This window comes from Diadema antillarum, unplaced genomic scaffold (assembly GCF_040938485.1).
Source record: "Diadema antillarum isolate AM-2024a unplaced genomic scaffold, OU_Dant_1.0 scf00000098, whole genome shotgun sequence".
NCBI lineage: Eukaryota > Metazoa > Echinodermata > Echinoidea > Diadematoida > Diadematidae > Diadema > Diadema antillarum.
This window is the reverse complement of record NW_027270987.1, coordinates 3,236,068-3,308,156: the sequence shown is the minus strand read 5'-3', so window position 1 is coordinate 3,308,156 and position 72,089 is coordinate 3,236,068. Positions and strand designations below refer to the sequence as shown.

The 72,089-nt window shown below is 38.4% G+C and overlaps 2 protein-coding genes across 2 annotated transcripts; both read right to left on the bottom strand.

Annotated features, from left to right (window-relative positions):
- Positions 1-44,491: 44,491 nt before the first annotated feature.
- Positions 44,492-57,819, bottom strand: LOC139718672 (serum paraoxonase/arylesterase 2-like). Its single transcript, XM_071630129.1, has 9 exons — positions 57,731-57,819; positions 54,152-54,222; positions 52,944-52,999; positions 51,739-51,907; positions 49,146-49,281; positions 47,688-47,885; positions 46,114-46,195; positions 45,161-45,277; positions 44,492-44,750 (listed from the first exon to the last, which is right to left on the bottom strand). The coding sequence occupies exons 1-9, from the start codon at positions 57,817-57,819 to the stop codon at positions 44,583-44,585; spliced, it is 1,086 nt and encodes a 361-aa protein (XP_071486230.1). The 3' UTR covers positions 44,492-44,582.
- Positions 57,820-58,789: 970 nt separating this feature from the next.
- On the bottom strand, positions 58,790-66,762 carry LOC139718671 (serum paraoxonase/arylesterase 2-like). Its single transcript, XM_071630128.1, has 9 exons — positions 66,689-66,762; positions 65,684-65,754; positions 65,007-65,062; positions 63,988-64,156; positions 62,674-62,809; positions 61,188-61,385; positions 60,759-60,840; positions 59,430-59,546; positions 58,790-59,037 (listed from the first exon to the last, which is right to left on the bottom strand). The coding sequence occupies exons 1-9, from the start codon at positions 66,760-66,762 to the stop codon at positions 58,870-58,872; spliced, it is 1,071 nt and encodes a 356-aa protein (XP_071486229.1). The 3' UTR covers positions 58,790-58,869.
- Between the last annotated feature and the right edge of the window lie 5,327 nt (positions 66,763-72,089).

Below are 72,089 nucleotides of genomic sequence, written 5' to 3'. Positions count from 1 at the left end.
TTTCTTTCCTCTATTTCTCCTTTCTTTTTCTCTCATTTCTCTATCGTGTGCTTGCCTACATTCTTTATCCTAATACCTATCTCCACTAGAAACAAGCATCTGAATTTTTTTTTTCAGTTCCTCCGACACATAATCTCTATAGTTCAAATGAAATTTTACATACTTAAGATTAATCTTAAGTGTATTCTGCGATTTTTTTTTGTGTATCAAACATTTCTTTCTCTTTGCTAGTCTTTAATTTCTTTTGTTACTATAGTTGTTAATAATTCTTTGATGTTTAGATGTATGCTACGATTTTTATCTGTAGAAAACGTATAAGTCATACATCCCCCAAACGTGCGCTAAACGTTCGCGAGAATGTCTCAAAATGTACGCGAACAGTTTGCGATTACGTCGTAAAATGATCGGAAAAACTTCACAGATTTCGCATAACATACGCAAGACATTCTCCAAAGGGTGGGATTTCACGGAGCACGCGAACGATTTGCGAAGGACGCGAATGACAAAATCCAACATTCGGAAAAGTTTTTCTCCGAATGTGTTCCGACAATGAAGCCGAAAACTATTCTTGCGCAATTTGTGCGAAGATCCCACGACGTATGTGCGATTGTCGTGTGTATCATTGCTAAAGTACAGCATGTTACGTACACGAAGAACACGCGACGGAAATGCGAACAACGAAAAATTTTCATGGGAGAAAATGTAGCAAGGAGAGGTGGAAGCAATAAAAAAAAGATCAACTCAAATCAGCTTTCTTGAGTTGATTTTTTTTTCTTTCCTCTATTTCTCTTTTCGTTTTCTCTCATTTCTCTATCGTGTGTTTGCCTACATTTTTTTCCCCTATAGGACGTATCTCCACTAATAAAGCATTTGACCTTTTTTTTGCAGTTCCTCCAACACATAATCTCTATAGTTCAAATGAAATTTACATACTTAAGATTGATTTTAAGTATATTCTGCGAATTTTTTTTTTGTATATCAAATATTCTTTCTCTTTGCTAGTCTATAATTTCTTTTGTTACTATAGTTGTTAATAATTGTTTGATGTTTAGATGTATGCTACGATTTCTATTTGCAGAAAACGTACAGGGCATACATCCCCCAAACGTGCGCTAAACGTTCGCGAGAATGTCTCAAAAGGTACGCGAACAGTGTGCGATTACGTCGTAAAATGATCGGAAAAACTTCGCAGATTTCGCGTAACATACGCGAGACATTCTCAGAAGCTTCGGAGTCTGTTTGGGGTCTCACGAACATTTTGCGAACATCGCGCGTGTCTTGCGAAGGTCTTGCACATATGACGAAGCTTTAAAGACACTTTCGAGAACAATTCACGAGCAAATCCCGACTAAGTGTGCGGAAAAGGTTCGCGAAAAATTTCAAACTTTTTTGAAATTCTCGCCGAAGTAAAAACGACATTCGAGAACAATTGACGACGCTTCCGAACCCTCACGTTTGTTTGGCGATCTTTTGCAGACTAAAATGCGAATGCTGGATTTTGCCATTCGCGTCCTTCGCAAATCGTTCGCGTGCTCCGTGAAATCCCACCCAAAGTTTCGGTGTCTGTTTGGGGTTTCACGAACATTTTGCGAACATCGCGCGTGTTTTGCGAAGGTCTTGCGCATATGACGAGGCTTTAAAGACACTTTCGAGAACAATTCACGAGCAAATCACGACCAAGTGTGCGGAAAAGGTTCGCAAAAAATTTCAAACTTTTTTGAAATTCTCGCCGAAGTAAAAACGACATTCGCGAACAACTGACGACGCTTCCGAACCCTCACGTTCGTTTGGTGAACTTTTGCAGACTAAAATACGAATGCTGGATTTTGCCATTCGCGTCCTTCGCAAATCGTTCGCGTGCTCCGTGAAATCCCACCCTTACATTTCCCGTCACGATGCTCTTAACGTTGGAATTTGTATTAACATCATTTGCGTGCGAATGAATTTCCAACGACATTTCAACACAATGCGCGCGTTCAAAAGAAACCATTTGGCTCGTAATACGGCCGCCATTTTTCCAGGCCGCCATTCTCCGAGGCCGCCTTTTTCCAGCACTCCAAGTTGCCGGGATCTGCAGCACCCATAGTCCATGGGCCAAGACCCGAAAAATGGGTTATTGGTACCACCTGAGGTGGCAAAACCTTTTTGGTGTCATTTTGTTTGTCGGACATAGATATGCTTATCAAGCTATGATAGCATTTCCAAATGAGTAGCTTAGTCATAATAAATGAATTTTTGACCAATTTGGTCTCGTTTGTATATCCCTATTCTTCTGGATCGAAACTAACCGCTATACAAAGAAGAGCACTGTCTTCTGTATCTCCTCAGGTGTTCTGTTGTAAACGAGGTGCGCTTAGTCTTTATTCAAGGCAGCGAGGGAATATCCAAAAGGTTATGATGTCCACAGCTATCACGCTGTGCGCTTAGTCTTTATCCAGAACAATGTACCGTTATCATATCTAAAGCTCCGAATAAAAGGGATTATACTGTTTTTATACTACCCTCTCAACAAATACATCAGTTTTAAACAAAAATCCCTCTGTCCATTTACAACATTGTTTATTATAATGCATTGTAGTGTACCGGTACATTGTTTTTGCATTATCTTTCATTGTTGGATGGAAATAAAGCGACATTGGCGTGGTACTAGCGTTTTCACCGTCGCGTTTGCACCGGAAAATGATAAATAATTGAAAAATACGGTAAAATTCACTAGGAATTGTTTTTTTTTTTTGTTGTTGTTGTTGTTTTTAGAGAAAGGGATATTCACTGTATTATAAGCTTTGGATATTCCCTTCGCCGTCTTGAATATTAGACTAAGCGCTGTGGACATCATAACCCTAGGATATTCTCTTCGCTGCCTTGAATAAAGACTAAGTGCACCGCGTTTACAACAGAACACCTGTGAACATAGGAGACAGTGCTCTTCTTTGTATAGCGGTTAGTTTCGATTCAAAAGTATAGGGATATAACAACGAGACCAAATTGGTTCAAAATTCAATTATTATGACTAAGCTACTCATTTGGAAATGCTATCATAGCTTGATAAACCTATCTACACCCGACAAACAAAATGACACCAAAAATGTTTTGCCACCTCAGGTAGTACCAACATCTGGCCTGGCCCATGGACTACCAGGTTATGGGAGTCCCTCGCAGCTGCAGACTCCGGCATCTACTTCAATGATCTATACGTTTATGTAAAGCATATTTCTATTATCCAGTGCGTTCCGTGCAAACGATGCCCACGCAAGGACAGGGGATTCGCCCGATATGATTATGTAATCCTTATTTTTCCATCATTTTTGCAGTAAGATTTTCCAAAATGTGTAAATTCACTGATTTACGTTTGAGTATCCTGCACCTATCTTAAATATGCATAAATTTGTTGCTTAAAGTTTACTTTGAAGATTGTCGATTGACTCCCATTTTCTGGCACTTAATTTCCTCTTTCTCCTGTTCGACTTAAAGTCCACGGGTGATTCATACACTTACCCCAACATTTTTACAATGTTTCTTCAATACTTTGTTGTATAAACTAGTTTGCTGTATATACCCTACTTTGGTTTTTTCCTCGAATCAATGTTATATTGCTTAAACCTCTGTATTTTTTTTTCTCGAATCAATCACAACTATCGTATTTTTTCCCTCTATTTTGCAGACGGGTAATGTGTGTGTGTATCTCAATATATCACTCTGGGCTGATCCCTGATATATTGTATGTGTGGTTGTGTGTGCGTGTGTGTGTATGTGTGTGTGTGTGTGTGTGATCGTGTGTGTGGTACACACGCGAGTGTGTTTGCTTTTCGTGTTTGGATGTTGGAAGTAAGGTATTTCATCAGCGTATAGTATCCATTTCTTATGAACTGTTTCTTGGAGACATGACTATTATTTTCATTATTGAATATTACCGTAATGATTAAAAATTTCGTAAAATCCTTAGTGGAGATATTCATCGCGCTCCTTCATGGAGACATTCAATATGAGCTTCCGCTTGGAGACATATATGAGTTTTCTCATGGAGACATCCAATATGAGCTCCCTCATGGAGACATTTATTATGAACTCCTCTGGGGGAGACATTCATTATGAGCTCACTCATGGAGACATTCATTATGAGCTCGCTCGTGGAGACATTCATTATGAGCTCACTCATGGAGACATTCATTATGAGCTCCCTCATGGAGACATTCATCATGAGCTCCGTTGTGGAGACATTCAGTATAAATTCCCTCGTGGAGCCATTCATTAAGAGTTCCCTTGTGGAGACATTATGAGCTCCCTCGTGGGACATTATATGTGATGATAATGTTTGATTTGTTTAAGATTTATCATAGTCTGATTTTATGTCAGTATTATCTGGGGCAAATTATTTTTTTAATGGGATCCCATTTTTTCTTTCTTAGTTTCGTTTTCTATAAAGAAGCAACATAAAAAGTATACGGATCTCACTCGGCAGAGCGGTTATATCAACTTGAGCAGTTTTCGTTGAAAGCACAACGACTCAAACAGAGTAATATGATTTGGCCCTGAAAGCAACTACGCAAATTGCAAGCACATGTTGTCCTTCATCCTGAATGAGGACGCGTTAATTTAATTCTGTTATTAGGGTACATGATTGTTACTATGAAACAAAACTAAATTACATCTAAATTCATCTAGCCTCTGACAGCAGAGACACGTTCGAATGATGTCCATTCTACATCAGTTAATTCTAACGGGCGAAAAGTTGTAATGCTTCATGACATGAATGATTTTGACGATCGTTGAATCAGGAACTCTGAGTATATGATTAATGGACAGTGATTGGTCCATTTTGCCAAAGTTTTGATGCAAGTATCTGCACTTGTTTCCTTTTACCAGGTACCACCAAAATATTTCAAAAATAGGCGTAAGTTATGACTTTTGGATTTACAGGTAAATAGAGCATGCTTTGAAATACCAATTCAATTAACAAGAGGATCTAAATCCATTGAAATAATGTCACTTGCTTACTTTTGCCAAAGTAGGGCAATATACACGAGAATAATCAGATGAAACATGTTTTGTTGCATCACAGTATGCCAAGACAAAGGGTAGAATGAAGAAGAATGAGGTGCCTGTCTCTCCCATTCACACGTTCATGTTTAAAAAAAAAATCAGAAAGATGTGATTAAACATAAATATACCACAAAGGACAATCGAGCCTACAAACTGTAACAGCTATTTTCTTTGAAATGCCAGAAAATATCCAACCATCTACACAGACAGTATTTTCAAAATAAAAACTGAATCATGGAGAACACATCACCGTAGACAGTGACTTAATTATACCAGACCCTACACCAACCGAAACGGTGTAGGCATACAATTTGAATAGAGCACATGGAATTAGCCAGTTTGTGATTAAGCTTTCCACTTAAGCAGAAAAAAAAAAATCATTTGCTATAAAAGGCATAAATTGGTTTTTGAATTCACTGAGTAAACATCTGTGATGCAATGTTTATCAAATAATGCTGTCCCTATATTTGTGCTTGCCGGCGTCAACATGGAGCAACAAAGCGTTTTGAAGCCTTTTCTTGTCCTTTTTTACCAAAATCTGCCAAAAATAGTAATAAGGCTGGTCACTATAGTCTAAATTCATCCTATGTTACATTGTGCAAGCTCATTACAATTATTTTGTCTATTAAAGTTCAAACTTCAAACTTTCTTATTTATTAAGTAGGTAATAGTGGTAAACCAACTGCTAATAAGAAGGGTCATGTAATAGTAATTGTGCGTCTGAGGTAATTACGAACTTGCTTATCGTTTAAACTCACAAGTTCGAACCTCTTTTTAGTTTAGTCTTTTTTCATGGCCTGGAGGTCACCTACATATTGTTTTGCAAGAGGGCCTACAAATCTCCTATGAGTACGCACACACACACACACACACACACATACATACATACATACATATATCTTTTCTAGATTTCACTTACGTCCATTCCGATTAGCTTGAAAAGCTTCTTTGTCGCAATCGCCCGCATAGGCCTAGCCGAGGGGTCGCCTTCGAAATCAACTCTATACTTGAGGTTCCGTCGAAACTCATCTTGCCAAAGCTGTGAGCAAAGAATAGGAACATGAGCTAAAAACAGAAAAGAGGTATTACATCTACTATTGCCTCCCCGACGCATCTTCGGAAGGTTGATATAGGGAGCTTTAGTTTTTTGCATGTTTTTTCGGGGATTTTCAGAGGAAAAAACAAACGAAAAAATGACCTGTTATGCGCATGCGCTAATTTAATCATCTAAAAATTGATCTCGCGTCGTCTGAGTTTGTACGGTCGGATCTGGACTATTTTGCGTCCGCTCAGATTCACACCGCTGAGAGCTACTTGATGCAAAGATCTGTGGGGCCGCCATGTACTCAGTATAGACTCTTCGTCCTCGCGTACATCACGACGCAGGCAGTAAGCAGTGTCAATTAGTCTACAGTCTAGAGAATTTTATTATATTGATACCATGGTTATTAAGAAGAGTAAACATTCATCACTGTCTCCGTACACGATTTTTTAAAATAATTCTTGCAAGCGATCGTACAAGAGCCTAATATTCAATCATGAGAGGGCTTAACAAGAGATGTGAAACAAATCCTTTAACACAGCGGATCGTCGTTGATGAAGAAAATTGTGTTTGTGATGAATTCTAAAAATCAAAATGATGTACTTGTATAAAGCATTTGTTCATTCGTTATTCGATGGAATGTTCAAGAAAGTCGATCCTACCTTGAAGAGGTCATCGTCACTAAGCGCGCTCCAATCCTGGTCTTGGCCCATTTTGTTCCTTCTTTATGCTTCAAACAGAGGAATCACGATAAAACATACGCTCCACGTGAATAGCTGGTAAAGAAAAAAAAAATGATAACTAGACTTGGAATTTGTCAAGACTGACAAATTAGGTGATCCGATTTGTTTTAATCGATGATTCGAGTCCTGATCGCAATAGGCATGACCATATAGGTTTCATCTGTGTTTAGAGACATTGGCCGTGTAATGTTTGGATTCCCAATTAGAAAAGAGAGTCAGGTCTGCCATCTTTGGTACCAAATTCGGTATACACTATAACGAAGATACAGAATGAAGTATATTTGACCATTGACCCAACTTTGCACAGCCAAGATGGCATCTGAGCAAAAAGTGGTTATTTTGTGAAATGATTCTTGTAACATGGTCTTTGCGTGTGGAAAATATGGGAAAGATAGGACATGTATTCACCAAGATACAGGTTGAAACATTTATGACCTTTGACCCTAATTTACATACCCAAGATGGTGTCTGATCAAGTAGTTGTTATTTTATGAAATAATGTACGTGACATGAACTAAACATGTGCAAAATATGGGCGTGATAGGGGCTGATTTTCTTGACTTATTGCAAAGAAAGTTGCAGAAAGAAAGAAATATCTCAATACATCGAAGATAAGTTTGATTTCAACCAAGTTTTTTGATGTGATCTCGGCATCTTATGAAAAATTGTAGAAATATTAACGATAGCCCAAAGTCTCAGCTACAACATATTAAAATCTGGGAGAAATTCACCGAAGAGTAAGTGAACTAGTGCTCAATAAAGACCGTCATGTCAATTTTCATTTCCAGAAAAATTCCCTCCCATAGAGATAACACGTAAACTGGTTAAATTTGACAAGGTTACATTATATCTATTTTCACGAGGTGAAGACATCATCCGATTAAAACTTTGATTGAACCAAACTTAAAGAGTATTACATTGGCTACAACATACTAAAATCTGGAAGAAATTCACCGAAGGGTAATTGAGCTAGTCGTTGATAAAGACAATCATGTCAATTTTCACATCTAGAAAAATTCCCTCCCATAGAGATAACACGTCATAATGAAGATAAAGAAAGAAGTACATATGACCTTTGACCCTACTTTGCACAGACAAGATGGCGTCTGAGCAAAAAGTAGTTATTTTGTGAAATGATCCTTGTAACATGGTCTTTACGTGTGCAAAATATGGGAAAGATGAGACATGTATTCACCAAGATACAGGATGAAACATTTTTGACCTTTGACCCTAATTTACATACCCAAGAAGGTGCCCGATCAAGTAGTTGTTATTTTATGAAATAATGTACGTGACATAAACTAAACATGTGCAAAATATTGGGCTGATAGAGCTTGTTTTTCTTGAGTTATTGCAAAGAAAGTTGCAGAAAGAAAGGAATATGAAAATACATGGAAGATAAGCTTTAATTTCAACCAAGTTTTTGGGCATGATGCCGACTCCGTATGAAAAAACGAAGGGCACACTCACGATAGCCCAAAGTCTCAGCTACAACATACTAAAATATGGGAGAAATTCACCGAAGCATAAGTGAGCTAGTGCTCGATAAAGATAGTCATGTCAGTTTTCATTTCCAGAAAAACTGCACTCCCATAGAGATAACACGTAAACTGGTCAAATTTAACAATGTTACATTTAATCCCTTTTTACGAGGTGATGCCGTCATCTAATCAAATTGTTGTTATTATATATCTGAAAGACCATTTAATAAGCTACAACATATTGAAATTTCAACGAAAATCAACTAAAGAATAAGTGAGATATGCTTGAATGAACTTGAAATTTGATGACGTCATTTTGAAAATTTACTTTTTTTACTTTATTAAGAAATTTGATACCTTTTAATCATTTTTTCAGCATTGCCACCCCATGAAATAACATGTACAACTCATCAGCTTTCAGAATATGTAAAGAAAATGGGGGGTCACCGTCCATCCTGACGAGTAAAATTGGATTTAAAATTGGTAGTTTTTTGGCATTGTTGCACTGTATATCGCCATTGACGCGCGCGCGGAATTTCAACTTTGACGGGCCCGTATGACGTCATATTGAGTCCGATTGACTTGAAACTTGGTAGAAATATTCCTTGATCTTTCAGGTATCGGATCAAAGTGAAAAAACGGGAAATTTCTATTGCATATGAGCTGTGCGTGCGTATATGCGCGCGCGCGTACGCGTCCGTCCAATTTTTTCAATTTTTCAAAAAATGCTCCAAATGGTCTGAAACGTGTGCAAAAAAAATTTGAGCTCGATTTGAGCATACAAATATTTCAACGCGCGCGTACGCGCACTTTTTAATGATAGATTTAAATTTTGATAATATGAGTAGAATGCGCTTGACTTGAAATATATGTGACGTAAATTTCATTGAAAAATTCCATTCCATTAATGAGATATGATTGAGAATGTGTTTTCATATAATGACGTCATAGTGACGTCACGGTCGACTGATCACTTTGATTTTAGTTCGATTGCCGTCTTTGGGAGACGATACATATATGGTTTAAGTTTGAAATTGATAGGAAGAGGACTTTCTGAGCTAATCGATACACAACTTTTGGGGAGAAATAAGAAGAACTAGAGATTGTAATTTGTCATCACTGACAAATTAAGGTGATCCGATTTTTTTTTAATCAATGATTCGAGTCCTGATCGTAATAGGCATGACAATACAAGTTTCATCTGTGTTTAGAGACATTGGCCGTGTGAGGTTTGGATTCTCATTTAGAAAAGGGAGTCATATCTGCCATCTTTGGTACCAATTCTGTATACACTGAATAACGAAGATACAGCAACGAATACATATGACCTTTGACCCACCTTTACACTCCCAAGATGGCATCTGAGGAAAAAGTGGTTATTTTGTGAAATGATTCTTGCGACATCGTCTATATTCGTGTGCAAAATATGGCAAAGATAGGACAGGTATTCACCAAGATGCAAAATGCAAAGTCTTAGGTACAACATAAAATCTGGGAGAAATTCACCGAAGGGTAAGTGAGAGCTAGTGCTCGATAAAGAAAAGCATGTCGATATTCACATTAAAAAAAAATCCCTCCCATAGAGATAACACGTCATAACGAAAATACAGAAAGAAGTACATATGACCTTTGACCTCACTTTGCACACCCAAGATGGCGTCTGAGCAAAAAGTGGTTATTTTGTGAAATGATCCTTGTTACATGGTCTTTGTGTGTGCAAAATATGGGAAAGATAGGACATGTATTCACCAAGATACAGGATGAAACATTTATGACCTTTGACCCTAATTTACATACCCAAGATGGTGTCTGATCAAGTAGTTGTTATTTTATGAAATAATGTACGTGACATGAACTAAACATGTGCAAAATATGGGATTGATAGCCATTGTTGTTGTTCATCTATTGCACAGAAAGTAGTAGAAAGAAAGAAAAATAAAGAAAAAAATATGTTATTTTATAGAAATTTGAAGGAGAAGCATAAAAAAATCAGAAAAAGATAAAGTTAGGAAGGGAGATTAAGACTAACTAAAGAAAAAGAAGAAAAAAAGTGTTTAAAAAAATGAAAAAAATATTGGCAGGGGTGAGCCTCGAACCAGGGACCTTAGGATTACGAGTCGGATGCGCTATGCAATGACCTATTTCATGCTCCATAGGCCCTGTGTATTAAGCAAAATGACGCTGCATCGAAGCCACGTGCCATTTTCAACCAAGTTTTTCGACGTGATGCCGACGTCGTATGAAAAAATGAAGGGCACACTTACGATAGCCCAAAGTCTCAGCTACAACATACTAAAATCTGGGAAAAATTCACCGAAGCAAAAGTGAGCTAGTGCTCGAAAAAGAGAGTCATGTCAATTTTCACTGCCAGAAAAACTGCTCTCCCATAGAGATAACACGTAAACTGGTCAAATTCTACAAGGATACATTCAATCCATTTTTACGAGGCGATGACGTCATCCAATCAAAATGTTGTTTTTACATTAATGAAAGAACATTTCATAAGCTACAACATACTGAAATATGGGAGAAAATTGGCAGAGGATAAGTGAGATACGCTCGAGTAAACTTGTAATTTGATGACGTCATTTTGAAAATTTACTTTTTTTACTTTATTAAGAAATTTGATATCTTTTAATCATTTTTCCAGCATTGCCTACCCATGAAATGACATGTACGACTCATCAGCTTTCAATATATGTAAAGAAAATGGGGGGTCACCGTCCATCCTGACGAGTAAAATCGGATTTAAAATTGGCAGTTTTTTGGCATAGTTGCACTGTATATCGCCATTGACGCGCGCGCGGAATTTCAACTTTGACGGCCCCGTATGACGTCATATTGAATCGGATTGACTTGAAACGTGGTATAAATATTCCTTGACATTTCAGACATGCGACCAAAGTGAAAAAACTGGAAATTTCAATTGCATATGAGCTGTGCGTGCGTATATGCGCGCGCGCGTACGCGTCCGTCCGATTTTTTCAATTTTTCAAAAAATGCTCCAAATGGTCTGAAACGTGTGCAAAAAAATTTTGAGCTCGATTGGAGCATACAAATATTTCAACGCGCGCGTACGCGCACGTTTTAAGAGAAAATATGAATTTTGAGAACATGAGTAGAATGCGCATAACTTTAAATATATGTGACGTAAATTTCATTGAAAAATTCTATTTCATTAATGAGATATGATTGAGAATGTGTTTTCATATAATGACGTCATAGTGACGTCACGGTCGACTGATCACAATGATACATTAGATTTGCCGTCTTTGGGACATGATGCATACATGATATAATTTTGAAATTGACAGGCAGCGGACTTTCTGAGCTAACCTCTGCACAACTTTTGAGGAGAAATAAAGAAGAAGAAGAAGAAAAACAAAGAATCCGTACAGATACAGAAGGTGATCCGAGAGGATACTCGGATCACCTAAAAAGAAGAAGAAGAAGAAGAACAAAGAATCAGTACAGATACAGAAGGTGATCCGAGAGGATTCTCGGATCACCTAATGATAAATCAAGAATCCGTGCTTACCACATCTGTTGACCTTTCGGTTGAATAAAAGAAATAGAGTAGATGTCTTTATTCGTGCAATGGAACAAGATTTCGCACTCGGTGAAAGACGAGGCGCACTTCGTAGTCACAAGTCATTTTGGTGAGGATTTACAGGTACAAGGTAATAAAGTGTGGCTAGATCTATATCATCGTGTGTAGGCCTTGCCCCTTATTTACTTGGGGGAAATGTAATGATTTTGATGTTGACTGGCCTTTCTTTCGGGAGATCTCAGAAAATATTGCCCGCACTGAAACCATATTAAACCATAATAACCATGACAATTATTCTTTCATTTTGGGCAATACTTTTTGGTATCTCCCTCAAGGCCATGCAGTCAATATTATATAAATGTGGCCTTCCTCATCCAGGGAAGCCTCTTCAGTACTGTCAGTGCTCTACTAGAGGGTTTTGATATTATCATTATTAACTATAGCCTTCCAATTATCCAATTATGATCATCGATCTGGTCGAGAGGGACTTGGCAGGTAAAAATGCATTGTCCAGTGAGGAATAAATCGTGTTAATATACACTGATCAATTACTTCTTTAATCATACAATTTTTGACGCTTCAAGTTTGCTTAAACTAAGACTACAAATCTCGAGTGCATTTAATGGAAGCACAGACTAGTAGATATAATACAGGAAGTTATGACATTATGAAGTTTTGCTAATTTCTGCAAAATAGTTCTTGTACAGTGAATATGAATATGCAAATGGGTGAGCTAACCATGTCATAACCTCACTATTTTTCATTGGTCGTGTACACACACACACACACACACACAAATATAGGTATGAAAGTTCAATGTTTCTGTCATTGAAGTCTGAAACATGATGTTATTCCTGGTTTAATAACTTCACAATAGTTACCAGTTAGACATGCGAGGATTTCAGCCTTGGGCATAATTGCGTTTGAATGAAAAACATGAAAATCTCAAACTTTTATGTACAAACTATTTGGTAAGTTGTGAGGGGATGACATGTTCACTTTGCCATTTGCAGATTCATACTGACCGTTCAAGAACGGTTTCCCGAAAAACAATAGCAAAACTTCAAAATGTCATAACTTCCTTATTATTCATCCGATTTCGAACAAAATTATACCGTTAAACTCGTAATATCTTACTCCTTCTTATAGCTAACTTACACTTGGACTGGATTTCCCCTTTTAAAGGAATGCGTCCATGGGGAACGAAACCAAAGCAAACTTCCTGACCCCATCCAACAATGGCGGGTGATCTTCCTCTTTGAAGCAGTTTTTGCAATATCTCCCGCCTTTCAGCTTCGTGGTCTGTATAGCTGTACCAGTCTTTAGCCCGAGAAGAAAAAACGAATGGTTGGACTAGGAAAGCATTTCTATGACACACCATGATAATTTGCAGTGGAGTGCACAAGCACTGCACTCGCAAATTACAAAATCTTGGAGAATATGAGTAATGTATGTGAAATCCTACCTGATGCCCAGACAGATTCTGGAGCTATAACCTTCTGACTGGTGGCACGAGGAATAATGGCAAAAGTCCCAGTATCACATCGGTTTCTCTAAAGTAGTGGCAAACACACACATAGGTACATCACTTAACATTATTTGCGTAAAGCTTCGTTGATCTCGGAAGGACTGAAGCTTGACGTCCCTGATCTCGGCTGATGCCTCGTATTGTGTTTCTTTCGCAAATATTAGGACAATAACTGTGACCTTGCACCACGAAACCAACAAAATGTCGCCAGGCATGGATTTTTAGTTAAGGGAAGATTCTGATTCTCTCAAAATCATGAATGTGCTTTATAAAGTTGCATATGAATGGAGAGATTTATACGCTTCTCTATTTAATTTGCACACAGAAATGATGACTTTAAGTGAATTTTTCTGACTTTTACGGTAATGTTTTGGAAAAACAATGTTCATCATAACCCAAACATTCGCAATGTCTTCTTTCATATGAGACCTCATGCGCCAAATATGATTATAGAATGGGTAGCGAGAATCCTGCGATCTGATTGGTCGAGAGCTATGTGTTCATTTTTACTGGCCGCACGCTGAGTCACAGTGGTAAACATGTTATCGCGCACTTAGCAAGAGTACGCGTACTTGTAACAAAGGTTCGCGCACTAAAGCAAGCGTTCGCGCACTCAGCTTGGCCATGCATCCAGTAAAAACTTATGCATGGCTGGCCATGCATCCAGTAAAAACGGTAAGTACGGGTATGCATGCCCTTTACGGAAAGCCAAAACGAAATGCATCCAGTAATTTTGTCATCGGGTAACACGATAGAAAACTGGGTTTTTGACAAGAAAATTACCCATTCTATAAATCAAATGACGCACATGTCTTTTCGTGCGTCAGTCGGAATATAGTGTGCATGCGGTAACTATGGAATTTAGCCTAAACCCACTCGGCTTCGCCTCGTGGGTTAAGCATTCCATAGTTACCTTATGCACACAATTCCGACTGACGCACTCAGACCTGTGCGTCATTTGTATAATAATGCATGCTCAAGAAATTGAGTTGCATGAAAACATGTTTCATTTCTACCGATTCCACAGATAGTCGAAAAGCAAGCCTTCACCTTTCCCGACTTCGCACTGGATGGGCTCATTTGCTCGTCTGAATTCACATCAAACCGCAGTGCTGCAGTGAATGTTGTTAGGTGATATTTACAGAGAATGCTGTATGGGGATGGAAAGCACGTTGTTGTCATGTATTTGGAATAAGCTTCGAGACTGACAGGCTGACTTAAATTTTCAGAGTCCATGGAGTCTAACTTGATGGCTATGGAAAATCAACGTTAACGATGGACACATTTTAATAATTCTAAATCTCAAGTTTCTTTCAGTCTTTCCACTCCTCGTTACATTTCACAGGCAAGCATGCTTCATCCTTCATCACTGGAAGGGAAAGGGGAACGGAAGGGGAGGAAAAGCAGAAAAAAAGGTTCACCTTTTTTTCATATGCTCTTAATCACTAAACTTGCGCTTCTAATGTTTCAAAGATACAAGTGCAGGGCGGAAAGTTCTTTTGTGCTTTTTTGTGTGATTTGTTTGTTTTTGTTCTGTTTTGCATTGTTTTGTTTTGGGGTCGTTGTTGGTTCTTTTTTTTTTGGGGGGGGGGGGGGGGCATGCAAGGGTGTTTTTTTTTTTTTTAAGTGGGTCACTCCCCCTTCTAACATTTCGCTGCCCCGCTTCGGCCACTCCCTTCAACCAACATTTTGTACAAGTAATCCAAACAACACATTCCATAAAATGAAGCCAAGCGCAAGATTGCTCTAAGAATTTTTCACATCATTCGCAGATCAAGCATATATCATGTTTGGAGTACAAATGAAATAACACGATTTGAAATGAATTGAGTTTGATTATGCTTTTTGTTATTCCATAAAGCATAATGCAAAAATAAACTGATTAAGCTTGTCAATGAGAGATCACTTGATCCGACATGACTGCCGTCTCATTCGAGGCATGTCTATACGCCCTCGAACTCATAGTTCTCACCGTGCGGCTAATTATTCCTCCGTTCTGTCGGAGACCGCCCACCACTTCGTCGATTCTAGAGGAGATCCTCAAGGTCACAAGGAGGAGTGACGAAGACTTTTCCCTTGAGGAAGCCCCAGAGAAAGAAGTCACAAGGGGTAAGGTCAGGACTCCGCTGAGGACATTTGAAGAGGTGATTCATGGCGACGAATCTGATGCAATCTCTCTCTCACGATCAGTTGACGATGGGCGGGAGCCCCATCCTGGATCCATAATAAGTGACGAAACGCGCCGTATCCGTCTCGTTCATACTCCCTTTGAAGGCGAGAAACTCCGTCGTAAGTGACGAAAGGCGCCGTATCCATCTCGTTCAGGGCGAGAAACTATCTCTTCGTCGATCAAGTGCAGGGAGGCTTTTTCTGTGTAGATTGCCGTTGAAAAAAACAGGACCTATCTGAGTCCCGTTGCCGCAAAGACCACACCACATGGAAACTTTCTCTCGGCTTGCATTCCTTTCATAAATGAATGCAGGTGGATCATGATGAGGTGCGTTCTGGCGGACGTCGTGACTGCAGACACGGCCATCCATGAAAAGGAGGACTCGTCACGATGTTTTGCCATCTGGATTACAGCAGATGACGCGCACGGTCTCCAGGCGGGAGCTGATGCCGACACAGCATCCTGTAGGGATACCATCTCGTATATCTTGCCGAACAATGCCATGGAACGAAGACTTGGATATCGCAAACTCATTCCTCCTCATGGAAACTTGGGGGTTGTCTTCCATAGTACGCCTTACTCCTGCCACATTTCCTTCTGATCTGACAGTTCTTCTTCGACCAGATCGACCCATGCTGAGATTGAGGCTTGTCCCTCCATGCTGATACTTTCTAATGTTTCTCCAAAGGGTTAACTTCGCAGGAGCATCAAGATTTGGAAATCGGGCGTGGAAGGCTGCTGCAACTTCTTGCAGCCTGCCAAAACGAGACCACTCCGTTACAATGAACACTGTTCTGTGATCAGCTGCATGGTCAGGCAAGCTCATGATCATCTGTTTATTTTTCGAACCTATTCACAACCTGACCGTTCTAACTTTCCCTTCTACCATCATTCATCGGAGCATGACAGCCATTGTTATGTGCGAAGTCGGGAAATACTAATGGTTCCCTCAATAATATTATCCAACTATCAGAGTAAAATTAAAGCGAATTTTCAAATTTCTCTAGCAGGCGTGAACCATTTTTTTAACGCATGAGCTGTCATATGAAAGAAAAAAATGATGGATGTCAAGGCTATGAATTTCATGTTGAAAAACGATTGCCGATAAAGCGCGAAAAAGAAAATCGCTCAAAAATTTTCATTTGCACCAAGGTTTTAATTTGCGCGTGCAAATGAAAAATGACCAGCACTACTGTCTAGTGTTCTAAGTCAGTCATGCATGGATTATAAACATTGAGTTTCAAATGACGGAGGAGAAGTGCACCCTTCTATTCATGTACATCTCATAAAGAAACTGTATGATTATAATCGCAAAAAAAAAAATACAATGAATCTCGGTTTCATGTTTTTTTTTCCCTGGACGCGCTGCATATGGTCTATTCAAGTGCTTAATCTGTCCATCTGTCCTAGCTGTGCAACGAATGAACAAAAACAGGATGCATAAACAATGAAGGGATAATCGCATTAAACTGAAGCTCATCATGCTCTATAAGCACATTCTCTCCGTGACTAATACTAACTTTCAAAGGAGTAGCAGCATCCTTTCAAAAGTTATCAGAGTTGAAAGAGAAGACTGTGTACAGTGTTTTTTTTTTACAAATGAAAAGGGACTCTAAGACATACCTAATCACACTACTACCAGAAAAAGAAAAAAAAAAGTCTTCAAGAAAAACTGCTCAAACCCTCCCCCCCCCCCATTTCCCGTTCGTTTTATGCTTCAAAACTTTACCATGATGTAAATGAAGTCTTCCTCTTTCAGAAATATGAAAAATTAAAGATTGACAAGTTTGACCAATTTTTTTTTCTTTTTGTTGGTTTTGTGATGCACGGTCACAATTATTGTGCTCGTAGTTGATTTCATGCGAAAAAAATTGTAGTAGTGCTTCCTAAATGTAACTAAAAGGATCTCACCACATAATTGTACTATCTTGTCCATTGATCAAAATTTGATATCGGTAAAAAAGAATGAAATGAAATAACGGCAGTCAGTAAGGTAAGAGGTAAATTAATGAGTTGTTTGATTTGATTTTTTTTTAATTCCAAGTAGTTTGCCTTGATCAAATTTCATCAATGCACAGTTTAAATGACAAAATAAATGCATTGCCTTGGTATATAATGTATCTTTCTGGTCACATTTTTCCGGTCAATGATGTCCTGAATTCTCAAAGGCAGATGAGCAAAGCGTAAGTTCTTTAAGAGCAATTCCTATTTTCAAGCAGTATCTAATGTGAAATTTTGATTTGACACTTTCACTGTAGTGACCGGGTATTTGCGATGTTTGTCAAATCATGACCTCAACTATGCATTGTTTGCGAGCAAGAAATTTAACTCTGTTAACAACTGTTCCAATTTGCATGAGTTAAAGTTGATTCCAACCGCAAAGATAAGGAATGCTACTATCGAATGATATTTTTCTCATCCTGCAAAGCATTGTGGAATCATGAGGAAAAACTGACACAAAATTTTAGGGATCAATACAATTTGTTCCAAATTTCACATCTTGCATACTCATTTACATAATAATGTATGCATAATATGTGTAATTAACATAAATGCTACGGAGCAATTTTAAGCAACTGAAGAGTCACGTTGCTAGAATGTTGTCTTATTGCATTTTTTCTAGGTAATTAAAGTTCGAAGCGATTGAGAAATATTTGTTTTGTTCCTGATTATCTAGGTATATGTATCGACATAATATATTAAGATATATTTAAAGTAGGGCTACTTGATATTTCTAAAGAAAGTTTATATTTTTCGATGAGATAGATATTTCTTTTTCACCACCTCACAACTTGAAATATTGTACATGCGTCAATGGGCGTAGAGGCTTTCCTGCCTGAACTTAATCTATCTATATAGCTACCACCTTCGCTCAAGTTGTAGAAACAAAACAAAGAGCACCTTGTCTACCTCTACATCAATAGGTGTCACTAACGCATGAAATTATATATATATATATATATATATATATGCGCTCTAGAGACTTAATGCAAAGTCGTCACTTAATATATAAAGAGTGAAATTGTGATATCCAAAAGTCAGTAGGGCCTACATCAAATGCTATGACAAATCGGATACTGTACACCATAATGAGACAATAGCTTTTCTAGGCGGTGAAACCATTAATACAATTCTGTCATTCCATCCTCCGCAGCGAACCAGTAAACAGACGAGAAGTATTTACAATCTTATTAGTAGCATCATTTTAAATACTTTATGTGTACAGCATCAAATTATTTGTCGAAAGTGAAAGTAAATAGATGACATAAAATGACATCTAACGCTTCCAAACTTAATCACATAATTATTAAACATGAATTCATTACAAACGCAAGTCTGCGGGTAGGCTGTGAGTGCTAAGTGTTTTTAATGCATGCGGTAAAATTACAATTTGAAATCGCCCAGTTGTTAGGTGGGGGTGGTAAAAGAAAATTGAATAAAGAGCAACAAGTCAAAGTCGGTAACCAATGAAAGGATGAATCCATTGCTTTTGAGACATACAAGTCACGTGACAGGCCACTACTGGTGTGTGCTCACAGAACTGATCCCTGTGGGAAATATCTACAGAGATCTGTTGCTCAGAAATATACAAAAATAATGCTCGCTCTGACGGATGCTATTTTAGAGATACGCTTTCTCAACAGAGCGCTCAAACGCGCCGACTAATCTCGCACGTCAGCACGGTACGGTTCGCCTTGGTTCGGTTCGCTTTGGTTCGCTTTTGAGCGCTCGAACGCACCCTTAGAGTAGTTTGCAGGCACAAACCCTTGTTGGTCGTAAAGGAGTCTGCGCCAAGACTACTACGTGCACCACTTTGGCACTGTCCCATAGGCCCTGTGTTGAAGCTTCTCCCAACAAGGAGAGGCTGCAGTGTAGTGGTGCGTGTATTAGACTTGGCGCATGCAGACTCCTACATACGACCAACAAGGGTTTGTGCATGCAAACTACCCTTAGAGCTCGGACAAAATCACGGAAAAGGACTATGTTTTGTGATTCAGTAGACAGTGAGCAGAGAACTTAGGTGTGGGAAACCATTGACTGCAGCGGTGACGTACCGACAAAGAAACAACACAGTAAAACAGAAATCAATCACGCGGATATAGCAAAGTACTAGTAGTTCAGACGAAAAAAAAAAGGATGACTTAACATGCAATTCTTAGTGCACTGCACTGAACATCAGGCTTGGATGAACGTTGTCATGCATTGCCAGTCATTGCTGGCAGGCCCTATGCTTCTTATTGAAGGACACATGTACCTTCATTCAATGCAATTTCTTATCGTGTTTCAGTTAAATTCAATTGATTAAGTTTTCCCGAGTATGTCTCTTTCGCTCCACTAACGCGGAAATATTAGAAATAAGAAAAACGACCCGTCATTCACCCCACATCACGCAGCACAATATACATTGCCTACTCACAGTGCAAACACATTTTATAAGCGCTTGACAGAGACATGCGGGATAACATGACGGAAAACTACTCATTTCTTACAGACAAATTACCAGCCGTTGCAGTATGAAATCTTTACATCAACTCGCATTGGACTATGCAAGAGCATAATATTGTATCAAAATATCCATTTTCTCACTGCCAGATGAAATTCTTGGAACATAGACGGAGGAACAAGAAATTCTGTCAAAGACAATTTTTTGTTAATAATTCTTACTACCGAACAATGCAAAGACCGCCAATTGTGGTGGAAACAACATTCACAAAGTCGTCATATTTTGAGTCATCATAAAAATTCGACTTCCACTTTTGTCTTTTATAGCAGGCAGGAATCAACTCTCTCAGGAAATAATGCCCAGTAGCACGGCGATGAACAAGCTTTTGAAACTGCCAATCAATATCATCAGCAAACACCTGTTGTCACGAGCACTCATAACTGCAGCCTAGTTTTGGTATATTGGATATACATGTATTGGTATCTACACAGAGAGATGGATCTTTCCTCCTCTGTCCCTGGGAAATGATTTGACATATGATTGGGGTTAATCGGTATTCTCTTTATTCCTTGTGGATGTCATTGAGGTTCGTGTGTCCCTTTTTTGCAGCCCAGATGATTATTATATACCTTTCTGGTAAAGTGTACAAAAGTGGCGGATCTATGGAAAGGGAGGGGGAGTCGGTTTAATAGCAACCCCACCCCGGATTCCTTTGTTTTTGCCTCCCCCGCGTTTATTTGTTTAATTGTTTGTTTGTTTGTTTGTTTGTTTTTTGTTTGTTTGTTTGTTTGAGAAGTCGCAGCAAAAATTTACATTCGTCCTGTACAGGAAGGTATAAGTCAGACCTTTCTTCAAAATGATAAAACGGGAAACTACTTTATGATAAAGAGGGAAACGATACCTTAGATTTCCTGTGAATTCATGTGGTTCCCCCCCCCCAAAAAAAAAAAAATCCAACCGTTATTCGCGGTTCAAAGGGGGAGAGTATCCTGACTTGTGTGAGAAAAAGACACCCGAGGACAGAGCGGTTCTGTTATTTTCTTACACTCTATACTGACGAGTATTTTTATAGACTATCTATAAAGCAAAGACATCACAACTACAACCACACACTGATGTGGACAGTGAAGTTTGCACGTAAATTACGATGTAAGGCTACTATTGCAATACAACGAACTCATTGCTCATTCCAAAGACCCGATTTATTTTCATGAACATTATGATACAAACTTGAAAATGGTACAAGATAATTCTTTTTCTTCTAATGACATTTTACAGGAAGTAATCCTCTTGAAACAGTACATTATTTCCTTTCACTTATCAACAGTTAGAGGAGGTCCATACAACAAGTAGGTTTACCTGGAGACCATAATGCTTAGTCCAACATTCTTAAAGCCAGGGGTAATACTAATGTATTTCTTGGCTTCTCCGTCTACAGGTACTAAAACTTAATCTTAATCATCATAGAACAACACAAGCTTGCAAATCCTAGAACATAAATACGCACAGTTACAAGTTGATATTGTATAGATAGTGCGTGCTCTATCATGCATTATATACCTCATTTGAGGAATCCTCGATTCCGATTGGCCAATATATTCAGTCACCTAATCGTTACTTAGTTATCGCTATTAAGTTTGCACCCTCCCCTTGATGTTGAACCCAACCGAACCCTTGACGAGTTTTGTATAACCATTCTCACGCAATTATCTTTTCCCTGCAGTAATTGATATCATTGTGTCATTCAGATTGTATACGTGTATCTTCGCCCTGAATAATTGATGAATGTCGAAAAATCGACTTTGTTGGCGTTAGAAGACTTAAAGAAAAAACCCTTATGATTCGTACAATGAAACATTTCTCAACAACAACAACCACAACAACAACAAAAAAACCCAGCAACCCGCCACTGTGGGGTATCTAAAACTAATCTAAAGGTAACACTGATATATCTTTGCAAGTTATAAGAATTTCACCGACATGACCGAAAAAGAGAATCTTGATGTCTATAATCTAGATCTGAGGTTTCAGAGTCGTTTCTTGTCACTGATATTCGCCCTCGTCTCTGAGGGAATGTAAGGATCACTTTCGTCTTTCGTTCATACAATTTCGCATTTAAAAGGTATATTATATATATATGACGAGTTTGTTTGCAAAAACCGATAAGTCCACATTTGCCAAATGGAGATATTTGCGATTAAAGGTCAAGAAAAATAAGGAGAATAATAAGAAAATGTTTGCTTCTTTTGACCATAACTTCAAAAATATACCTTTATATGTAGTGACCAATATATAATTTAAAAGGTATTATTTTGTACTTGATGACAGAGATCGTACTTCAAAATCTTCAAAAATGGACTTATCGGTTTTTGCAAACAAACCCTTCATATATATATATATATATATATATATATATATATATATTCAATATATACATATATATATATATATATATATATATATATATGGTATTATCATTATGAGGAGGGGTAACCAACTCTTGAACCACCGAATACTCACCTTTTTGATAATTGTCAAAGATCAAAATGTAAACAATATACACGTACTTGTTTCATGTAGGCCAATCCGTTGTTGACAGTTTCAGTTTAAAAAGGCTACAGTTTTCTACACATCCATAATATGTATAACTGTCTTAAAACAATTCACCCTGATCATCATGATTGTGTCGCTGTCTATACTTGTTTGGCTTTGCACTTTTTTTTCTCAATTTTTACTCTGAGAGGGATTGGGAATGTGCCGTGCGTGTGTGCGTGTATACATGTGGAGGCATACAGTGGGGTACCCCATAATATGACAAACGAAGGAATATATCGAGAAATCAACAAAATTATAAGATCAATCACAACGTAAATCACATGAGACGATTTTGATTGTAATTTGACGAAAATAGAGCGCAAAAAGACAATTCAGAGATTGTGACGGACGAATCTGAATTGTAAATGACGCTAATGTGCGCCAATTAGGTGATGGAGTTTATCATCTTTATACTAGTGTATCTGTGATAGAAGAACTTTTACGGCAAAAAAAAAGTGATTAAAACGAGTTGTTAAGAAACCTAATTAACTTTGTGTTTTCTCATGCTATTGCAGGATAGCGGCAATTGGTTCATTTTAAGCATCAAGTTCAATTTAAGCGGGATCCATGGTGCACAATTTGACCAACGATGTAGAAATTCCCGGTCACCATCACCTAAACGTGACTTGCGACGTCGAGTCGTCCTTCGTCAATGGATTCGCAGGCCTGCAATGGGGGCATATCCCGAAGGTCGTCGACGGTGCCCACGGCCCATCGGAGGGCGGCCGGTGTGGTAGGAGATAATGTCCGTCCGGAGAAACACTCCGGGGGACCTTATTTCCGGGTTCGAATTTAGGAAATAGTATCCTAGGACCAAATATCCGTTTCACAAGGACCTAATCGCCGCTGAGGGGGGATCGAATCGCCGGGTTTATACGAAGAAGCCTATTCGGGGGACCAAATCGCCGCTGAGGGGGTCGAATGGGCGGGTTTATACGCAAATTCGGAGGGACCAAATCGCCGCCGAAAAAGGACTGGATCGGTGGGTTTAGAAGAACAAGCCTACTACATAGTATTCGGTAACATCAAAGGCCTCACGCTCCTTTTCCAGGCTCCCATAGAAACCTGTGTTAAATGCAGCATATTCTATGAATCATAAAAAATCAATCGAATCATAGAATTTTTTTAAATTGAAGCAGATGAAGGGAAATTTTCTCTGCTTTCAAGCAAACAACATATTTTGGGATGTTGTCCAGCTCTGAAAAAAAGAGACTCCATACGAGACTAGTCATACAGTCACTTTCAAAAATGATAAAAATAGCAAATTACCTCATACATCAATAAAAAATCATTAAAAATACAAAAACCCTGATTCATTCAACTTCTTCATAACCTGCAGAAGCTCCTGTCCTCAAGCAATGTCAAACACTACCAAAAGTGGCAATTTTCCATTTGACTGATTTTTAATGATTTTTTTGGTAAAAAATAACATTACCTCATCTTTGTACTGCCTTCCCGGTAGGCAATGCGCGAGTTGAATTAGGAGCGTGAGGCCTCAAAGTGCAAGGGAAAAAAATCAGCAGGTCAGAAGGATGATTGCCGCTGAGGGGTTGTTGTTTGATTTGTTTAGTAGATTCAAGTTGATCGAAGAAATACTTACTGCTCCATAGTAGTCCCGTCATAGCGGGGTTATTGACAAAATGTGATTCATAGCAGTTCTTTGGACTTAATGTTGGGAATTGGGCTCTTTTGTCATAGAGTTAGGTACGCTGAATCATAACAAACAAACCCATAAACAAGTATAATTCTCAGTGCAAGACCAATAATTGGCATTAAAAAATGGCTACCAAATCATCACCTTTTCTCCATTCTTGCAATCTATCAGCTTTTCATAAAGTTTCGACAGAAATGACAAGATAATAACATCCACTAACAAGAAGGTGACCAGGGGCCGCAGAAAAGAAGTTGATATACTATTCAGTCCTTTGTCGTATTATCTCACAATATAGGCCTGTTATATATTGTCTTATATTCTACAATGTTACATTTACCTCATTCTCTGTTGCCTGAGAAATTGAAATGTACATCACTATGTTTCTGTCGAAAGACGAAATAAACTTTGAAATGAATTGAATCCATAATATTTAGTAACATGCAAATTATGGGCAAAATATGCAAAGTAGGAACGGCCATGTAGGGACCTACATATAAGGACAGTGTGTATATCATAATTGCCCGTGTATGTTTTCACTATTTTTATTGATTTATTTTTTGCACTTCATCGTCTAGGGAACAAACTGCTTATATGGTGTCTTCATGCATAGTCATAAGAAGATCGGGTATATAGTAGAGCGGTTAAACCCTCAAAATCATGAGAATTGTGCAAAATTTGACTAAAGTATGAAATTTTCACCAGTGTTAGTACATACCAAAAGATTCATTTCAAGATCAGGAGGTAAGTCTGATTTGACCTCTGATGACCTCCAGAGGTCAATGAACTTTGAATATCAGAATATTGATGTTTGGAGGCATTTGTGAATGATAGGCTTAGATCTTGGTTACGCTGCACTAAATATGCATTTGTACTACAAATCTTCTGATTCCACAGGGTATTGACAGGTTTCTACCTTTGACCTCTGATGACCTTTAGAGATCAATGACCTCAAAATACCATATTATTGATCTGTGATGTTATTAGTTAATGATAAACATGGTTAAGATGTGCAAAACAAGCATATCTGTTTTGCAATGAAACTGTCTTCAAATTCCAAAGAGCAAAGACAGGTTTCTAACTCTGACCTCTGGTGACCTTTTAGAGGTCAATGACCTTAAAATATCATAATATTGATCTGTAGTGTCATTAGTTAATGATAAACATGGTTAAGATGTACAAAACAAGCATACCTGTTTAACAAGAAATTGTCTTCACATTCCAAAGAGCACAGATAGGGCTCTACCTTTGACCTCTGGTGACCTTTAGAGGATGTACAAAACAAACACAATTGTAGCCCAGATGGCTACTAGCACATGTTTATAATAAAAAATAAAATAGAATAGAATAGAATAGGATAGAGAGTAAAAGGAAACAGAACACTGTGGTCGTTTTCCTAGACACCCTGTGAGGTCAATATATGTTCAGTCTTTTCCCCTTCTTGGAGTTTACGAAACCGTTTATCTTCCTTCCAGCTATTTCCTTTCTTTTTTTCTTTTCTTTTTTTGGTCAAAACCACCTCTTCCAAGAAAAGTCTATGGTCATAGGAATTTATGAGTTTGATGTTGGCTACTTTCCGCGCTAGTGGTCAGCACTCTCCATCCCAAAGCCCCGCGCCAAATTACGGGGAATGACGTGATGACATGTATTTGCCCTCTGATCCCCAAACATAAATGACCCTCTGAGCTAGAAGGTGGCCCTCCTGCCAGAATTTATCCCTCTATTTTAGCATTTATTGTTTAGTGGAGTGGGTCAAACAGCAGGAACTCCATAGACAAATTCAGGGGTAATGACCCAGAACAACGATGACGTTGGTTGCCATAGCCTAAGGACACTAATATTCATTTGGTTTATCATTTTGATATCCAAGAAACAATAAAGTCTTTACCAGTGGTTACAGAGAACAAGTGAATGAAGAAACTAAAAGAGAGTGGGCGAGTTAATCAGAAATTGAGATGAATCACAGAAAATTGAGTTTTCACAGAAACGAATAGGAGGAGCAAATTGAACATTTGACCAGTTAGGAATTAATTTCTAGTGAACGCCACACCCCATTATAAGATTGAGCCAATGAAATGCTTTAGGGAAAGGAAGTTTGTTAGTAAATTAGTTATTAAAAAACATGTCTCAGCCTAGAAATAAGTTAGAGTGGCAAGCACAGTGGGAGCGGCTTCATACTAAGTCTATGTAGTGAAGCAAAGGCAGCAGAGTATTTTGGAATTTTGAGGAACTTTGAGAATAGTTGGAAACTACAGAGATAGAGTCAGGAGTCCCCCTTTCTTGGTACATCATGCCCCCCCCCCCTCCAAGTCAACCAACTAATCTTTAACGACGCTGAATGCACCATAGACCTACGCTGTGAATGTGATGAGGATCTGACTGTCATGACTGAACCGGCGAGCAGCAGGACATAAGGAAAAACTATGAGTCACGATAAGACAAAACTTTGGTTTACGGCAATTTGGAGTGCAATTACAAACTCCAAACAGTCAACTGGTGTCATCGGAGATGTTGAAGCGCTCTGTCAGACTGATACAAAGTGGAGAGTGATGGTGACGAAGAGAATACTGACAGCGTGACGGCAGACCGCTCAACGGACGGCCCAGTCACACTGACGAGATCGACAGTGACATGCAGACGAGGACCTCATTCGTCGACCGAGAGTAATCATTTAAGAGGAATGACTTTAATTTACGTTTGAAGACATTTCAAGAGATGTAGTAGTCTGATATGTTAAGGGGCACATCATTCTACTGTTTGCAGGCCCCTATAAATCACTCTGTCGAGTAAATTATATATGAACCAAATGGCTTCAGTCTATTGAACATGTATTGTGTTGAAAAGTTCATGGTAATTCTTTTCCAGGCAAAATGTGTACGTGAAAATTCCGATGTTAAAAGCATGCGATGGGAAATGTAAACAGTATGTGCAAATGCTTCTGTGTTTCCTGCTAAACTTGTTTGTTAGTGGGGAAAAGAAAAGAAAAGAGAAGAGAATTCTCGCTCTACCACGTATACGTACTAAAACGCCTACGGATATCTTTGTTTCATATTGTTTGTGGGGAAAAGAAAAGAAAAGAGAAGTCTCGCTTCATGAGAGATGTTCAGATCCCGCTCGACACCACAACGCCTACGGATGTCTAGGCTGAAGGTGGGTTTGAATGTCTTATAGGGCCGATAGAGCACCAACAGTAAGTGCAGATTAATTGGCACGCTATCTTTTGAAGAGAAACAATGCTTTGTTTCACACAAGATGAAAAAGCAGAAAGACAACTGATAATCATCCGCTCATGTCAAATCAAGCAGAAGTTTTTCAAAACATTTCAAGAGGCATCTTGGTGAGTTACAGTCTGTTAAACATGCCAATATACTGTGAAAAACAAATTGAAGGCCACCTGCAATAGGCCACCTGCAATACAGCCTCGCATTTTCCGACATCACAAAAACTTTGATCAACACGTTCCATATATACTCGTGATGGAGAGGGAAAATAATAAACAACAACATTGCAAGATTAATGCATTTCTTCCAAGACAACAGACAGGAACTGATTCCACGTAAAATACATAAACATGTATTTTGATTTTTTTCCATGCATTTTCCCCATATCATTACACACAATCATTATACACGTATACTTGATAATGGTATTCAGCTCACTGTGTGCAGACTGAGCACGACCCGATAATTCAGAACCTCTGCCCAAGGAGGTACTAGGCCTAGTACCTCCTTGCTCTGCCTGAGAAAGGATTGTAGCCTATCCCGCGAGTCAAAAAGAAGCTTTCTTATCATCTCGTGCATCCTGTACTCTATGTGCAATGCACTCATCATAGAGACAAGCTTGCCTTCACCCAAACTGTTTAGATATTGTCATTGGAAGATTCTGATGATCGCATACAGTGGTTGTGCACCTATAAGAACGCTGGTCTGACCTCAGGATGTCTATCCAGTTTAGTCGTGGAGGAGATTTGTGTGCCGATCCGTGCAATGTACGTAGGCTCAATCGCGTGCTTCACTGAAGACGCAGATGCTGCCCTGTCTTGAAAGAGATCGAGGGTATAGATCTAGACCAATTTCAGCAGGTTACACTATATCATCACTTGCTGGCAGAGAGTCTTAACCGGATCATGCAGGTGATATTACCCGCTGCTAGCGTACCCTGATTCACACATTGGATGCAAACCGGATGGCGGCCATTAGTGGAAACAACCAATATTTGGGCATGGGGGCACAACTCTTGGCCAGGCATGGGCACCAAAACATATTTATTATGTCCCATGTGCGAGTCAAAAAATACTCATGAATTGCAGCATCCTGTCTCCCAACGGGAGGCTTTTTAAAATTCATTCTTTTAATCGCTGGATTGAATGGAAGGGGAGCCTCTTGGAAAGCAGCAATAATGGTTGGTGCTGTTACTGGGCTGCTTTAGATGGTAAGGTTAGACAGTTGCATCGCTATACGGAAAGAGTTCCCTGTAACCCTCATAAAATTGCATTTTGATAGCCCAGTGTGTGACATCTAACATAGACCACAGAGATTTACCATTGACAGTGGCGGATCCAGGGGGGGGGGGGGTGCAACGGGCGCATGCTCCTTCTTTAGATTGAACCAAAACAAAGTTAAATATGGGGGGGGGAGAGAGATCCTGCATCTCCCCTTTAATTCTGTAAAGACCCCTCCCCTTTACGGAATTCCTGTACCCACCCCTGATTTAATCAAGTGAACCACACTGAATCAAGTGAATTGCACTGCCTTAACAAGTTAGTCTACAAACTTATCTTATCATTTTCCCATGGCTGATTGAGTTCAAACTTTTATAACAGGGTCTATAGATTTTATTGTATTCGGAATTGGAAGCAGTTGTGACCCGAACATTTTCCCTTTCTGAATTTACAAGGCAATAAACACTTAAAGAAACTGATGCAAGACCTAAACCTCACATTAATGCTACCAATTACACATTTCTTTTTGTTGTTGTTGTTATTTAGACAAGCAGCTCCTAATGCAGCTGTTCCACTACCAAGCTGTGGATTACTTCTTGTCACATGTGAATGGATGTGACAAAGGTGAGGAATACATCAGTTCTAACCATCTGGAAGTCAGTGGAGAGCAAAGATTATTCAAGAACTCTTCAAGGACGTTATCAAGCATACTTGGTAATGGTAAGTCTTTTAATGACATGTAAGTACTGTAGTTAAAACGGGAAAGAACCATGCAGAGCACAATACTACATGATGTACACGTAGTTACATGAGTTCAGCCCTGGGTCTTACTATCATTTGATAAATTGTGACTTGTAACACCAGAAGATGCATGTCCATTTTTGGGTCGGGCCTATACTTATCAGCACTACTGATTGTGTGGCGGTGGCATGATGGCCCCATGACTGCTGGATGTAGCATCAGTTAACAAGTGGCAAGATACATGTATGTGTGGTCCATGACAGGCTGTGAATTACTGTTATTCTTATAATACCTTTGCAGAAAGAATGACTTTGCAGGTATTGTAAATTATGATTTTCCTATTAGATTATATGTAGGACGTATATGACATGATCGTAATTCCTCTAAATTATCAATCAGATAAAGTGACCAATTCCTTTATCTCAACTAAGGTAAACTGTCCCCTTTTTCCTGTTTTCTTTTTCTCTGTCCATAGATTCACCCTTGGGTTCTCTTCACCCTTACAATACACTGTGTACTCTGAAGCTGCAGGGACTCTCATCAAAAGGGCCCCCATCTTGGAAGACCCTGGCTGTAATACCACAGGTTTGTGTAAAGTGAAATATGATTTGAAAGGGAATGAGTCCATATTTGATTGGATATTTTGTCGCAAAATAAGAAGAGCCTTTGTACATTCCAAATGTTTTGTGGAAACTAAATGTTTATATGGAGTTGTAAGTTAACTATTTGCCCCCCCCCCCCCAAAAAAAAAAGGGTTGATAGTTATTAGTGAAGTAAATGTGATAAGTATTGCAATTATGCTGCTTCTTCTTTTTTCACATCAACCTCAAATAATATGAAAGGTGATGGTTACTTTGAGCATAGATAATACATGCAGTAACATTTTCAATGTAAACCAGGGTTTGAAACTAACTGATAATTTAATATTTTTGAATGTTGCCCTTTTCATTGCAGTTGATAAAATTTGAATAAAAGTATGTTTGTTGTTATTAACAAATTTGTTTGAATTCATTCCTCACTATTGGTCCAGGAACCTGCAGGACCAAATCCAACGATAGGGACTTTTGGATTTCCCCTCCTGAATGTCGACGTCGAGGTAATGACGTCGTTTTAAGGAACTGTGCATACTCCATGTTCTCCAGTACATCCCAATGCCTGAATCGCTAACGCGTCTGCCAAGGATCTCATGGCCACCTGTAATATTCAGAACACGAGTGATGTCATCACTTAGTGCAACCACTCGCCAGCCTGTTGGAGGGAAGGGAGCCATGACGTCATAGCAGTACGTAGTGAACGACGTGCACTGAAAATGGGCAATATCATCCCAGATGTGACAACGGAGTGTAGCAATCTGGAACCACTCTTGTACAAGAAAGGTGGCCATGTCCACACAATCAGAAAGTCCCTATTAGTAATATGTGGGATTCCTTTTGCACCAGATGGCCTTCCCATGGAGGTGGAAGGAACAGTTCTCGCGTCTGCACCTGCACCAACATTTCTGCAGAGGTTGCTTCAACTTTGGCTGTGTAGTGCACATTTGGGCTGGAATATCCCAACACGAAGAGCGCACCAATATTTCATCCAACCCTATCTCACAAGATTAGGATTGCTATATTCCAAGTAATTACCATTCAAGGTGCAGAGATTGATCAACTTAAATATCCCAGTAGATTCAGGTCGATTCTGGAAACTGCTTTGAATATTTGCAGCAATTCATTCTTTAAGATAGGAAAGTTGATTAATGTTATATCCCAATAAATTCATGGTGGTTTTACTTCTTCTGGCCCATTGATAGGACAGAAACCTATTACCTCAGCTGAATGTAGGCAACAAATTCTCATTTGGAGCTTTAATGTCTCAAGTATGTTAACTTGAATTTAAAAGAAAATGTTTTGCTGCTTACGACGATTGTACATCTCTGGCCTCTTAACACTGAGGTTAAAGTGTGATTTCCATCATAGTTATGAGCAAGGAAATCTTTTCATGTTGCTTGAATTCATTGCAAATCATAGTAAAGGTTGCCTTGCCCGTTTGAGGTACTCTATGTACATATGCACCATCAAACAGATGCAGTATCAATTGAAAAATCTGTTATGAAATGTGTTTGTAGTGTACATATTCTTTGCAGACGGAGCCTACTAACTTGATACAGGAATATTGGCAACTGAAGCAGTTCACCAAAATGATACTAATCCTGAGCGCTGACCATACAAATATACGTTGACTGCAGTGTATATTTTTACAGCCAAAGGAGAGGCAAGAATTTCTAAAGGTTCAGATGGCAGTGGAAAACTAAATAACTATTGAGGTTTTTACATTGCTAACAGGGTGAGGATTTGGTCACTTTGAGTTATACACCTGCCCTCTCTTTACTTGAAGTTAAATCTCCAAGCTCACACAAAAGCAAAACACAAACTTCCACATACAATTGTAGCTTCTATGTACAATAGGATCTTACGTGTTTCCCAGTAATGTACATCAAAGACACTTTTCCGAAAAAATACATGAGCATGAGCTTTACTTTCATGAAGATTCCTGTAATTGCCACTGCCGTTTCTAAATCTATTTTTTCTTATTTAGAATGAATGTGAAGTGCAATCAACCTTGCCAAAGTTGACCTTGCGTAGATCTAGCGATATGCAGTTAAGTTATTTAGTTCCTTGAGAGCATTCATTGCATTTGAGCAGTGAGTTGTAGTATGTTCGAACAGATTGATATATACATAGTACCTGCGGTGTACGAGACATGAGCAGACAATTGAATGGTTTGCATGACATGGCTGCACACTAACCCATTTTTATTTTTTTTTACTGGCCATACCCATCTGTTTGACCAGTAGGTACCCAGTTTGTCCATATTTAATGGTCCATTCCTGAACAGTTACTGGTCCAACGGTGATTTTCACTGTTCCTGGACTGTTTTACCAGTGCCAGTGGGCAGTGTTGTGCATAGTGAGATTACCTCAACAGATGGGAGAACTGTAAGGAGATTGCCATTAGATTTAGACTGATGGTCAAAACTTACTTATGTGATCATCATCCAAACGTTACTCTTCAATGGTGAACTGATAGAGAAGACCATGTTAACCCATTGAGGACGGTTTGATTTTGCTACAACACACATTTCCATACATGTAGACATTTGCCTCAGTTTACTGAGGACTTTTCAGCGGGTTCGCACATCTTCATTTTTTTTTTTTTTTTTTGGGTGGGGGGGGGGGGGGGGGGGGGGGGTCATGACTTCTCTCCAGTCGGATATAAAGCTGTATTTATGCAGCATGCAAAACAAGCACTCACTACATAGATTTGATACTACATTATGATATGACCAGTGTGCTTTTTCATAATGAAGATAATATCTTTCACTAATTGCACAAGTGTATAAGATTGTGTTCTACAGGAAGAAATATTGTACTTTAAAATGTAATTGATGGTGACAAACAGTGCGATAATGATACATGTACATGCAGTACATCTACTACCGCCATCCAATTCATATCTATGGCCTACCCATTTCTTAATGGTGCATAATCTGTTTACTTTTTTTCTGAGATACAATGTGTTTCTTGTGTGAAGAGCAAGGGGTATCACTGTGGTTTAACCAAAACCCACTGTACATTGTGTTATAATGCGTCAAGTTTAAGGTACATTGTAGTTTTCTTCGTGACAGAGTAAGAGGAATTTTGATAAGCACAGGTAGACAGACATTTACAGTGTAATGACAGTAAGTATCTGTTCCCTGCGAAGAAGTGGATATACACATGGGACATAAAATCTGTTAATGTGCATTATGAAAGCAAAGAACTTTCCTCGATCCCCGAATACCTGCTTTCTTAGACTATAAGACTCTTTCTTAGCTATCATCCAATTAAAATTAGTTCAAGGAAAGTAAACACTCAACACATTTGTGACACTTGTAACATTTGTCATTTTACTATTTTGCCACTTATGTGAAACTATCGTCACACATCCAGACGTAACATAGACCTATTGGGAGAAGCGTGCATTATGGTGGATGTATACCACTTACCATAGCAATATTTCTAGTTTTTACATGTATTCCATTTCTCTTGAAATTCAAAGGTAAAGGTTCAAAAAGGCCATTTCAAAAACAAAAACCCTTCATAATTCAGAGCAATTCTGATATACTTGTTTCATTCTGCCATTTTGATGCCAAATTTCGTTGCATACATTGTATATACCTATTAGTGCTACAGTGTTTTTCTGTCAAAGATTTTACCTTTTATTTAAAGTTTATGAACAGCTGTTTCTATAAGTTAAATGAAGTGATTTACAAACAAATTAAATCAAGTGATATTTCATTTGATATGATTGTGTAGGATGTTCAATGTGTGGACAAGTGAAAGATGTTCTTCAAGCCAACTTATGATTGATGAGAAATTATGGAAATGTGAATTTTGAGCACGAATGGATTTCATGGCTGTGTAATCTCAATATTTGAGTGTATATTATGACATATTTCTTTGTTGTGCAATTGTTATGTATTCCTGGAGATACCTACACTGTTGTACATTGTGCCAAAGATAAGCAGTCTCAACTACATGTACTACATAAGCTGTTCGTCTTTGCGTACATATATATTTTTGTGAATGAGAAGGTCACAGGAATTGTCACAAGATCTTGTTTTCGTGAATTGAGACTGAGAACTGAGACCCTCTTAAATGCACTAAATTTCATACCCCAGTAGCGCTTGGTGAGAATTTTGCTTATTAAATTTGCAAACCAAAAATGATTCACAAATTCACAAAAATGGCAACTTATTTGGTACAGTGCACTACTACATCGTGTACATGTATATTTTTCAATGCAACAACCTTATTCGCATGTATATAGCCCTCTGTGTTTCTAGTGCAATTTCAACACGTGGATGCTTTTGCTTTGTTATAAGTTTCCAACTTGAATAAAGCGTATGATTTGTATATCAAGGAAAAACACCTTAGCATGTCTTATACATACAGTTGTATGCTGTAAACTTACTCTCATCGATTGCATGCATGTGTTTGTGTGCGTGTTTGTGTGTGTGTCATATTGTTTACTTAGGCAGTCACATACCAAAAATAGGAGTACAAATATGTACCCCTAGGGGTACATATGCTTGTCCCTATACAAGGAACCCTAGAAGTACTCATCTGTACCCCATACAGGGGTACTTATATGTACCCCATACAGAGGAACATATAAGTACCCTCTAAGGGAACATATAAGTACCTATGATGATACAAATGAGTACCCTTAAAGGTACAAATAAGTACTCCTTAGGGTACATATCTGCACCCCAGGTAGGGGTACTTATATGTACCCCTATATGGGGTACATATAAGTACCGCTAGGGTTCCTTGTATAGCGACAAACATCTGTACCGCTAGGCGTACATATTTGCTCTCCTATTTTTTAGTGTGTGGTGTCAGACATGCTGATGATATATCTTCTTCTGAAATGATGGATCAATTCGATAGGCTGTCATCCTGAAATTCAAATCCCTGCCAAATTTGGCACAAACACACACAAAAAAAAATCTGACCATGTGTTTTCAAGAAGAAGATGAAAATGTGAAAATTGGCCCCAATTTGGTCTCCCTCCAACCCCCCCCCCCCCCGCCCTTTATCACTTTACCTTTGAGAGAATATTTGCAAAGACTCCTTATAATTTAGAGGTTTTGTCTGTCTCTCCCTCACCCCTCCTCCCCCCCCCCCCTCGAGAATTGTGTGATCCAGGGGGGCCCTTAGATAGGGAACGGTGATCATTGAACAAATCACCCGAGCAATAATGTAAATATAAGATATAATAAAATTTGACTACGTATTCAAAAAAAAAAAAAAGACAGAAATAAAACTTAAGGCTCTAGTGTGGACCCCCTCCCCCCCCCCCCCCCTCACCCGAGCAATAATGTAAATATAAGATATAATGAAATTTGACTGAGTATTAAAAAAAAAGAAGAAGACAAAAACAAACACTTAAGGCTCCAGTTTGGACCCCCTCAAGATGGGGGCAACCCTGGATACGCCATAAATACACTTGAATTGAATTAAGATACAGTAATCAATGCCCAGGAGAGCATGGTGCGCATTTAAACAATGATATCCTATCCCCTACAGGAATGCTGCCAGCCAGGTTTGGAGGATATTCACCATGGGGTTTTCAAGAATAAGATGAAAATGTTAAGTATAGGTCCCCATTTGTGGACCCCCGCCCCCAAGCTTCAAGCGGGCTCCCCTGGATCCGCCATGAACCACCCTGAAAGTACAGTCGTCACTGTTCTTTATACTCATCTACTAGTATCAACTTTGCTCTATGCTCACTTCTGGTTCTCTAGAAGATCTTAAAAGATTCTATAATGAGGGGGGCATGGCGCCAATTTGAACAAACTGTTTTCCCCCTAGGGGTGCTACCTGCAAAGTTTGTAAAAAATCAGTCTCATGGTTTTCAAGAAGAAGATGTAAATGCAAAAAGTTTGGGCACGACGCGCGCCGGACGCCGGACGATGAGTGATCGCAGTAGCTCGCTTGAACCATCGGCTCAGGTGAGCTAATGATAAGCCAATAAAATCAATCTTGAAATGACGGGCTGAAAACGCGGTTGAAACGAATGAAACTACATTTTGCTTCTTCTTTTTAATGCAGCACCCCGAAAATGGCAAAGTTCGTCAATACAATCAGCAGTGATCAGCTTTGAAAATCTCAGAAGATAACAAACTAGCCTCCACTATATGAAATCCTACCTGATACCCAGACTGCACGGATTCTGGAGCTGTAGTCTTCCGAATGAATAGTGACAGAAGTCCCACGTTCACATCGACTGACATAAAGTATTAGCACACACACACACATATCACAAAGAGAGAAAAAAATATTTGCGACAAGCTTCGTTGATTCATAATGACGGTGATCTCGATCGCGGAACGCCTCATATGTATCTTTCACAAACATGACAATGACAGCTACTTTTGCGTTTGCAGTCGAATTTTATGCGAAAAAAAAAATCGCAGAAATGCTTCCCAACATTTAGACATTCCGCAGAAATGTGACCAAAAAGATATAGCCAGATGATTGTCCTGTACTGTGCATTAATCAAAATTTGATCTTGATAGAGGCGAAGAAAAAAAAAATGGCAGTCAGCGGCATAAGAGAGCCTTCCTTTTGTTTCCGAAACTTTCCTATAAAAGATTGTGACTCGTTTTATTTTTCTTCTTTTCTAATTCCAAATTGGTTGCCATAATCAAAATCTGATCAATGCACAGTATAGCACAAAATTTGTCTTGGCTACAGAGCTGTATACGGTTCTACCTCCATGATATAATGTACCTCTTTGGTCACATTTCTCCAGCCGATGATATATTCTTATGTCAGCGTTCTTTACGTACGTTGAAAGGCGCGGATGCATTTCAGCTCACCTCTCTGATGATTACTGTGCCGTATGCAGTTAAGTAAATACTTCTTAATGTTCTCAATGGCAGACGAGCAAAGTGTAAGTTAATGCAATGCCTATTCCAAGCGGCACCATGGTCAAGGACGTAAGTTCTTGTTAGCATAATACAAAATCATTTAGCCGTATAGACTGCATAGTCACAGTTTGATAGAAAAGTAATAATCCACTTGTACCGAATGGATCCCTGTGGTTTCACATTCAAACGGTTTGTGGAATAGTTCAAGTATATTCATACTTAATGCCAGATAACTGTTGTGAGTGCTGTGCCCACTGCAACGCAAGAGACCGGACCAGCGAGAAGCGATCACACCATTATATTAATGTAACGGTGCAGATCACCATACGTTGTACTTGTCGCATTGAAAGGACCGAATCCAATTAAAGGGAGTGTACTTTGGCATTTCCTGTGTTGTTTATATATATATATATATATATATATATATATATATATATATATATATATATATATTTATATTTATACATATACATATACAGTGTGTTCCTAAAAAAAAGGTAACACAAGTTCAAAGGTCAGGCATTTGAAAAATTAAAAGTTTGAAATCATATGGTTAGTTGGGATAAGAGAGCAACTCTCTGGCTTTCATTTGACACCAAGCGTGTAAAAGTACTACCATCGGTCACTGAATTAGATGCTTCTGAAGGTAATAGGTACAATATCCATTTTTTCCAAGTTTTTAAAAATCAGAACCCGGAATAACGCTTTTAGAAATAATCAAATCGTAGTTTCTTTTCTGTTTGAAATCTTAAAAATGTGTGATATCATTCAACCCTTACCTTTTATGGGCCAACACCTTCGACGTGTCCACCTCCCCTGTCGACACAAAGCTGTGAACAACGTTGCATGTCTTGCACTGCTCTTCTAACCATTGCGGGATATGACGAATACGCGCCTGCAAGTCATTAAGTGGAGGTGTACACCCTGCTCTTCAGGTATCCCCAAAGGAAAAAGTCACAGGGTGTTAAGTCAGGAGATCGTGGAGGCCATTCCACTTCATGATTGAGGGCTATTATGCGTTGGCCAAACAACTTTACCAGCCTCTCACGGACAGCTCGAAGACGGTGAGCTGGAGCACTATCTTGAACCCACCAAAGGTACCGTAACACTTTTGTACCCGACAAACCAAAAACTTCGAAAAAGTAGGTTTTGTACCCTTCTCCTTCGATGGACCCTACCTCAGTGACCCGTGACAATGTTGACGCAAATAAGGTGTCAAAATTATGAGAGCTGATGAGTTACTTTGTACTTTAATAAACAAATCACAAGAATAAAACAAGTATTCTTTATATGGCTGACCTTTGAACTCGTGTTACCTTTTTTTTAGGAACACAGTGTGTGTGTGTATATATATATATATATATATATATATATATATATATATATATATATACTTCTTTTGCCAGGCATGATCCTGATGTAGAACTGGTGCTCTTTTACACTTATTGTATGTAATATGATAATTATGCAGAAACAAATGATTGCTGTCCGAACAGCTTCGTATCCTCTGTAATACCCATTGCTATTATACTTATTCTGTATGAGCTGTTATTTTCACGAAGGCTTAATTTTCGCGAATTTCGGGAATCACATGTATGGATCGCGAATTAAACAACACGCGAAAATGTCTATGACCTCCTCATTCGCGAAAATATCTGTACACGAAAATAATAGCGTATGTATACAGAGTAAGTATACTGTCATCGCTATGCGCATTTACTTCACCCCGTGTCGTGAGAAATGATTCAGTACCTTAAATAATGTATAGGTCCTACTGTTGACCTATACAAAGCATAGCAGCAATCGCAGCGAGTGTGCTAAACTGCTAGCACCCAACAATCTGACAATTCAGGGTGATCAAAAAAGCTGGCGTCACACTGTCCCGAAAGTCGCACGGGATGGCCACTCGAATACGGAAATTTCAATTCGCGCGAAGATGGTTCCGGACTGTTGGTTCCAGACTGTTGGTTGTAAAAGCTTATCAATAGCAAAAGCAAATATGACCTTATATGTTACAGCCTGAGAAAATCCATCGGCGGTTATAATGCTGTTATAATGGCGGCAATATTCTTTCAGTTTGGGCAATATTTTTTGGTATCTCCCTCAAGGCCAGTCAATATTATATAACGATTTATCTTGATCCCGAAAGGCGCTGTTAGCTTCCAGCATCGATAACCCCCCCCCCCCTCCCAAAAAAGAAAAAAAAAAAGCCAAAGAGCATATCTCGATAAATTCAGTTGGAGAAGAAAATTTGAATTTCGTCAGTCGAGCCGTCAAAGAAGTCAATCAAACTGAACATAATCGTTAAAGCGAGTAAAGACGAGCTCTATGAACCTGGATAGCTGGAGCATTGACGCCCAGACAAAGGAAAATGCAGTTTCACTCGTTTCACTCAGTTTAACTCGGCTCTTTCATCGATATTACGACAAAACCTTGTATATTACGAGTCACACTATTTTGCTTTTTAAACTGTCAAAGTATGGCTTGAATGAGAGTACGCTCTCATGCATGGTTCACCAGTTACTTTACCGGGAGGGAACAATGCGTGTCTGTCAATGGGGTAATGTCGGATTTTAAGTCTGTTCAAACAGGTGTACTACAGGGGTCACTTCAGGGACCGTTGTTGTTTTCCGTTTTCATTAACGACATATTGTGTCATTTGCCTTATGACAGTAATACCAAAGTTTGTTTCTTGTGGACGACACAGCCGTGTTTGTCCTCTCGAAGAATAGCATTGTTTTCTCAGAGCTGCTTCAAATGATCGAGAAAACTCTACGTACAAGTGGTTGAACAAATTAGTACTATTAACATGATAGGCTCCAAACGGAGAACTACGGTCATTCCACTTTCAGTGAAGCATGGAATCGAACCGATCAAGCAATTGAACGATTTTAAGTACCTTGGTGTGATGATAACAGGACAGTCACTTGAAATGGGCCAACCGCACTGACCACACTGTACAGAGAATTTCTAGGACGATTTGTTAACTTTTATGGATTACTAGGTTAATATATGATAGTGTAGTTATGATTTTACCCCATTTCTGTGAATGATGTAGGGGAAACGCAGCCAGTTGTTACATAACAAGGTTGCAGAAGCTCCAAAACAGATGCGCTAGATTAATTCTCAATGTAGGTTTTCTTTAACCCCACACAAAATAGCTTAAGAGATGAAAGTGGCAATCAGTGACGTAATGAATCCAGTACTAATATTGCGTTCTTACATACAAAATTGTAAATGGACTAAGCCCAACCTTTCATTATCATGGATCTAAAATTTGGAACAATCTACCTGATTTCATTCGAAACGTTACATCTGTAAACTCATTCAAATGTCATTGCAAAAGATTGATAGACTGTAGATATCTCATTCGCAAGCACAGGTGTGTTTGTGGGTGTATAAGTGTGTGTGTGCGTGTTTGTGTGTGCGTACAGTATGCGTGTGGGGGGAGGGCATTTCGTAGAATAACTCATCAGGCCGAGGTTAAATATTTCGATTCTGATGAAAAGGAATAAATAGTCTATACGTACTCACTTCATCATTGAAATCATTGAAATTGTGCAGATTAGCAACAGCTCCTGATTACTTCGCAACAGAAAGTTTGGTGGATGTTTATTTTGGGGGAAAAACAGTGAAGGGGAGTACATATTGCTTTTCAGTTTCTGTTACAACTTATTTCATCCACACATTGCGAAGGCTATCTTTGTACCGAGTGCAAAATGTCATGGAGGCAGAGTGTATAGAAAAATGATTAAGAAGTTTTTTACAAAGGTATAAATACACGTATTCAGTTGACTACAGGATCGTCCGTATTTCATTGATATGGCGCGTTTACCGTATAGGGCTCACACGGGTAAATAATTCCCCATAGAGACGTGTGTTAAAATTCAAATTTCAAAAAATTCTGTAAAATAGCTGGGAGAAATAAGGTGTTTCATCTTCACTAACCTGAATAAGTGAGATATTACCTTTCATCCATCAGATTTCCAGGGTGGGTTGTTCTGCTCTAATTCTGTCCAGGGGTCCGCAAAGCCAGACTACGAGTTCTTGTCACTCAAAAAATCACCTATTTTCCGTACACGTACCCAATGAAATATAGTCCCCTCCAATTTCATCAGAAAAGCTTTCATCTTCCAACCAAAATGCAGTTTGTAGAGGAATTCATACTCAATATCTACAGCTATTCAGTTTTTTGCCAAAGTACATCATTGATTTTTAATTAATTTTTTTTCTTCATCTATTTTGGTATCTTTGGTACGAATTTGTGAAGGGGTCTGGGACAGTCCATTTTATTTACAGGTGTGGGCCCTATAGTGGAGGTCATATTTCTTACTTGACTTTTAAACATCATAAATGTGTTTTTTATGATATTAGCCCCTACATCATATGAGAAATTACACATTCAAGGATTAGAAAGCTTCTAAAAGGGACACTTATGGAAAATCATGCCCTTTAGGTTTTTTTAAAAAAATAAATCTAGCAGTTTTGATCAGTTCTTCATAAGATGATCCAGGCAGTTATCCTTGATTATGGGGGGTGTCATCATCACCTTATAGCCTACAAAGTACTTGATAAGACTCTGTTTTGTCAAACAGACTAACTTTATGTATTTTGAGCTATTTCAGTGGTAGCCAAAACAAAGAAATATACAGTCATTCAAAGTTGTGTGATACTGATGACTGACTGCTATGTACTAAGAATACCCTAGTGACAAGAACATAATATTAAGAAAAGAAATTGTAGCAAGGGAGAGTGGGGGGGGGGGGAGTAGAGGAGAGAGGAAGAGAGAGAGGGGGGTAGGGAGGAGAAGGGGAGGGAGGAAGAGATCTGACACAACACAAGATACACAATACTTAGAAGAAGTCACTCAAAGTTGTGTGATACTGATGACTGCTATTTACTTAGATCTGGTACCACAAGAACATAATATTAAGAAAAGAAATTGTAGCAAGATAGAGTTTGGGGGGGGGGGGAGTAGAGAAGAGAGGTAGAGGGAGGGGGGTAGGGAGGAGAAGGGGGAGGGAGGAAGAGAGAGATCTGACACAATACAAGATCGACATAAACCAGTAGAGCTTGTATGGGATGAATACTTCCCATAGGCTTGCATGTATTGCGTGCATTCTCTATAGGGCTCACACGGGTAAATAATTCCCCATAGAGACGTGTGTTAAAATTCAAATTTCAAAAAATTCTGTAAAATAGCTGGGAGAAATGAGGTATTTCATCTTCACTAACCTGAATAAGTGAGATATTACCTTTCATCCATCAGATTTCCAGGGTGGGTTGTTCTGCTCTAATTCTGTCCAGGGGTCCGCAAAGCCAGACTACGGGTTCTTGTCACTCAAAAAATCACCTATTTTCCTTACACGTACCCAATGAAATATAGTCCCCTCAAATTTTCAACCAAAATGCAGTTTGTAGAGGAATTCATACTCAATGTCGACAGCTATTCAGTTTTTTGCCAAAGTACATCATTGATTTTTAATTAATTTTTGTCTTCATTTATTTTGGTATCTTTGGTACGAATTTGTGAAGGGGTCTGGGACAGTCCATTTTATTTACAGGTGTGAGCCCTATACGGGCAACGGGCCGGGTTTTTGCTATGGTACGCCAAAAGGAACCGTGTCTGGTTCTATTAAAAAAAAAAAAATCAGTAATTCGGTACTCGCTCTCTGAACAAATCGATGTAACCAAGTTTGAAAGATCGCACCTGCTGATCTATATTTAAACAACATTTCGGAAAAAAGGAAATAATGGCAATTAAACCTGTCATCTATACTGCTTATAAGTAAAGAGAAGTCAGGTTCGATATAACCCATTCCCTATCAGGAACCTGGTGGCCTTATGTATTAAGTCTATGGGGATTTCAGAATTCAGTAGGAAACAGGTTAAGATAGTAGATGACAGGTTCATCTTCAACTGGTTCCTTTTTCCGACATGTTTAGTAAAATGTGGATCAGCAGTTGCGATCTCACAAACACTCGTACAGAGAGTGATAAAATGGTTTTTAAAAATAGATCTGTCACAGTACATCTTCATCCGTCTGTGTTATATATTCTTGTTTTCATTCAATTAACCTTGTCCGCCTTGCACTGTATTTAATGTAACGTGTGAATGTATGTATTGTTTCTTGTCACTGTATTTACCTGGTACACACGACTAAATGAACATCGTCTGGATATTGCCGTAATATTAATATCGATATGTTATCTAAAATACGTACCTTTTGGAACGAAACACGTGTATTTTTGTAATAGGTACTGTTGACAATACGCTTTAATGGTCAGCACAACATAGATACATTGTGTATAGATATGTGACAGGCATATTGTTTACCGAGGAATCAACGTCTACGAGCAGTGCTTTTTTAGTGAATCATTCTTTTCCATCACCTTATTTACTTCGTTATGTCATTTCTGCAAAGTGTGCATTGTTTGTTTTATATTCTTGTTATACAATGTCATTCATTCGCGTTTACAGTTAGTGTTAGTCTTTATAGTGTGTATAATTCTTTACTTTTTGGTTGTAACCTTTGTACAATCTATCGTCTTTTGTTTGATGGAAATAGCGACATAGAATTAAATAACGGTATTGGAATTTTTGAACCTCAATATCTTTTTATTGAAAAGCATGAGCATAACATACACATAGGTCACATATAAAATTACTTGATTGGAAAAGAAAACCACTTGAAATTCAAACAGTTCGCACTTCACGATGTCAATTTTGTTTTTTAATGTCATGTACTAGTTTCTTCAAGCTCCGGGTTACATAATTATCAGGCCTAGCTGCCTTACTCTCTAAGCGTATCAATATTGATATATCGACACTTTGGTTACGCATTTTTGTAATTTTTTGTATAGAAATATATTTAACATATATTTCTTGAGATTCATACTTGATAACAGAGGAGCCAATCATCATAGTGAATCCAGTGTGGAATTAGAATTAATTTACATCCTGCTGCAGTACATTTTCCTTTGTTTGAGCACTCTTATTTGCATGTACGTCTTAAATGTAGCATAACAATATACAATCACAGTTATCGCTGTTAATGCGCACTGTCCAAATGTCCATGTGGTATTAAAGAGACAAGGTGAATAATAAAGATTGCACATTAGCATAATTTCAACAGCAGTACCATTACACCTTGCCTTTAGATCGTTTGCTTTGTCCACATGTAAGATGCATTTTATGTGTGTTACACACAATGCCGTCTTGCAAGTCGAAAAGTTCCACAGACATGACATATTGGGTAAAGGGGTCAGGCCTTTATACGTCACTCGAGTATAAAACTCCTCATTGGTCAGTTATTGAACAAGAGGTGACAAAAACAATTCCCTTGGAACATTTGAACTCCTCAGCGTTCATTTAGTCACCAACCATGAAAATGCCACTTTTACAGTGATACACCTTGAGTTCTACAATGCTATTTTTCCATGTTGGCCAAATTGTTGGTTATCGTTACTGTGACGACAATCTAAAGGTATTCGACGGTAAAAACGCAAACTATTACCTGACATTTAGGTTGAAGTTCATTATAATATTCTCTTCACTTGAAAACTGTTATTGCTTTTGTTGTTTTAGTGAACTCACTGTATTACTCAAAACATATTCTGGCAGTGTCTGGGGTCACTGTAGATTAATTTTTGGAAGAACACTTATAGAAAAAATGCCATGGTATGCTCTTTTTATCTAAAAAGTAAGTAACTCGCAGTATGCAGCTTTAGCTAAGGCGGTTCCAATTATGATAGCGTCTCCATGGCGACAGGCGATGCTGCTTCCTTGAATCATACCCGTGTCGTCTGCAAACACCTCTCTGATGGTGTAGTTGAGGGCGCTGTCCAAGTTGATCTTGAGAATCTGTGATCCAGATGAAAAAAAAAAGAAATAGATAGATATATCAATGAATAACCCCAATATTACAACCATATTGATTCTAAAGAAGTATCGATGTCAAGTAAAATGTGCAAGCTTTACGAAATAATACTCCTTGTTATCACTACAGTAGGTCTAAAGAACAAGTAAAAAAAAGAACGGGAGATGTAATGTCATGCGAGAAGTTACAAAGTCAACTATGATAAATAAAATTGCTCATTATATCCTTTACACTATCCAATATGAGAGCAGGAAAATCAACTAGTTGAATTTCTCGGTGTCTTTGTGACATTCATTGTAACATGTCTAATGGGAAATACTTTCAAACATGAATTCCCGAAAAATATCTTTACATGCTTTTGTTCCCAGTTTCAAAGAAATTTGGAGAGCCATACCTGTCCAAAGCCAGCTTTGTTGAAGACAGCATAGATAGAAGGATGACACCCGACCCATAACGAGCCGTCATCTTTGTCCACGTCGATATTGTCCGGCATCGTAGCAAGGGCGATCACCTGTCCGTCCGTCACGATAAATGGAATATAAGCAATGATATTCAGGTGTCGATTAAGCCTTCCCGTGACGGGGACTTTTTACAGAATGTAGAATGTAAAATCAATTAGATAACAAGGCAGAATACTGTTATGAGATATATAAGCTATCATATTCGTTCAATACGATTTATGTTTCAAAACCGGCCATATCAGTGATATAATGTCCTGAATAATCAATCAGCCCCCCCCCCCCCTCGATAATCAGGGAGTATTTTATATTGTTGATGTAGATTACCACATAATTCAACGTGATTTACGGTTAAACCATTTTATTCAATTACCCTTCTTTCGATGTGTCCTGTCACATGGTCATGTTCCAGAATTGATTCCAAATTAACCTCATGACCACTGAAATCCGCATGTGTAATCACTCGGAATAAGTTCGAAATGGGTATCGGCTTGTCGCTACACGCATGGCAATATGAAAAGTACAAACCAACAAACAAAACAGCACAAAGAGAATAAATGCCCCACAGTGGATGACAAATACAAAATGTGGTGTAAATATGTTGCATGTATAAAACATGCGTGTACCAACACAATGTCATGAACTGATTTTTTTAAATTTCATTTTGATAAATAGGATCCCATAGTTTTAGATGTATATCATTATCGATCATTTATGTCTTCTCTGTTTGTTTGTGCTTTTTTCTTTACTTTTTTAAGACATAGCCAGTAATACCAAAAATATGATATCCTCGTGCTGTCATTTTGCAAATGATTATAAAGAGGATTTTCCTTCATCATATTCAATATATCTATACTTTGGACACCATACTTCATTGAAGAAAGCAAACCTGGACTTGAGTGAAGCTCCCATCTGCGTTCACTCTGTAGACGTAGATTTTATTCTCTGTGGCTGCAGCAACGTAGAGCAGCCTATAAAGGAAAAGCATGTTAAAAAATAATAATTGTAAGAACACGAAAAAAAAAAAGAGGAGAGAGAAGCTTTGTTCATTTTTACAGAATGTGTGTTTAGGATAAGTGAGTCGCGCGGTAAGACCAGAACTCATCAGAATTCTTCATTTTCTATCTTTTACGTATTTCATGGAATCATCGTCATCATTTTCGATGATACATCGAAATCACCGTCATCGTCAACACCGTTTTTGTTGTCAACATCAGACTATAGTAGTTTTTTTTCACTTGGTTTAATTACAGCCTTTTATCATTATGTTAAAAGCCCTGGAATAACACTAACCAGAACAAACTGCATCGTCACATACCCACCGTAAATGTGATATACGTTATACATGGTTTGAAACCAACAATACCCTTAAAAATGGAATTGCAATAAATGTATCATCATCGGCTTTGAAACTAGGCGGCGACCTGGTGGCGACTCGAATCTTTCTGGACGAGGAGAGGTCTCCAAGAGACTAGCCCAGCCGGGATGTCGCGATAGAGAATCGAACATGTTCGATTTCTCGGAGACTTTTTTTTTCAATCTCCAGCTGGTCTCAAAGATGTCTCCGTGACGTCCAAAGTGCAATCCTTCCCATGAGTTCTTAACATAGAATAGAAAATATGTTTTCGCGACATCTCCGATACGTCTTGTCAGTATTAGTGGATATGTTTCCGCGACGTCTCAACATCGTCATCGTAACTTGCCGTTGGTTTTCGCAGCGTTGCGGAGACGTCACGGTGTCGTCTCCGAAAATTAATCTCCGCACCGTGAATGGCCGCAACTAACGAAGACGTCGCTCGCAGAGACGTCGTGGGAACGTCTCCGATACTTTCTGGAGACTTGGAAAAGTCTCCGGAAAAAAGGAAATCGAACTTATTCTCATTCTCTCGCATTACTCAGAGACCGGCTGGATCTCTCCGCAACCAGTGGAAACTCTAGACGTCGCCATGTCGTCACAGTCTCTTGCAGGCCAACGTGACACTCACTTTCGTACACAGTGAACTCACTAGCTATATATGGGAAAACTGGCAGATTTTTTTTTTCGATATATCGAAATTTCGTTATAACCTAAGAAATTAACAATAAAGAAACCCAAAGAGCTGATAATGTTGGGGCTTGAACTTTTATTTCGTTGTAACCGGAATTTCGTTTTAGTCGTGTACGTTATAACGGGAGCGCACTGTAGCGTGTAAATTGCTCGTTTCTAAAGAAAATACTGTTGATCCATGACTCGCAAAACTGCAGCACTCAGAATGAATGTCAAATATTCACCTCGGGCTCCAAAAGTGGATAACAAATTTTGTTCTCATCTATATATCCACGCCTGTTTCATGCATACGTTAATTAACGAAGGCGCCATGATACAGAGATGGGTCGCAATAATACGCACGCAATCAACGAGAAAAGTTTTTCTCCTCACCACCTACTCATTATAGGGTTATAAGCTCTTTGCACGCAACTTACTTCTTATCAGGTGACACATTAATGCCGTTCGCTACTCCAATTCCAGTTTTCACGATTCGAGCCTCCCCGACGTCATAATATGCAACGCTACCAACTTCCAGGCCCAGGATCAGTTCCAGATTGTCCACAGGTTTAGGAAAGTATGCGTCGTTTGTGACGTAGAACCGGTCATCGCCGACAAGAACAAGATCGTTTGGGCTGCGGACACATTTTTAAGACCAAGATGTTGTAAGTAAAATTGCATTCATTTCACAAGCGCGTTACGCACTCATTGTCGCCAAAGGCACTCGAAAAATACCAGGAAGATGATTCATACAGCATAATATTAAAATCGTTTCAGATCGTAGAGATAAATACTAAGTGTAATATCTCTTTACTTAAAATGTGTCAATCTGAATGCGATAAGTGGCGAAGAGGATAGATAATACCAAATGAGCATCATGACGAAATGTTCCTTCTTGTACGTTTAACAAACCATGCACATAACAAATAAAGGCAGGTTATATAGTGGTCTGAAACAATAATCCAGGTGTATTCCCAAAGGAGATAACAAAATTGAATGTTCACAGCAAACACTTCATATGCAATGCTCTTAACCCATATCGGGCCATCTACGGGATATTCCGTAGTTCGTCCGAACGCCGCAGGGGCCACATACGGAATATCCCGTAGTGAATAAAATGCCATATGAATGACGTCATTCAATTCCGCTGAGTACTATGACTGTACTATGCATTGAATGGCAGCATTAAATATTTCTTTGCTCTTTCAAATGATATATAACTTGTCTATGTTTTTTTCATTGCTTGCTAATGAAGAGCGATTGTTTGGAGAGTTGTCTGTTGGCGTGTGTGCGCGAACGGTGCTGGGCCACTTGGGTGTCTGTTTACACAAGTGCATTGGCCCGATATGGGTTAAACAATTTCCTTGCCGGGTGAGGGTGCTCAAAATTGTCAATTTTTGTATGAATTTGAGATGCTGCCGCCACCAACAAACTTAACAAGACTCTCCATCCAAAAGATCGTCCCATAATTTGATTGAATCTATGATTCAATACTCTACAAGTTCATTTACAGAGAAAAAGAGGCCTTCAATATTATCTAATTAACAAATTAGTTTTAAAAACAGGGCAGCAGCTAGAATTAAACAAAAAGAGAAAAAACACACGACACACTATTACTATCATTTTGAAAGTGTTGACGCCAAACAGACTTAATTCATCCATTAACATCTTTCTAGCTATGGTCCCGGCAATCACGTGACTATGATATCACATGCATTGTAACTCTTCCTTTGTTAAGTGCGCTAAAAAAAAAATGTCACCGAAAACGCCCTCCCCCCCCCCCCATAATGGTCCACTGGTGGACGACAGGACTTTGAGAATACAATACTATAGTCCTTACTACCAAATGGACCAGTTTTCGACTAATTATGCCCTCTCGTGATAAATGCACTCACCTCCAAATATTCTGGTGCGTTATTTTTCGTTTATGCTTGAGGATCGGCTTTTTGTTTCGTCTCATTAAGTCAAATACCTCAATGCCAATATCACCCTCTTTCCGATTCACAACATACAACGTGAACGTGGGCTTGTCTGAAAAAAAAAAGAAGACAAACACAAAATATTAAAGGGCCCTGAAATCCAAATGCATGTTGATTTGTGTTGATTTATGATACCCTCAACGTCACTTTTTGCAGTGAAACGAATATCTAGAAACATTCCATATATTTTTAACGATTTTTTTCTTCTATTTTTCTTCAGATTACTTGGGAACGCCCACACACACACACACACACACACACACACACACACACACACACAAATCCTTCCAAACCAATATTCTTGAGATGACTTTATCTGTCAATCATTGCTAAGGTACTGAAATGTTTAACAGAAGATATTGGAATGCACCTTCCCCTCGACTCGGCATAACTTCCATGTTACCTTGCTATGTCTTTTCTTAGTCACATTAATCACAGACAACATAGTTCAAAGTACATTATTTAATTGTTCTTATTGTTTGTAGTCTAGTAAATGTGTGAGTGCAATTAACAATTATCAAATACTCTAATACCAGAGGATAAAAGGAAGAAGGGAAAGGCTAAGAACACTTGGCGGCTGGCATTTGGGCAGCCGGAATTGAGGAGTCTGGAGGACACATTGGGGGCGACTAAGGAGAATAAAACCCAAATAATTCATGTTGATTGAATGAATTAAAGAATATTAGTAGAATACATCACTGTGAAAGTTTGAGGAAAATCGGACAATCCGTTCAAAAGTTATGAATTGTTTAAATTTTGTGACGAGACCGCTGCTTCAGAAGACTACTGCAAGTCATGACATCACATTATTATGTACTGCGACATAAAAAAAGGAAAAAAATATATATATAAAGAACATTCCATAAAATATTCTTTCGTATTAAAAGTACACGTACGCTTGAGACAGTTATCTTGGAACTGGTACATACAAATATTACCGAAAACATTCACTGCACGTATTTGAAGTTTAACCCTCTTTATTCGGTGGGCCCTGCACACTCGGCTCATGAATAATATCCAAACACAGATACAGACGTCTAGACAAAAGATCGACTTTGATTCACCCCTAGAAGTATCAGCGAAGTGCTGACTGCACTGGACTTTGACCTCGACTGTTGCAGTATACGATTTGCAAACTTTTGGGGGCTTCTGCCTCGTACAAGCAGTCACCTTTTATAGCGTGCTCATAAATATAAGCGTCGTTGTTGCACACTACCCAAAGAGATTCTCTTTGAGAAAACCATAGCACAATACCTAGAGTATTATACAGAGCGTATCACAAAAAAAAGGTAATCCAACTTTGGATGGCCACCATTTCTAAATTATCAGCTATGGAGAGCACAATGTTGATTGTGAGAAAAGGGGAACTCTTCTTCTTTCCGTTGATACCTAATTATGCTGACAACTGTCATGCATGACTGAGCACATGAATTTTAAAGACAACAATGACAAACTGCACTTTTTCCAAGTTTCCATGTTATCGTGAAGGAAAAATGCATGTCTCACTGCGTGGATGAGATCTGTCAATGAAAGTTGCCAAATAGGCCAGCCTATACGAATGCAGGTTTGTGTTTAGGATTTGTGTTTTGGGTTTGTGTTTAGGTTTTCCCCTTACATTTTATGGTCCTTAACCTTTAACATGGCCTTTTGTCCGATAACTTGGCGCTCCCACAGAGACCAACCCACACAGTCCATTTTTCTCTGTTCATATTCAGCATGTAGCTCCCAATGACAAATCGTGTTTTAAATATGAAGATAGTAAAATGGATAATCATTTCGCCTTAATGGAAAGGACAAACTTGTCGACAACATGGCCATGTTGAAGGTTATGTGCTATCTGCAGTTGTGCAGGCTGGCCTGATGATTTGACCACTTTCATTGACAGATCTCATCCATGCAGTGCGACATGCATTGTTAGTTCGCAATAACACGAAAACTTGGTAAAAGTGCAATTTTCATGTGCTCAGTCATGCATGACGTTTTCCAACGTAATTAGGTATCAATGGCAAGGGAAAGAATTCCCCTTACCTCGCAACCAACATTGCGCTCTCCATAGCTGATAATTAAGAAATGGTAGCCCTCCAGAGTTGGATTACCTTTTTTATACGCTCTGTAGAACAGAGTTTGATCCGAAAATACACGGCAAATCCTGCTGACTTAAATAGACATGTCTATGTCTAAGATTTGCTTTACTCACGAATATCTGCGAGGATTTGCCTGTACGGGTTTTTGTACAGGTACAGTGTTTGCCAATCCCAGTCTTAAGCTGTATGTGTGATGACAGCAAAAATAAGCTGGAGTAATGATTACGATTCCATAATTAGACTTATAACAATCAAGTACCGATAACCCCTGGACTCCTCTGCAGCTTTCTGTTCGTTACATCTGACTCAAAGACCAATCAGTGAACATGTCTGTAAGTCTGTAAGTAGGTCTATGTTTCGTTTTGCTTTGGAGATAGATCTCATACTGTGTTTGTTTGTGTTTTTAATGAAAATACATCAGATACCTTTAGGCCCACTCTCCCAGACATCCATTCCGAGAGGAATCCAGCCGTTGTCATGGATACCGCCTCCTTCTACTGTCACCTCTTCGGGATCTTCATCAGGATGACTGAAGTCAAACAAGAAGATTCTCCCAACAATCGATGGTGATTGTTCCAGGATCTGCAGTGCGCCCTACGAGGAGCGCGGATCAGATGTTGAAAATAATTATTATCAAAAGATCGTAATATTCGACGGCAAAACACATGAGAACCTATTACACTGTACTAGTATCAGAAAGATAGGAGCACTGTTCACTGCGTTCCCAATCTCATTCACCAAATGCTAAGAAAATGATACAGTAAGATCAAATGTTAAAGACAAAGAGAGAGAAAGAGAGGAGAATATAGACTTATTATGTTAATTTGAAGAGTTTGTTTGCAAAAACCTGATAAGTCCATATTTGCCAAATGGAGATATTTGCGATTAAAGGTCAAGAAAAATAAAGAGAATCATAAGAAAATTTTTGCTTCTTTTGACCATAACTTCAAAAATGTACCTTATATGTAGTGACCAATATATCATTTAAAAGTATTATTTTGTACTTTGTGACAGAGACCGTACTTCAAAATCTTCAAAAATGGACTTATCGGTTTTTGCGAACAAACTCTTCATTTGTATATGTGTGTGTCAGTCTGTTTGTTTGTATGAAAGAATGAGATAGAGAGGAGGTAAAACGGTACCTGACATGCCTGACATTCATATTAAAAATAATCAATGACGAACACAACGACTTGGGTAAAAGAAAGAGTTGTCGTAGTATAAGAAGGTAAATATTAGCCGCAATTCAAAACCACAAAAGCATGGTGGGTTGAATAAACATTAGTTCATGACAACTTCGAAAGATTCTTGCAAAGGATTTAATTTTCAAAAGTAAGCAAAACACTTTTAAAGTTCGTTCAAAAAATCAGTAGCTTTGCCGTAAAGCGTAAAGAGATTATAACTATATTTCTAGCGGATATAATGATGCCCGACAGCTTGTATTGAAAACAGAAGTACAATTTGGAGCTAAATAAATGAATTATACAAAAGAAGCATAACTTTACTCCTATAGCATTCATTCAACATCTTGTCTCCTTTACAGAGGTTGGTACACAATGTATAATGATAGAGGATTACTATATGATGTTATTATCAAGAGTATTAATACTGTGATATGTATGGTATTTACCGAAGATATGAATGCTAGACCCGTTGATGTCACAACAATGTCTTCAGAGCCATCAACTGTTGATGATTGAAAAGAAGAAGAAGAAGACTTCGTTAAGATCGCATCGGTTGCTCTAACAAGATTCCATGAAAATGTAGAGATTAGCAACTCTCTTATCTTCCTGATTTCATGTCAAAGTGTAAAAGAAGTGAAAATACAGTTTAAAGGAATTGTATAGTTTCGCTTGAGATGAGGATTCAGGTTCTAACTATTACGAGATGATTAGAAAGCACTTATATTAGATATTTAAGGGCATACATCAGTTTTAAGAGGAATTACGAATTCATTAACTGATTAAAATCGGTTTTCAAATGGCTGAGATATCTCAAAACAAAGTGGTCCTAATAAAAGGTGGGACCCACCTTTAATCAGGACCGCTCTTTTTACTTATTTTTTTCCTGGGGGGGGGGGGATACCTCAGTCATTTCATAACCATTTTTTTTTTTAATCATTTGAACTTTTAATACCTCTTAGAATTGTATGCTCTTTAATTTTTCGTATAAGTGGTTTATAATTAGGCTATCTCGCAAAAAAGTTAGAACCTGAATCCCCATCTACACCAAAACTATATCATCCGTATAAATAATCTTTTATCAGGTCGATGCGAGACGTGTGAGTTGGCCACATCACTACCTCTTCAAAGTTCCTGCTCCTGATATCGCATGTAAAATTTCAAAGTTCACTAAGTTTTTGTTTGTTTGTTTTCTAATCTGAGGTCAGATTTTGCTGAAACTTCTACCATCGAGTTTTGTCGTGATTGATCGTGAAATTGTACTTAAAGAGAGATTCACTATTGATGATGAGGATGCCCTGCTGGAGAGAACAGTGTCCCAAAGTGTGAGAAGCACAGTGCGAACACAATGTGAACACAGTGTTAACACAGTGTGAAATATGTGAAATCTCTTCACGCTGTTAAATTCGAGCGTTTTAACAGTGTGAACACAATGTGAGTTATCAATTCACAGTGTAAAGCAAAGCATTACTATGTATGTGAACACTCTTTGAAAACCACACGAGTGTGAAATCATCTTCACACTGTTAAATTCGAGCGTTTTCACATAGACGACTATGTGAACACACTGTGAACACACTGTGGGACACTGTGTTCTTTACAGTATAGGATGTCGTCATTGGCACTTGCAAGAAAGGGGCTCAAGGATTGTGCATACCAATGCCTGGGAGGCCCCTGCAAGTCCCTGGGTAGTGGGTGTAGATGCTGGAGAAGAATCCAAAGATGAACCTGTCGATAATCGATAAAAGAGAACATTAATCACTTTTAGGCAATGAAGGTAGAGATTTTTTGTCTTTCTTTTTGTTTTTGCTTTTTATCAAAGAGGTGATGGAAAGTATGGGGGGGGGGAGGGAGTGAGTTCTTTGTGACGCCGCAGTTGGTCAGTACCCAAACTGACTCTAAACACGGACCTACAATGAAATGGACATTATGCAGTCAGATATTACAAGAGATGATTACCATCTGTCCGCGAGCCTTACTTTCCCCATAATGATTATTATCATCGTTTGCTGAGCCGACAGTATAAGCGAGTTCATATACGAAATATTCGATCCTTTCCCATCGGGTGGCGTCGTAATAAGAAACAAAATCGAACAAGAGACCCGGGGGTCTCGCGCTCACCTGAGTATCGCAAGTTCACCTTTCACGCAGTCACTATTACACTCACTAATCTAAATTACACACAGCTCTGCTAAAATTTGACCAGGCATGAACAAACTTGAAACTACAGTCATCAACGTAATTACTCATAGTATTAATTTAAGCTCTACCACTTCTGTTTCTAGAGAAGAAGATCCCCTGAAAGAGTCTTTTTTGGGGGGGGGCTGGTGCCCATTTGAACAAAATTTAGATCCTATACCCCTTAGGGATGCTACCTGCCAAGTTTGCTGAAATTCATTATGAGGTTTTCAAGAAGAAGGTGAAAATATACATTTTAGGCCCCCATTTGAACCCCCCTCCCCCCCGCGCGCCAAGACGGGCACCCCTGACTCTGCATGAACTTTGAAATCTTGAAACTGCAGTCATTGATGTACTTACTCATAGTATTAACTTAGCTCTATCACATCTGGTTCTAAAGAAGAAAATTTTTAGATATTCCTTAATTCGGGGGGGGGGGGGTTGGGGCCCCCTGGTGCCCCCTGGGGGGCATGGTGCCCACTTTAACAAATTGAGATCCTACAATCCCCTAGGGTTGCTACCTGCCAAGTTTGGTGAAAATTCATCATGAGGTTTTCAAGAAGATGAAAATGTACAATTTAGGCCCCCATTTGGGGGGGGGGGGGGGGGGGGGGGGGGAGGGGGGCACCCCTGGATCCGCCATGAACAAACTTGAAACTACAGTCATTAATCTATTAACTCATATTATCAACTTAACTCTGTCACTTCTGGTGCTAGAGAAGAAGATTCTTAAAGATTCCTTAATTTTCGGGGTTATGGCCCCCTTTGGGGCCCCCTGGGTGAGGCATGGTGCCCATTTTAACCCGTTCCGTACTAAACTCTGAAATCCCCATAGACTTAATACACAGGCCACCAGGCTCCCGTATGGAACGGGCTAACAAATTGAGATCCTAATCCTCTAGGCATGCTACCTGCCAAGTTTGGTGAAAATCGGTCTTGGGGTTTTCAAGAAGAAGATGAAAATGTAAAAAGTTTACGCAAGACGCACGACGCACGACGGACGCCGGACGAAGAACAATCGCAATAGCTGCCTTCGGCTCAGGTGAGCTAAAAACCAGTATTCTATGCATTAATTGATTTCGTATCAGAGTCGAAATGCAGACATAGGTGAATGCTACTTCTCATTTGGTCTTCCGTATTAAGTTGGATGAGATGGAGAAGGAACAAATTAGATGATGAAAGAAAAAATGTTTCAAGCATTATATCGATGCTCCTTTACGAAGATGAAAAATAGACGATAATGTATTGACAGACAGTCACTTTCGAAGATTGACTGCGTCCTGCAAGATTTCATTCTTATAGCTGTTTAAATCCTCATATTCATACAAACTACGTTTGTAAACTACATGGAAATACTATCTAGATAAGCGAAGTATGATAGTGTGCAGTAACATAGATATTTCGGTTAACAACCCATGCTGACATAGTACGTTAATACGAGTAGCTCGTTCTTCCATTACAATCTGTGGTCCTTTGCAGCAGAAAGAAGACTCAAACACATAAATCAACCAGCGTGACTGTCCATTGTAAACATAAAGCCGCACAATACAATTCAGAGGCAAGCAAAGCAAACATGGTTCTCACAATAATTCGCAAACACTCGAATCTGGAAGGCATATCCGTGCAAAGGTCATCCCTTCGCTTCGTCTACATTATTCATGAACTAGATCGCGCTAAGAGAAAATATTATGAGTATAATCTTAGTTCCTCACTCACGTAAATCTGACCAGTCGTTCAATCAGCAGCGCTAGCAGGACGCCGAAAATGACTTGGCGGAAACTAAAAGCCATCTCGTCAGTGTCAGGGGAGCAGCGAAAATGTTTGGAAGACAATTCACTCACAACCCATTATAGGCCTACACACCTGTAGGCCTACAGTTCGCTCTTAACTTTACACCGTAGAACCAAGGAGCTTCTCTGCAGACGGAGGGGGGGGGGGGGGTGATGGGGGTGTGAGTGGACTTTGGGTGTCCCACGCAGCGCCACCAACGTCAATGAGAAGAATACTACTCACAGCTGCTGAAGTTTCTCTTGATGTTCTTGATGATTATTGATATATATCTTGATATTCGTCTTTTTTGTTCTTCTTAACGTATATCTGTGGATTACGAAGCAAACAACTTGTCCCTCAATGTAAACAAAATCCTTAGTGTGTTATTTTTAGTAATTCTCTCACTAATTTGCCAGGCCATATGAAAATAGATGATGACTATCAAGTTGAAATCATGTATTTTTTAAGGCCTTAACATTGACTGTGATATATAGAGTCAACGTCACATAGATTATACTTATGTATGATGCTTTCAAGAAATACTGGAATTTCAAACAAACTCAATCATTTTCCCCCAAATACTGTATATAATACTATTTTGAAAAAAGTGTATTCCACGCTTATTTTTACCGTATCTGAATTACGTTAAACTTGCTTCGGGAATTATGCAAAATCACACATCGAGAAAAAATTTTCAAAATACCAAAACGGGCTATTCGCTCAGTCAACCTAGCTGGTTTCTATTCTCGCACGGATTAGATTCCTAAAGAGCTGATTTCACGGAGCACGCGAACGATTTGTGAAGGTCGCAAACGGCAAAATCTAACATTCGTATTTTAGTCTGCAAAAGATCGCCTTCATTTGCACGTCTAATGTTGTCTTATCGTCATGTTTGATTTTTCTCTGCTCTACATGTCTCTACGTCTCCTCCAGCTCGACTTCTGAGAAACATGAATTTACTCTTACAGGCCTGACTTGGTCAGTCAAGTTTACAAAAATCATTATCATTACTGTTACTCTCACTTTCTATCCAGAGCTCGACGGCAGGCACCATTGACTCGATAGCTGTACATGTCGCCTCTCTTTTTTTCCTTTTTTGCTGCATGGTGTAATAGTTCTAATTGTAGCAACAGTTTAGAGTACACCAAAATAGGCTCTATAATCATAATAATGTTCTACTCTGAAAATAAATGATTGTTCGGTCACAATTACTGTTCAAATTTCAGAATAGTTTTTTTTTTTTTTTATAAGCATTTCCCGTTTCTCTTATTTGGTATATTTCAATTACCTGGTGTTAACTTTTGTCCGTTCTCCGTTTCTCTTTCGTTGACAAACACTGATTACTCGGGGCTTACAGCCAAACAAGCTTGTTTTCATGTAGGTCCCGTCATATTTCTCTTGGTACAACCCAAAGCGAGATTTCGACCAATCATCAATATAACTACTGTGTTTATACCATGTATACACATTGTATATTGTTTTAGTTTATTTTGTACATTAGTAACAAGGTACAAGAACTTGTGCTATTACTTTTGATGTAATATTGATGTATACGAGAAGTATGAAATAAAATTGAATTGAATTGAATTGATTGAATTGAATTGCATTGAATTGAATCGAATTATCGGTGGATATCATTTGTACATACAGTGTATGAATTTACATTAATAGTGATTTTATTTACGCAAACTATTCAATTCAATTTAGTTCAATTCAATTCAATTCAATTTATTTATTTCATCAAAGCACATTCAAAATATTTACAGAGACGTGTGAGTCAAAGAAAGAAATCACGCAAAAGCCTGGGGCTTGGAAATGAAGATGTCATTTACAATACAAAAATCAACGTTTTATATCAACATAACTAATTCTAATTGAAAATGTAAAAAAAACAAAACAACTATCAAATTCAATGACTAAAGAACAAAACATTAATTTACCAGACAAAGCGGAACAAAAAAAAAACTGAACTAAAACAATGCAAAACAAACAAAAACAAACATACAGGAGGATTGCAAATGTTATAGTACATGTGTAAATATATTGATACGTTATATGAAATATCTACATATTATTATTTGCACTTTTGTTGAAACACTGGAACTCTTCCGGGTCCATTTGTCACGTTCCATTAACTTGCCACGTTACTTTACGTCTTCACTGGTAGTACAATTTACTTGGTTATCGTGATTGTGACGATGAACCTAAGGCATGTGAAGATAGATGAAAACCTATTACAAACCTGACATTCAAGTTAAAGTTTATCGAATTTATCATGTCTTGCCTTGTGATCTTCCCTTTGCTGATTTAGTGAAGTCATTGTACTATCTAAGATTATATCTGGGGCCAATGCAGATGTTCCTATTTTTTTTTAAGAATAGAAAAAGAAGACTACAATAATTTCACGATGAGAAAATGAAAACCTATCTAATTGGTAAGTAACTCGCAGTATGCAGCTTTTGCTATGACGGTTCCAATTATGATAGCGTCTCCATGGCGACAGGCGATGCTGCTTCCTTGAATCATACCCGTGTCGTCTGCAAAAACCTCTATGATGGTGTAGTTGAGGGCGCTGTCAAAGTTGATCTTGAGAACCTGTGATCCAGATGAAAAAAAAGAATAAATAAATAATCCCAATATCACAACCATAATGATTCCAAAGTAGTATTGATGCCAAGTAAGATGTGCAAGCTTCACGAAATAACACTTCTTCTGATCACTAGGTCTAAGAAATAGAACAAGTTTTAAAAAAAATTGCGGGGACAATGCCATGCGAGAAGCTACAAGGTCAACTAAGATAAATTGGTCATTATGTATTATATCCTTTACACTATCCTATATATATGGGAGCAGAAAAAACAGCTAGGTGAATTTCTCGGTGTCTTTGTGACATTCATTCATCTGGGAAATACTTTCAAACATGAATTCCCGAAAAGTATCTTTACGTGCTTTTGTTCCCAGTTTCAAAGAAATTTGTTGTTCGATACCTGTCCAAATCCAGCTCTATTGAAGACAGCATAGATAGAAGGATGACACCCGACCCATAACGAGCCGTCATCCTTGTCCACGTCGATATTGTCTGGCATCGTAGCAAGGGCGATCACCTGTTCGTCCGTCACGAGAAATTGAATACAAGAATTGACAATGAGGTGTTGATTAGCCCTTTCCGTGCTAGGAACTTTTTACAGTGAGTAGAAAGTAAAATCAATTAACAAGGCAGTATACAAATGATGCACAGGACAGAGTGGATCGGTAAGAATTGGATGCGCGAGTTTAACTTTGGAACTCAAACCCACGAGTGCAGCGAGTTCGCTTTCGACTGTTCCAAAGTTAAACGAGAGCATCCATTTCTCACTGATCCACGAAGTAGGCCTGTGCATGATTTGTGTTATAAAATGGGCCTGTAAATTTATGAAATACAACCATTTTCCCCATCATGCGTCGGGTACACCTAACAACACTAGACAAGACTTGAGCCATGCGTTTGGATTTTACCGGACGCATGGCCATGCATTTGGATTTTACCGGACGCACGGCTGAGTGTGGATCAGTAAAAATCATTGCATGACAATTGACGTGATTGACGGTTGAACCACCTATTCAATGACCCTTCTTTTTATGTACATGTAGCTTGTCACCATGGTCATATTCTAAAATTGTCTGAAACAGTTCGAATTGGGTAGCAGCTTGTCGCAACACTGACACATGGCGCGATATGAACAATACAAACCAACAAACAAAACAGCACAAAGAGAATAAATGCCCCACAATGGATGACAAACGCAAAATGTGGTGTAAATATGTTGCATGTATGAAAACACGCATGCACAAACACAACGTCATGAACTATTTTGTGTCACCATGGTCATATTCTAAAATTGTCTGAAACAGTTCGAATTGGGTAGCAGCTTGTCGCAACACTGACACATGGCGCGATATGAACAATACAAACCAACAAACAAAACAGCACAAAGAGAATAAATGCCCCACAATGGATGACAAACGCAAAATGTGGTGTAAATATGTTGCATGTATGAAAACACGCATGCACAAACACAACGTCATGAACAATTTTGTTTTAAATTCCATTTTGATAAATAGGATCCCATAGTTTTAGATGTATATATTATCGATCATATATGTCTTCTCTGTTTGTTTGTGCTTTTTTCTTTACTTTTTTAAGACATAGCCAGAAATACCAAAAATATGGTATCCTCGTGCTGTCATTTTGCAAATGATTATAAAGAGGATTTTTCCTTTCATCACATTCAATATATCTATATTTTGGACACCATACTTCATTGAAGAAAGCAAACCTGGACTTCGGTGAAGCTCCCATCTGCATTAAATTTGTAAACGTAGATTTTCCTCTCTGTAGCGGCAGAAACATAGAGCAACCTGTGAAAGTGATGTGTAAACGTAAATGTAAGGACAGGAAATAAAAAGAACAGAGAAAAAGTTCATTTATTTTTACAGGATGTGCTTTTGGCACGTTAGGGTATAGCCAGAAATACAACCAAAATAAGAGAAATAGTATATTCGCGTAATTAATTCTGTTAATTGCTCCAAAAAGGGATAACAAATTTGTTTTCATTATATCCACGCCTGTTTCCTGCATACATTAATCAATGGAGGCGTCATGATACACAGAGGGGTCGCAATAATACGCACACAACCAAAGAGAGAGATTTTTCTCCTCACCACCTGCTCATTATAGTATTATAAGCTCTTTGCACGCAACTTACTTCTTATCACGTGACAAGTTAATGCCGTTGGCTAGTCCAATTCCAGTTTTCATGATTCGAGCCTCCCCGGCGTCATAATAGGCAACGCTACCAACTTTCAGGCCTAGGATCAGCTCCAGATTGTCCACAGGTTTAGGAAAGTATCCGTCGTTTGTGACGTAGAACCGGTCCTCGCCGACAAGAACAAGGTCGTTTGGCCTGCGGACACAATGTCATGTGTGAAGTAATATTATGATTATATTCATCTCACGCATTAGGCACTCATTGTCGGCAAAGGTACTCGAAAAGGTACTCGAAAAATACCATGATGGTGATTCGGCTTCAGATCTTTTCAAATCGCAAGTATATATCTCTATTCTTAAATGTGTCAATCTGAATACGTTAAAGGCATTATTTGCCATTTGCACATGAAACAAAAACCCAGCTTTAGTGCTACAGAATAGTCCTAACATATGAGTTAGGGACAGAAATAACAAATGTAAAAAATTGAATAAGATGATTAATGTTGAATTGTTTAATACACAAAATGTGAACAAAATGTATAATAAAAAATGTTTCTAGACTAAACCGTCTACAGTTATGATTTACTAAGAAAAATAGTGATATTTCCTTATATTTTAGGATTTATTGCGAAATCTTTACATGGTAGGATGTTTCGTGATTCGATTGACCTACACATAACGTATCAGATGTGATATATTTAACATTTTTAAATCACTGCTCGCAATGGTAAACAGGACCTTAACATGGTGAAGAGCAGATGAATGTGAACATGGTGACGGAATGTTCATTCTTATACGTGGAACAAACCCTGTGCACTTAACATTATTATATAGGCATGTTGTAATGGTCTGAAACAATAATCAAGGTGGATTCCCATATATAGGAGATAACAAAATTTGATGTTCACAGCAAACACTTCATATGCAATGCTCTTAAACAATTTCCTTGCCGGGTGAAGATGCTCAAAATTGTCAGTTTTTGTATGAATTTGAGATGCCGCCGCCAACAACAGACATGGATAGACTCTCTATCCAATACATTGTTCCATAATTTGATTGAATCTATGATTCAATACTCTACACGTTCCTCTACAGAGAAAGAGAGGCCTTCGACATTTATAATTAATACAAATTAGTTTACAAACAGAGGCAATAGCTAGAGATAAACAAAAAGGAGAGAAAAAACACACGAAAACACTATTACTATATCATTTTGAAAGCCATAACGCAAAAACCGCATGAGTTATGCATGGACACCTTTACAGCTATGGTCCCGGCAATCACGTGACTATGACGCCACATGCATTGTAACTTTTCTTTTGTTAAGTGCGTTAAATTTTGTCACCGAAACCCCCCCCCCCCCTCCATCATGGTCCGCTTACAGACGACAGGACCTAAAAGTAAATGAAGCTACATGTAGATCCCACTACTGCATGAGCAAGTATTGGACTAATATTATGCCCTCTCGTGATAAATGCACTCACCTCCAAATATTCTGGTGCGTTATTTTTCGTTTATGCTTGAGGATTGGCTTTTTGTCTCGCCTCATGAAGTCAAATACTTCAATACCAACATCACCCTCTTTCCGATTCACAACATACAACGTGAATGTGGGCTTGTCTGAAAGAACAAACAAGAAACAGACACAATGTTAATGATAACAAAATGAGACAAAATGTTTCAAAGTGCATTATAGTTCTTATCGCTATACTAAGTATAAGATGAAATTTGTAGTCGAAGAGACATATGTGTGCACTAATAATTTAATACTTAAATGGGAATAAGCCCAAATCTACATGTGGATTGAGTGAATGCAGCAATACTAGTAGAACGCATCGGTGAAAGTTTGAGGAAAATCGGACAAATTTAATTTTTATAGGGAGACAAAGTGAAGAAACTCTTATCCGAATCCATTTTATTGTTTAAATTTGGTGACGAGATCGCTGTTTCAGAAGACTACTACTGACTACAGGTCATTACAGCACATAATTATGTACTACAATAAGGTCTTATTTATCCAGGGCAGCCTCTTAAGTGTTTCCACTGCTCTGCCAGAGGGCCCTGGAACTGACTATTATTAGAGAAAACATTCACTATTACACCCACTTGAACTCCAACCCTCTTCAGCGGTTAGACAGTATAGTATACTAAAGGGGACCAGCACACTCAGGTCATGGATAATATCCATAAACAGATGCAGACGCCTAGACAAAACATCGACTTTGATTCACCCTTAGAAATATCAGCTAAGGGCTGACTGCACTGGAATTTGACCTCGTCTGTTATACGATTTGCAAACTATTGGGGGGCTTCTGTCTCATACAAGCAGTCACTTTTAGCGTGCGCATAATTATAAGCGTCGTTGTTGCACACTACCCAAAGAGATTCTCTTTGAGAAAACCATAGCACAATGAAGAACAGAGTTTGATCCGAAAATTATACACGACAAATCCTGCTGAGTTAAATAGACATGTCTGAATCTGAGATTTGCTTTTTGTACTCACGACTCTCTGCGAGGATTTGCCAGTACAGATATAGTCTTTGTCATCCCAATCTTAGGCTGTATGTGTGGTGAGAGCAAAAAAAAATAAGCTGGAGTAATGATTACGATTCCATGATTAGATTCAACACACCGATAACCTCTGGACCCGTCTGCTGCAGCTTTCTGCTCGTATAAAGGACAAAGAATGATCAGTGAACATGTCTGAAGTAGGTCTATGTTTCGTTTTACTTTGGAGATAGACCTCATGCATTGCTTGATTGTTTTTGCTCTTTCATGAAAATGTTATGTCAGATACCTTTAGGCCCACTCTCCCAGACATCCATTCCGACAGGAATCCAGCCGTTGTCATGGATACCGCCTCCTTCTACTGTCACCTCTTCGGGATCTTCATCAGGATGACTGAAGTCAAACAAGAAGATTCTCCCAGCGATGGATGGTGATTGTTCCTGCATCTGTAGTACTCCCTATGATGAGCCCGGATAAGACGTACAAACCAAAAGATCGTAATATTCGTCACGGAAAGACATAAAGAACATAACTATCATCAGAAAGATAAGAGCACTGTTGACCTCGTTTCCAAATCCCACTCACCAAATACAGATAAAACGATACAGTAAGAATAAATTTGAAAGACATAGAGAAAGAGAGGAGAATATATAGAGTGAGATATGTTGATATGTATATGCGTGTGTGTCAGACTGTCTGTCTGTATGGGAGAGTGATAGAAGAGAGGAGGGAGTAAAATGGTTTCCTGACATTTATATCAAAATGACGAACACATCGACTTGGGTAAAAGAAAGGGTTATTGTTCACACCTTTGCAATAATTGACATAATTTCATCATAAAAAGATGAATATCAGCCCCAACTTAAAACCACAAATGCATGGTCAGGTTGAATGAACCTTAGTTCATGGCAACTTCGACAAATTCTTGCAAAGGATTTTATTTCTAAGAGTAAAAAAAAAAAAATTGTTTAAAGTTCGTAAAAAAAAAATAACAGCTTTATCGTAAAGTGCGAAGAGATTATAGTTATATTTCCAGCTGATATGGTGATGCCTGACAATTTGTAATGAAAAGAAAAGGGGACTTCTGAGCTAAGTATAAATCATACAAAGGAAGCATGACTTCACTCCTTTCGCATTCAGTACCGTCTATTCTCCTTTTAGAGAGGTTTAGTACACAATGTATAAGGATCATTATATGACGTTGCCGTTCCATATGGGAACCTGGTGGTCCGCGTATTAAGTTTATGGAGATTTCAGATTTCACTATGGAACTACCCTTGTTAATGTTGTGATATGTGTGGTATTTACCGAAGATATGAATGCTAGACCCGTTGATGTCACAACAATGTCTTCAGAGCCATGAACTGTTGATGATAAAAAAGGAGAAGACAGCATTGAGATCGTTTCCGTCGCTTGAGCAAAATTTCATGAAAATTCAGAAATCAACAACTCTCGTATCTTCCTTATTTCATTTGGATATGGAAAGGAGTGAAAATACAGTTTAAAGGAATGGCATAGTTTCGTTTAAGATGGGGATTCAGATTTAAACTTCTAAGAGAAGATTAGAAACCACTTGAATAGAATATTTAAGGGCATACAGTTTTAAGAGAAATTAAAAATTTTATTTTTTTTTATGAAAATCATATAGAATGGCTGAGATTATCCCAAAACAAAGTGGTCCCGATAAAAGGAGGGATCCACCTTTAATTAGGTCCGTTTTTTTTTTTTTTTTTGCTTTGTTTTTGGGAGACGTGTGAGGTGGTAACATCATTATTACTTCAAAGTTACCTACAATTATGAGGTTGCTCCTGATATCGCATGTAAAATTTTCAAAGTTCACTAAGTTTTTTTCTCTCAAAGGTCATGATTTTACTCCAGTTTGTTAAGGCTAACGTGAACATATTGTGAAGCTACACTTGAAAAGAGATTACTCGAGAGATTCGTCATTGAAACTTGCAAGTATGGGGTTCAAGGATCGTGATTACCAATGCCTGGGAGCATCCTGCAAGTCCCTGGGTAGTGGGTGTAGATGCTGGAGAAGAATCCATAGACGAATCTGTCGATAGTCGATAAAATAGAGAAATTAATCGCTTTTATGCAACGAATTAAAAGCTAGCGACTGCTTTTGTTTTTGCTTTTTATTAAGGAGGTGGTGGTATGGGGGGGGGGGTTGAGGTCTTCGTGACTTCACACTTGGTCAGTATACCAAAACATCTGACTCATAACTTATGATCATCGTTTGCTGAGCCGACAGTATAAGCGAGTACATACGAAATATCCGATCCTTTCCCATCGGGTGGCGTCGTAATAAGAAACAAAATCGAAAAAAACAACCCCACAGAATTCTATGCATTAATTGACTTCGTAAAAGAGTCGAAATACAGACAAACTGTAGGTGAATGCTACTTCTCATTATTTTGGGCTTCCGTATGAGATGGATGATATGGAGAAGGAACAAATAAGATGATGAAAAAAAAAGTTTCAAGCATTATATCGATGCTCCTTTGCGAAGATGAAAAATAAACGATAGACACCACATAGAATATCTCTTTCGTGGATTGACCGCGTCCAGCAAGACTTCATTCTTATAGCGGTTTGATTCCTCATCAAACAAATACGTTTATAAACTATATACTATGGACATACTATAATGAATGAGCGGAGTATGATAATGTGTAGTAAAATAGATGTTTCGGTTAACAATCCATGCTGACATAGTACGTTAAGGCGATAAGCTCATTCATCCATTACAATCTGTCGTCCTTCGCTACAGAAAGAAGACTCAAACACGCAGAAATATACCAACGTGACTGTCTATTGTAAAAAGAAAGCCGCACAGAACAATTCAGATGCGAGCAAAGCAAACATGGTTCTCACAGTATAGCAAATGCTAGAAGCTGGAAGGCATATCCGTGCAAAGGCCTTCTGTCGCTTCGTCCATAATGAACTAGATCACGCTAAGATAAAATACGAGTATAATCCCAACTCACGTAAATCTGACCAGTCGTTCAACCAGCAGCGCTAGCAGGACACCGAAAACGACCTGGCGGAAACTAAAAGCCATCTCGTCAGTGTCAGGGGAGCAGCCAAAATGTTCGGAAGACAATTCACTCACAATCCATTACACACCTGTAACAGTTTCCTCTGCACTACGTACACCTGGACCCATGGAGCTTCTTGGTGGAACGAAGGTACTTATACGCATTTGCCGCCTTATCTCTGCTAACTGGGGTGATGAGGTGGGGTGGGGTGGACTTTGAGTGTCCCACACAGCGCCACCATCGTCAATGAGAAGAATACTACTCACAGCTACTGACGTTTCTCTTAATATTCTTGATACTGACTATTGGTATATGTTTTGATATTCGTCTTTTTGTTTATATTAACGTTTATGGGGATGGGTATTACTAAGGAAACAACTTGTCTCTCAATGTATTAAACAAAACCCTTTATGTGTTCTTTAGTAATTCTCTCACTCATTTGCCAGGCGATATAAAAATGAATAATGACTATTTGATTCAAGTTGAAACGTCTAAATTTCTTTACATTAATTTACATAATGGTTACATTACATAATGGTTACATTCTTTACATAATGGTTGCATAATGGTTACATTTTTACATAATGGTTACATTAACCATGATATTTTTTCAAATTCAAATTCAAAGTTTATTTCATTTTCCGACATAACATATGTTTCACTTCTTTTGATAACAGAGAACAAGGTAAATAGAACATAGTGAAATGAAAAGACTGTACAATAATTGAGGACCTTTAGTAATCATACATTGTATAGTAAAAAAGAAACAGAAGTGATCGAAATGAAGTACATGTATACCGTGCGAAAAATGGAGGGACCCACTAAAAAGACAGAGCTTGTAGTGTGTGGGCCCCTCTGGAGGATATAGAGGATATGTCACATAGATTACTTGTGTATGATCTTTTCAAGAAATACCGGATTTAAAAAGAAAATCAAGCATTTTATCCCCAAGTGTATTTTGCAAAATGTGTATTTCACGCTTTGAACGATTTGCGAAGGACGCGAATGGCAAAATCTAACATTCGTATATGTTTTAATCTGCAAAAGATCGCCATTATTTGCACGTCAAATGTTCTCTTATCGTCATATTTATTTTTTCTCTGCTTTACATGTCGCTTTATCTCCTCCAGCTCGACTTCTGAGAACCATACATTTACTCTTTTAGACCTGACTTAATTGGTCAGTCAAGTTTAGAATTCGGTGATCCGAGTATCCTCTCGGATCTCCTTCTGTATTTGTACTGATTCTTTGTTTTTCTTCTTCTTCTTCTTCTTCTTCTTCTTCTTCTTCTTCTTCTTCTTCTTAACCTCTTCTTCTTTTTCTTATTTCTCCTTAAAAGTTGTGTAGATGTTAGCTCAGAAAGTCCTCTGCCTATCAATTTCAAAATTATACCATATATGTATCGTGTCCCAAAGACGACAGATCTAGTTATCATTATTATTACTATTATCGGAGGATATCATTATACATGATGGATTTTATTTACACAAACTATTCAATGCAATTCAGTTCAGTTCGATTTGAATTAATTTATTTGTTTCATAATTTCCCATTCGAAATATTTACAGAGACATGAGTTAAAGGATGAAATCACACAAAAGCCTGGGGCTTGGAAATGGAGATTTCCTTTACAACACAATTTGAAATCAACATTTTATATCAACATGTATGTCAAATTACATAAAGGGCCTATCAAATTCGGATGGCTAAAGAACAAAATATTAATTCATCAGACAAAACGAAACAAAAACTGAACTAAAACAATGCAAAACAAACAAAAACAAAAAATAGAGGAGGATTTCGAATATTTTGTATCGTTCGGGTGTAAACATATTGATACGTTGTATTCCATCTACACGATTATTTGCATTTCTGTTGAGACACTGGAACTCTTCCGCGTCCATATGTCACGTTCCATTAACTTGCCACGTTATTGTACGTCTTCACTTGTACAATGATGTTGGTTAACGTGATTGTGACGACGACCTCAAGGCATTTTGAAGATAAATGAAAACCTATTACAAACCTTACAATCAAGTGAAAGTCTAATAATTTATCATGCCTTTCCTTGTGTTCTCCCCTCTGCTGATTTATTGAGCTCATGTTAATATCTAAGATTATATCTGGGGCCAATGCAGATGTTTCTATCTAAAAAGATTTGAACAGGAAGACTACAATGATTTAATAATAATAAAATAAAATCGTAACTCATCATGGTATCCTCTTTCTATCTAATTGGTAAGTAACTCGCAGTATGCAGCTTTTGCTTTGACGGTTCCAATTATGATAGCATCTCCATGGCGACAGGCGATGCTGCTTCCTTGAATCAAACCCGTGTCGTCTGCAAAAACCTCTCTGATGGTATAGTTGAGGGCGCTGTCCACGTTGATCTTGAGAATCTGTGATCCAGGTGATAAAAAAATTCCCAAATTTCATTGAGGGTCGTTTGAATCTGAAAGACACTATCGAAGCAAGTTAGATACTCGTATGCAAGCTTCAGCATGAAATACCACTAGTTGTTATCTCCAGCTCCAAGAACTGAAGAATAAGATCGAAATATGGCGAAGATTGAGATCATATCGAGCCGTAGTTCAGACTATTATATTGCTCATTACAGCTTTGACAGTACCCAAATGACAACGAGAAAATCGGCTATGGGGAATTCTTTTTGCCTTTGCAACGTCTATACACATCAGGTTGCAATTTAAAGGTTCTATTGACCTTTAGGAGCAGTGATTTAACATTTTTTCAAGAGATCACATTTGATGCATATGTGTAGGTTAGTTGTATCACAAAACATCTTATACCGTATGAAATTTTTGCAGTAAAGACTGAAATATAAGGAAATATCACTATTTTTTCTCAATAAACCATAACTGTATAGACGGTTTAGTCTTGAAACTGATTGTTTTGTGACGAAATGATAATTTCGTTAGAGAAATACAATGTAGTAATTTCGTCGAAGAAATGACTGATTTCGTAACGAAATATTCCATGCGACACTTGGTGCTCCACGTCTTTGTCCATGGTGTTAACCCTATAAAGCCCAAGCTATTTTGATCCCTTCCAGGCCCAAGGGGGGGGGGGCACATTGTGCCCCCCCCCCCCATATAACTTCTTTATTATATGATGTATGACCGTCATATTCGGCACATGGATAGAGCAACTCATGCTCTACATGACCCACCATTTGAAATTTCTCAAGGTTATCCACTGAGGGCGCTATTTACCAAAATATAAAGAAATACATAGGAAATACGCTAAAATCATGGGTTTTTTTTGTATCTCTTTATCCCGAGCATATATGTTTTTATTTCATATCAATCATTTTGATATTTACCACAAAGGAAAAGCAAGTCAACCTTCACTATTTGTTATGGTTGAAATTTCTCAAGGTCAACATATGGGGGCGCTATTCATTACAATATAAAGCAATATATGAAACCTATGATGTATTGCTTGGAATGGGTACATATGTTGGTATCACATTTCATATTTCCAAAATATTGAAATTTTGAGTTTGCAGATTGATGATATGATAAACAAATGATATTACAGGTAAAGCTTGGTTTGAAGATAACACAAAATAAAAGGGTAGTCTTTGGAAAATGCTGTATTTTCGATTATTTCTATCATATCTATTGTTTGATGCCTCTGTCATATAAAAATAAAGATAGGATCATGCAAACTGTAGAATCAGTAACATATTCCATTGCGCCAACTTTCATCTACAGGAACATTCAAAACTGAACAAAAGACGTAATTTACATGTTCCTCGCACATTGAGGATTACGTATAACTGCAATCCATAAAGAATAGAAAATTGTGTTCTTTATCAGGGATTATGTTTCTTTTTTTTTTTTGGTCATTTACTTCCCTGTTGTCATGTTTTGTATATGTAGGCCTTTGTATATTTTTATTTCTTTCTTTCTTTTCGAAGTGCCTTTGGCACCGAAATTGAACATGTGCGCTATACAAAATAGTTACTACAGGTGTATTATCATTATTTTTTTCAAAACGAATTTCACGAAAGGTATACCCATGGTGGCATTCAGAATGCAGACGTAGAACTTGTGAAACACTGCTAGAACTCTATTCGCGTGGTAGTGGGGGTGTGGGTTAATGTTGACCCCCCCCCCCCCACCCCCCAAAAAAGTGTAATCACCAGTAAATAACACAGAAACATACTCAAGCGACACAACGTGTACATACTAAAAATAGGACGATTTTCTTGCCCTGCAAAAATAGGAATGTGTGGGACTGAGTGTTATGTCGAAAGTAGCAACTTAGTCACCACGTAAGTCTGGAATCAAACACTAATATTCGGTTATGACGTGTAATTTTGTTATCCAAATCACATCAGAACTCCCACTCAACTATTAATAGATACAGTCATGGATATTAAACAGACAACACTTAATCTATAGATTTGAAATGATTAAATTTCGACCCAATGTCCTGTACTGTCGCAGTACATTTCGGCCGCTGGCGCTATCGCTGCTGGCAGATATACTGTGTGGGAGTAGGGACACTATTTCCTGACAGTGTTGAAAAGACCTAGGACCATATCGCCGGTTGAAATCAGGATATTACATCCTAAGACATTAAATCCTGAAATCTGACACGGAGATTTGGTTCCCCGGAGTGTTTCTCCAGGGGGGACATAATCGCCTACTACACCGGGTTGAAATTAGGGCCAAAGTTCATTCCTTTTTTTTTTTTGGGGGGGGGGGGGGTTGTTGTTGTTACATATTCAAATTCTTTTTGGAAACGCATGGTTAGATTTTTACCAAACTTAAGTTATGATTGTCGCTGGAGTGTAGAATATAATTTGTGCAAATGGGCACCACTTTCCACTTTGAGTCCCCTGGGGCACAATGCCCAATGATTGAGGGGGGGGGGGGGGACAGCAAAGCATTAAATTTACTTAATCTTTACAAGACTTCTCTCAAGCCCTGATGAGCTAAGTTAGAGCTACGGGTTAATAGATTAGATTTGGTTTCAAGTTTGTTCAAGGCAGATTAGATGATGGGCCATGGGGGTAGGGGCAGGGACCAACATAATGGTGGCCCAATTTTGACATTTTATCTCTTATGTAATTCTTCAAAATGCCTAATTACCTTCACAGTGCTAGGTTGACCCTAAAAATGTAGGTACAAAGGCACACCATTTCCAACTTTGGGACCCAAGGGGCACAATGCTAAGGGAGTGGGTTAGGGGGGGGGGAGGAAGACCCTCAATATAAGGGATCTTTACTATTGTTTTTCTCTAGAACCAGAAGTGATAAGCTAAGTTTATAGTGCTTTGAGTAAATACTTTATTGGTGACTTTTAGTTTCAAGTTTGTTCAT

Excerpts from the sequence above, each read along its gene's own strand:
- LOC139718672 (XM_071630129.1), bottom strand. The coding sequence starts at position 57,819 with ATGAAAACAAGCTTGTTTGGCTGTAAGCCCCGAGTAATCAGTGTTTGT. Across the intron at positions 54,223-57,730 it reads CGGACAAAAGTTAACACCAG|GTTCATCTTTGGATTCTTCT; the intron begins GTAATTGAAATA and ends GATTATCGACAG. Across the intron at positions 46,196-47,687 it reads AATGTGTCACCTGATAAGAA|GCTGCTCTACGTTGCTGCAG; the intron begins GTAAGTTGCGTG and ends TTTCCTTTATAG.
- LOC139718671 (XM_071630128.1), bottom strand. The coding sequence starts at position 66,762 with ATGGCTTTTAGTTTCCGCCAGGTCGTTTTCGGTGTCCTGCTAGCGCTG. Across the intron at positions 65,063-65,683 it reads CAGGATGCTCCCAGGCATTG|TTCATGGCTCTGAAGACATT; the intron begins GTAATCACGATC and ends TATCATCAACAG. Across the intron at positions 59,038-59,429 it reads ATAGAGCTGGATTTGGACAG|GTTCTCAAGATCAACTTTGA; the intron begins GTATCGAACAAC and ends TCTGGATCACAG.